Source organism: Natator depressus, chromosome 9 (genome assembly GCF_965152275.1).
Source record: "Natator depressus isolate rNatDep1 chromosome 9, rNatDep2.hap1, whole genome shotgun sequence".
NCBI classification, from domain to species: domain Eukaryota; kingdom Metazoa; phylum Chordata; order Testudines; family Cheloniidae; genus Natator; species Natator depressus.
The window spans coordinates 4888884-4959963 of NC_134242.1; the positions used below are offsets into that span (position 1 = coordinate 4888884).

General features: G+C 47.4%; 2 protein-coding genes across 5 annotated transcripts; both read left to right on the forward strand.

Annotated features, from left to right (window-relative positions):
• The first annotated feature begins 18544 nt into the window (after positions 1 to 18544).
• On the forward strand, positions 18545 to 37950 carry BCL6 (BCL6 transcription repressor). 4 transcript variants are annotated; one of them, XM_074963364.1, is made up of 10 exons: positions 18545 to 18606; positions 27914 to 27952; positions 29061 to 29232; positions 29922 to 30143; positions 30276 to 31259; positions 31811 to 31992; positions 33245 to 33412; positions 35344 to 35474; positions 36196 to 36333; positions 37779 to 37950. In XM_074963364.1, the coding sequence occupies exons 3-10, from the start codon at positions 29072 to 29074 to the stop codon at positions 37920 to 37922; spliced, it is 2130 nt and encodes a 709-aa protein (XP_074819465.1). In that variant the 5' UTR covers positions 18545 to 18606; positions 27914 to 27952; positions 29061 to 29071; the 3' UTR covers positions 37923 to 37950. The 4 variants fall into 4 exon arrangements, with proteins under 4 accessions (XP_074819465.1, XP_074819467.1, XP_074819468.1 ...); XM_074963366.1 differs by having other exon boundaries at positions 29922 to 30128; XM_074963365.1 differs by lacking the exon at positions 18545 to 18606 and adding an exon at positions 26470 to 26578.
• A 19475-nt stretch (positions 37951 to 57425) lies between these two features.
• On the forward strand, positions 57426 to 59446 carry SST (somatostatin). Its single transcript, XM_074962866.1, has 2 exons — positions 57426 to 57673; positions 58989 to 59446. The coding sequence occupies exons 1-2, from the start codon at positions 57536 to 57538 to the stop codon at positions 59199 to 59201; spliced, it is 351 nt and encodes a 116-aa protein (XP_074818967.1). The 5' UTR covers positions 57426 to 57535; the 3' UTR covers positions 59202 to 59446.
• The last annotated feature ends 11634 nt before the right edge of the window (positions 59447 to 71080 follow it).

The window sequence follows — 71080 nt, forward strand, 5'->3', positions numbered from 1 at the left end:
TTCTCAGTGGTGGCAGATGACAGAACAAGGAGTAATGGTCTCTAGTTGCAGTGGGGGAGGTCTAAGTTGGATATTAGGCAAAACTATTTCATTAGGAGGGTGGTGAAGCACTGGAATGGGTTACCTAGGGAGGTGGTGGAATCTCCATCCTTAGAGGTTTTTAAGGCCTGGCTTGACAAAGCCCTGGCTGGGATGATTTAGTTGGGGTTGGTCCTGCTTTGAGCAGGGGGTTGGACTAGATGACCTCCTGAGGTCTCTTCCAACCCTAATCTTCTGTGATTCCTCTCCTGAGCCAACTTTCTACCTTATACAGAGTTATCAGCAACTTTGCAGCCTATTAGACCCATGTGTTCATCTTACATAGGAGCATAGAGTTGCTGTGCTAGATGAGACCCATGATCTGCCCTCAGCAGGTCAATTGTGCAGCACACATACCCCTTGTGTCCTCCATTCTGCAGCACACAGAGAGTGGTGCCTCCGGGCACCCCATGCCAGCAATCATGCAGCGTAGGCCCTCTACATGAAAGCCTCCATTCATCTCTCCATCCCTGTTCAGTTTACGCATGGACTTAAAGCCTCTTGACTTGAATGGGACTTGAGCACATGCTTAAAGTTAGTCCTCCACTTACACGCTTTGCTGGGTAAAGATGGAATTCAGTGTGTGTTACGTGCTTTGCTGAGTCGAGGCCTAGGTGAGGAAATAGATCCCTGTGCCAAGGGCCAGCAAAGGCCCAGGCTTGAGGGCTCAAGGGGATGATGCGTAGGCCTCGTGCAAGGGGTGAATTCTACTCTGGGAGCCAGGCGTTTCCACCCCTGAGTCAGTGAGTGGGGTCAGCCACACTGTGACCACCAGCCAGGTGGGCTCTGACCACCAGAGGCTGAAGCACAGCCAGCAGGGACTGGACGTCATTATTTTGTCTGTGGGGATTTTTAAATTGTATGTATCTATTTATGTTTTACAATAAATCTCCCCCAAACTGGCCGACTCAACCCTTCCTCTTCTACCTTCCTCTCCCTGCCCCACCACTGCCCAGCAAAGAAAAATGCCCAACGCAAGGCAATGCCAACTGATTTCCTGCATCCCTACCAGGGAGAGGTTACTTTGGATTCCAGCTGCAGCTGCATCTCTGCTGAGGCTGCTTTCAAAGGGATCCATTTCACGCCAGGCGTGGTGGGCGGTGGCTTATTGTGGGGTGGATGTTCTGCTGTGGTGTCCATCGCCCAGACCTCTGCAATGGCCGACATTTCAAGGGACAACCCTCATTGTCTTCTTAATGCTCCTTGTACATTTGGTTTCCCCCATGCTTCTCCTGCTGGAAATTATTTGCATCCAAAATGCCGACTCCCAGAGCTCAGGTCACAGGGAGGGCCAAGGCTGAGCCCCACTGTGTTCTAAGTTTTCTGCCTGAATATTTTTTGGGTGCCCCTGGGTGTGAAGTCTTTGTCCTGCATTTGGGCCATGGTGGTTAGAAAAATATGCACTGCCCACTAGGAAATGGGCTGAGAACCACCAAACTCACCGTACCTGGGCAACCTGACAGCTGCCAGTTATTTTTAAAGCCTCCCAGTCACTACGGATTAGAGTTGGATTTGAACCAGTGTTCTAACAGCAGCAGAGCTGTCTTTGATCTGAAGATAACATCTGAATCATGCAACATAAACTTCAATGTCAGCCTGATGACTCCTCCACTCCGCCTGCACCCTGGACAAATCCTGTCTCATCCTCCAACCCACTGAGCGCCCTGGGCATCATAAATACTATGATATCACTGTGCTAGTCAGAGAGGCATGATTATCAGGGTCCACTAAGGGGGTTTGCGCCCCCTCCCATAAAGCCCAGACAACCCATTGCACGACATCACGTAGGGATGGCCCGGGGCAAGGATCCATTGCATATTTTTCCTCCTGTCCATTCTCCCCATGGCAAGGGCAGGGTAAATCTGCAGTAGAATCTATAAAGTAGATCTGCAGCTTGCTGGAGGAGGATTCCCTACCCATTCGCCCCTCCCATCCATGGAGATACTCAGTGCACGGCCTAGTACTGGGGCTGGGCAGGGCATGGGAAAATAGGTGCCCATGTGCTTCATTAGCTGAATTCTTCCTGCCTGGGAGAAGACTAGTTACTCAGCTCTGATATTCTGGCATCACCCAAAAGTGAAAATATTTTTTGGCAAGGGAAGCAGGCACAAAATTAGCTGCTGTATTAAACTGCCAAATCCCCTTTACTCCTTTATTAGCTGCACTTGGTGATGAGAAGTGAGGCATTAACCAGTCCACAATGGATCAAAAAACTATTACGTTGCTTTCACTTGGTGGCAGGGAGAAGGAAATATATTTTATTACTCAGATTCCCTTGAAGGTATTCGCTTGACTTTGAGGCACCAGAGATAGAAATGAAATAAAACACAGAGATCTTGGCAGAGAAGATTTGGCAGATAATAAATAGATGAGTGTTTGGTCAATTGCTAGCCCAAAATATATCTAGGTCAGTGGTTCTCAAACTTTTTGTATTGGTGACCCCTTTCATACAGCAAGCCTCTAAGTGCGACCCCACCCTTATAAATTAAAATCACAGTTTTTATATTTAACACTGTTTTAAATGCTAAATTTATAACCCTGTTGTTTAAAAGGAATTTACCTTTTCTCACCACTTTTAAATTAAGACTAAAACACGTTATCGAATTATTGTTATAAGCAGAAAAGTTATTTTTTAAATAGTTATTGTTTAATACTGGGAAGAGGCTGCGAAAAAACGTTGTCAATATCACTTTTCACAGCAGACTTAGTGTCCTATTGCCACCCTTAATTCTGCCTTCAGAGCTGGGCAGCCGGAGAGCGGCAGCTGCTGGCTGGGTGCCCAGCTCTGAAGGCAGAGCTGTCACCAGCAGCAGCACAAAGCTGCAGAAGTAAGGGTGGCAATGCCATATCATGCCACCCTTACTTCTGTGTAATGTTTGACCTTTGCGCTGGGAGAGTTGGCTATGGGGAAGAGGGGGCTAAGACAAATTTTGGGGTAGCGATAGCCCCTGCAGGCTCCTCCTCCCAGTATCACCCCTGCCTGTGTGTCTGAGTGTTAAATTATAAATTACTTGTTTTTTTTGCCGATCTCAGTGTTCAGATTGGTTTGTGGTTTAATGCGGTTCTTCAACTGCTGAACAATCAAGCCCTTTAATATTGCCTCAGTCCCAGGGCCGGCCTTAGGGAAAATAGCACCCTGGGCGAATTTCTATTTTGGTGCCCTTTCTTTGGAGGTGGAGTGGGTCTGGGGGTGGAACTGGGCTGGAGGGGCTCAGGCTGTCAGCCAGAGCCCCACCACCTGGGGGCTAACAGCTCGTGACCCCCACGTAATAACCTCGTAACCCCCCAGTTTGAGAACCCCAGATCTAGGAGATTGAAGCCTTGTATTGAGGTTGAGTCTTTGGTGATCTAACGGGTTGTAACGATGTCAATATCACAGCCGGAATATCAAGGGTGAAGGAGGGCATCTAAATCTAGACTTACAACCTGGCTGTGATGTACATTTATGAATCATCTTAATATAATAACAATTCTGTTTTCTTCTTTTTAAAATCACACACAGACACATTTATCTCCCTCCTGGTCGCAGGTCAAAATCAGAGCAGGGCCAATTTATACGAGCAGAAGATCTGGCCCAGTGTTTTTTTATATTCATCTGGCTTTCACCCTGCTAAATAACAATTTACTACATCTCAGAGCACTCAGAAGCTGCAGGGCTGTCTGACCAGCCCAGCGAGGAGCGATGCCATCCCAGGCTGTGTTTCAGTGCCCTTGCCTCAGGACACAAATTTTTGGGTCAAACACTCCCCATCCCCAGTGGAGTAAAACAAAACAAAGCAATTCCCCCGACTAAAGCAGGCTGTAGCCCCAGAGACTTTCCCCGCTGCTTCTCTCAGCTTTCCCTGGTTCCTTCCCTAATCCCAAAACATTCCTACACCCTACAGATCTCCAGCCCAACTCAGCTCTAGCTGGCCTTCGCAAGGACAAGATGCTCACCTCAGCCCTAACCCCAGAGTCTTGGTTGGAAGCGACTGATCGGTCACAGCTGGGGATGGCCCATCGCCCCTTTCCAATCATCTGTGAGTCAAGAATGCCGGATCAGGCCCCTAATTTTTGTATAACTCCAGTTTGCCAAGCATCCAGATTTGGTGCCCCTCAGTGGAAGTTTTTAGCCTGAATAAATCCTGCCTCATTGGACCTTACCTTAACTTACTGTTTCTACTCGGGGCTAACCTAGGCTAGCAGATCTTCGCTGCTGCACTGCTACACAGGGTGAAGAGTCTCATTAGTCAGGGTAGCATGAAAATCGTCATTAGCAAGTCTTAATAGAAAGTCAGGGTCCTGCAGGTCAAATACTGAGGGCAGCTAACATTGAAAACTTAAGGTCAAGTCCTGCAAACACAGAGTCATGCGAGTCACTTTACTCCGGCGAATTGTCCCCCCTGATTACTGTCCCTTTGAACGGCTTTCCTTGACTCTTCCTGTCTTTTATTTAGAAATATGATGTTACTCGTTTCATATGTTTCAACAGAAAATAGATTTTATTCCCAGAGTTCTGCACTTCTCTCCTAGAGGTCAACACCTGAAGGCAATGCATAAAGGTCTTTGTTTTGGGGAATAGGGAGGTCATTTAGATTGTGTGGCAATGGACATTTTAGAAGTAGCTAAATCAGGGCAGAAACCGACACACTCTAGGCAATACAGATCATAGGATCATAGAAAATTAGGGTTGCAAGAGACCTCAGGAGGTCATCTAGTCCAACCCCCTGCTCAAAGCAGGACCAACCCCAACTAAATCATCCCAGCCAGGGCTTTGTCAAGCCTGACCTTAAAAACCTCCAAAGATGGAGATTCCACCACCTCCCTAGGTAACCCATTCCAGTGCTTCACCACCTTCCTAGTGAAATAGTTTTGCCTAATATCCAACCTAGACCTCCCCCACTGCAACTAGAGACCATTGCTCCTTGTTCTGTCATCTGCCACCACTGAGAACAGCCGAGCTCCATCCTCTTTGGAACCCCCCCCCTTCAGGTAGTTGAAGGCAGCTATTAAATCCTCCCTGACTCTTCTCTTCTGCAGACTAAATAAGCTCCGTTCCCCCACCTTCTCCTCATAAGTCATGTGCCCCAGTCCCCTAATCATTTTCGTTGCCCTCTGCTGGACTCTCTCCAATTTGTCCACATCCTTTCTGTAGTGGGGGGCCCAAAACTGGACACAATACTCCAGATGTGGCCTCACCAGTACCAAATAGAAGGGAATAATCACTTCCCTCGATCTGCTGGCAATGCTCCTACTAATGCAGCCCAAAATGCCGTTAGCCTTCTTGGCAACAAAAGCACAATGCTGACTCATATCCAGCTTCTCGTCCACTGTAATCCCCAGGTCCTTTTCTGCAGAACTGCCACTTAGCCGGTCAGTCCACAGCCTGTAGCAGTGCATGGGATTCTTCCTTCCTAAATGCAGGACTTGTCTTTGTTGAAGCTCTTCAGATTTCTTTTGGCCCAATCCTCCAATTTGTCTAGGTCACTCTGGACCCTGTCTCTACCCTCCAGCTTATCTACCTCTCCCCCCCAGCTTAGTGTCATCCGCAAACTTGCTGAAGGTGCAATCCATGCCATCATCCAGATCATTAATGAAGATGTTGAACAAAACCAGCCCCACGACCGACCCCTGGGGCATGCTGCTTGATATCGCTGCCAACTAGACATCGAGCCATTGATCACTACCCCTTGAGTCCGACGATCTAGCCAGCTTTCTATCCACTGTGACAAAGTTCCTCCTCTGCCTTGGTGGGTCCTGCGATTTTTGGTGGATTTGCTCACCTCAGAGGTTCACGGCAGCCCTCAGTTTGGCCGCTTCTGCTCGAGGCTCAATCCTGCCGTTCACTCAGCTAACCTCATCACTGGCCAGCATGGGGGGAACGGAGAACAATCCCCGCAGTCTCTGTGTTCCACATATTGCGTTGGGGACAGGCCAGATCCCTTTCCAAATTAGACCTTCCCTTCTGGTGTTCCTCACAGACCAGGTCAATTCCTCCTGTGTCCGATCAGGAGTTGGGGGGATGGGGGGAACCCGGTCCCACCCTCTACACCAGGTTCCAGCCCAGGGCCCTGTGGACAGCAGCTGTCTACAATGTCCCTTGTATCAGCTGCGTGACAGCTACAACTCCCTGGGCTACCTCCCCATGGCCTTCCCCCAGCACCTTCTTTATCCTCACTGCAGGATCTTCCTCCTGCAGCCTGATCACACTTGTACTCTTCAGTCCTCCAGCAGCATGCCTTCCTCCCTGCTCCTTGAGCACACCCCGCTGACCCCACTAACTGATGGGAGGTCCTTTTTAAACCAGGTGTCCTGATTAGCCTGCGTGCCATAATTGATTCTAGTAAGTTCTTAATTGGCTCCAGGTATCTTAATTAGCTTGCCTGTCTTAGTTGGTTCTAGCAGGTTCCTGATTGTTCTAGGGCAGCCCTTGCTCTGGTCACGCAGGGAACAGAAAACTATTCATCCAGTGGCCAGTATATTTGCCTTCTACTAGACTCCTGTACCCCACTGGTCTGGGTCTGTCATATCACCATACAGTCCACCCATCCAATCCATACTTCTTTAACTTGCTGGCAAGAATACTGTCAGAGACCGTATCAAAAGCTTTGCTAAAGTCAAGATATATTACGTCCACTGCTTTCCTCATATCCACAGAGCCAGTAATCCCATCATAGAAGGCAATCAGGTTGGTCAGGCATGACTTGCCCTTGGTATATCCATGTTGACAGTTCCTGATCACCTTCCTTTCTTCCAGGTGCTTCAAAACAGATTCCTTGAGGACCTGCTCCATGACTTTTCCGGGGACTGATGTGAGGCTGACCAGTCTATAGTTCCCTGGATTCTCTTTCTTCCCTTTTTTAAAGATGGGCACTATAATTGCCTTTTTCCAATCGGCCGGGACCTCCTCCGATCACCACAAGTTTTCAAATGGCCAATGGCTCTGCAATCACATCAGCCAACTCCCTCAGCACCCTCAGTTGCATTAGATCCAGCCCCATGGACCTGTGCATGTCCAGCTTTTCTAAATAGTCCTTAACCTGTTCTTTCACCACTGAGGGCTGCTCACCTCCTCCCCATACTGTGCTGCCCAGTGCAGCAGGCTGGGAGCTGATCTTGTCTCTGAAGATAGAGGCAAAAAAATCATTGAGTACTTTTTCCACATCCTCTGTCACTAGGTTGCCTCACCCATTCACTAAGGGTCCCTCACTTTCCCTGACCACCTTCTTGTTGCTAACATACCTATAGAAACCCTTCTAGTTACCATTCACATCCCTTGCTAGCTGCAACTCCAATTGTGCTTTGGCCTTCCTGATTACACCCCGGCATGCTTGAGCAATACCTTTATACTCCTCTCTAGTCATCTGTCCAAGTTTCCACTTCTTGTAAGCTTCCTTTTTGTGTTTAAGCTCACCGAATATCTCACTCTGGTGAGAAGGGCTGTGGCCTGCAATAACATTGCTAAACCTACATAATGAAAAAGCAGACTTGGGTCTCAAGAGGGACTTCTAATCCAGCAGTTAATGTAATGGGCTTAAAAATAGTCCAGGCATCATGTGGTTCGAAATCACCAACAGCAAACCCAAATAGAGCCTGATGATTGTAAGCTGGCAAATTAAATGCTGGCCTAGTAGCTTCAGGGATGCTCTGGAATCTGGGTTCTTTTTTGCCTGCCATTATCCTCCACTTGTCTTGGTCTAGCTGGGATCTCATAGGGTGCCTATCGTTGCAGTATCTGGGCTCCTGCCAAAATTATAAAAGGTGCTCAGAGTCATCTCTCGCAGCCCTCCAGTCACCAGGGATGGGACTTCATTATTTTGTACATGGGGAATTTTAAATGTATGTATTTACATTTTAAAAGAAGCCTCCCCCAACACCGAATAACCCAGTCAACCGTTTCCCTCTACCTTAGAATCATAGAAACGTCGGGCTGGAATGGAGCTCAAGAGGTCTTCAAATCCAGCCCCCTCTGCTGAGTCAGGACCAAGTGACCCTAGATCATCCTGACAGATGTTTGTCCAACCTGTCCTTATAACCCTCCAACGATGGGAATTCCACAACCTCCTTTGCAAGCCTATTCCAGAGCCTAACTACTTAGCTAACTACTGTAGTTAGAAAGTTTTTCCTAATATCTAACCTAAATCTCTCTTGCTGTAGCTTAAGCCCATTATGTCTTGTCCGACCTTCAGTGGACATGGAGAACAATTGATCACAGTCCTCTTTATAACCGCCCTAAACATATTTGAAGACTGTTATTAGGTCCCCCCCTCAGTCTTCTTTTCTCCACATTAAACATGCCCAATTTTTTAAACCTTTCCCCAGAGGTCAGGTTTTCTAAACCTTTGATCATTTTTGTTGCTCTCCTCTGGCCTCTCTCCAATTCCTCTACATCTTTCTGAAAGTGAGGTGCCCAGAACTGGACACATTAAGCCAGCTGATCCCACACCAGTGCTGAGCAGAGCATGACAATTACCTCCTGTGTCTTACCTCCTGTGACACTCCTGTTAATACACGCCAGGACTATATTAGCTTCTTTAGCGACTGTATCACATTGTTGACTCATATTCAATGTGTGATCTGCTATAACCCCCAGATCCTTTTCTGCAGTCCTACTGCCTAGCCAGTTATTCCCCATTTTGCAGTTGTGAATTTGATTTTTCCTTCCTCAGCATAGAAGTTTGCACTTATCTTTATTGAATTTCATGATGTTCATTTCAGACCAATTCTCCAGTTTGTCAAGGTCATTTATTCCTGTCCCCTAAAGTGCTCACAACCTTATCCAGTTTGGTGGCATCATCCATATATTTTATAAGCATAATCTCCATGCCATTATCCAAGTTATTAATGAAAATATTGAGTAGTACTGGACCCAGGCCTGACGCCTCCAGGACCCCACTGGAACCTCCTAGTCTGAGAGTGAACCATTGATAGCTACTCTTTGAGTATAGTCTTTCTGCCAGTTATGCATCGACCTTGTAGTAATTTAATCTTCTAGTTTGTTGATTAGAATGTCATGTAGGACTGTGTCAAAAGTTTTCTTCTCCCTGACACCAATACTGCCTACAAAATAAAAATACACCATGCAAGGCGTTGTCAGCTGAGGGGTTTGGTGGCTGGTTTCAGCAGATGTGAGCAGAAAGTGGAATACACCTCAATTCCATAGTATTTAGATTCCATCTTCTTGTACATTGCACCAAAAATCTGAAAGGTGTGTAAACAACCCAGGAGCAGGAGGGATTACTTAGAGTGGTATATGGAGGTATAGAGAGGAATGAAATTAATCTGTGGAATAATTTTACTTGTAGTAGGTGCCATCTAGCTACCATACTTACATGACTCCCATTATGAACTGTCTGAGCATCTCATAACCTTTAATGTAGTTTTCCTCCCAACACCCCTGGGAGGTAGGACAGTGCTTCTAGGCCCATTTTACAGATATTGAACTGAGGCACAGTGAGACCAAGGCCCAGATCCTTAAAGGTACGTAGGTGCCTAACTCCCATGGGTGTTACGCACCTAAATACCTTTGAGGATCTAGACCAAAATGACTTGCCTGAGGTCACCTAGAGAGTGTGTAGCACAGCAAGGAATTAAACCCACGTCTCCTAAATACTAAACACCCAAATCACTGGACCATCTTTCTCTGTTGTGTCTGAGCAGCTCAGGTACAAATCTGAGATATTTGAAACTAGACTGGGGAAAATATCAAAAAAGATCATGTCCGGAACCTTCCTGTTTTGGCAGCCGCGGTATGCCAGATGACCTGACCCATCTCTAACCTCTATCAGTCTATTATGCTTTCACTTCTGCTCCCGGAAGCCAGTGACATGCCAACACTCGGCATCCCAAGAGGGGGAGATTTCGTAGACGAAGCTGTGGTGTGAGCCTATCAATTGTGCTCATCCAGCACATGCATTGCTCTCCATGTGCAGCATTCTATGTTCCTGGGGGAAACACCAAAGAGACACCCATGGAAACTCCCCCTTGGGAAGCGAAGGAGGGAGCTGTGACATGCGGAGCCTGAACAAGCAGGGAGAAGGCAGGCAAACTGTAGCACTTCACTCGAGCTACTTCCTCTGCCTTGGGAAGAAAAGAGGCCATTTATTAAAAGGACCAGGCCTAGTTCTCCTCTCCCACACATTGGTGTAAATCAGGAATAACTCATGTGATGTGTGCGGAGCACAGTAGTTTAAGGCAGATCAGACTCAAGCCCCTTTATTCCAGCATGGTCAGGATAAAATGAATCCCAAGCACAGCCCAATATTTAATGCCATCCTACAGTTTTTTCCGCACATATTGTCCTGATTCTGCGATCCTTAGTTATATAGAACACCCCGTATTCATGCAAGCAGCCCCCCATTCCCCCTGGGGTGGGGTGGGGGGTGGCCTCTGAAGCCCATGGAATTGTTGGTGTGCATAAGGGTAGCAAGACTGGTCTTTTTTGTTTTGTGAACAAACTCTTTCCATTCAGAGTGGATACCACTTTGATACTGGGGAACCCAGAAGTAGTGCAGTCAAGTTTACCCACTTCTCTTTTGGGGAATATAGAGTTTAGTTAGGTTCATTTATCCATCTCTTTTTTTTACCACTACGCCACTGGAATCCAGTAAGAGATGGCTTTCCTTGCCCAAGAGAGAGTGTGTGAACTGCCTCTTTAACTGAAACCTGCAGTCATATACTTCATCTCCTGTTTAATGATTCACCTCCCAACCAGCCCACTTGCACCTTTGTAATCTTTTTGAAGGTTAACTTGTTGATCCAGCCTTGGAGGCTTGCGAGAGGCAGCAGCTTCTCAGAGAAGTTTGGAAGCCAAAGTGGCACATTCTCTTTCAGAAGTCACTTTACTCGACCCTCAGGATCTGGGGAAACAGATGGGAGGCTTGGAAAGGGAATGAAAAAAGCGAGCGAAATTTAAACCAAAGAAAGGGGAGAAAAAGCACTTGGATTTTGCTTTTTACTCTTTGGAGACAGCTGGATTTTTAGTTCTGTTTTAGAGGAATAATTGGTTAAAAATAATCCTACAGGGAAATAATTTTTTTAGGACATATGGAGTTAAAATATGATTGATAACAATCTATGTAACCATGCCCTGGATTATAGGTTACTCAGTACAGCTCACAGATAGGGAAGAATGTATTTACCATATACTCGATGCAGATATATATCCCATGGAATTCTTCCTCATCACTGTAAGATCCAACTGACTATTGCTTGCTGCTGCTTTTATTTATTTTTTTAATTCTTTAAAACACAGAGAAGCCCCACTGGAATTATTTATCTCAAAATCATCTTAAATTACCCCAGCCATTTTACAGTCCATCATGAAAAAGGGGAGAGAATTCAATTTTTTACCAAATACTTAAAAAAAGCTCTTCCAAATAAAATAAAATAAATCCCTCCCCACTTACTAGTATCCTGACAAATAATGTTGTGACCCATTTACTGTATCTAAATATAGTTAATAATTCAGTCTACCTGGTATTATTTAATTCTGTATCTACTAATAGAATATTTGTAAAATACTTTCTAATAGATACAAATGAAGCTTTCCCAAATAAAGTTTGTTAGCACCATCCATCCTTTTAAAAAGGATACACAGAACTAAAGGATTCCAGGAGACAAACAAATTATTGACATTTCCCCCTTTATTTATTGATATCTTCCAATTAATTAACTGAATTCTTTTTTAAGTATAGTCACAAACAATCCATGAACCAAAATTGTACTGATCACTCAAAGAACTGTATAGACAAAGCATTAAAATGTTATTTGAAGAAAGAAAATTAAATGCAGATAACATTAACCACATAGCTGTCTAACAAAACAATTAATAAAACAATAACTATCAAAATAGCTTAGAATAAGAATTAAGGGTCGTATGCAAATCCATTGAACTCAGTGGGAGTCTTTCCATTTTTGGATCAGGCCCTTTGTCACTATAGGAAATATTGTTGGATAAACTTCCTAGTTCACAAAGTTCTTCTTATGAAATCAAAATGTTTTCCACAGCTGACTTTTATTACCTTGGATTTGGCTGGGCCTTCTAGGCACTATTGTAATAGAAATAGATAGTAATAATAAATAAGAATCTGTTTCAAAGACTGTCCTTGATCAATTTTTTTCAGGCAAACCAAACACTTATGTAACCGAGGCTTGAATCATCTCAGGGATTTTGTTTGTTTCTTTTGTTTTTAATCTCATTAGTTGATTGTTAAGAGAGGTGCTAAAAAAAAAAGCCATTTCTAGCACAGCTTAAAATATATGGTGAGTTTTAAATTTCCACAAGTCTCATGCTTAATATTTTCAAATGAGACAAATTCTAACAAGAAGCAGCAGGCAAAAAAGAAAAAATAGGGGTAAGGCATGGGGAAGGGAGTATGGAATGTATGGTTGTATTTGAAAATGTTATAGGTCAGTGGTACAAGGTCTTCGTAAATTTTCCTTACTACATGAGAATCACTTAATTTTGCTCTACTTAATCACCAACAAACTCAGCAGAAAAGGAAAAAACCAAACCAAGCCCCACAGACTTTGGTCTGTAATTGGTTAAAAATTGATTGGGGGCAGAGAGGAGGAAGGATAATTTTCTGTGATTGGCTGGATGCTCACTAGTACTTGGGTTTGAAATTTACCTTTAAACCAAAGATCACGTACGTGTCGCATAGAATTGTGATGCCTACTTACACGGTGATGGGAACAATGGATACCCTTACATACATACTGTGTAATTGCTGTTCCTGGCTGTAAGTATTTGCAGGGATGGATAGATAGATAGATAGATAGATAGATAGATAGATAGATAGATAGATAGATAGATAGATAGATAGATAGATAGATAGATAGATAAACTGCAAACATTCTACTCTTACACTTACCTGGGGAAAGTAATTTTTGACAGACAAGTTTCACAATGAATCTCACAGTAATGATGGGAAAGTAGATCTGCCAATTATCAGGACAATTTCTCAATAATACATGAATGCCAATTTTACTGATAAAATATGATTATCCAGTTCTCCAAGCCTCATTATCTGAACTGTCCTGTTGTGTGACACTGGGCCATGTGCCGTCACTGTCTTGGAATTACTTTGACAATTGCCTTGATTATCCAATTGCCTTGGTATTCTAGATTTAGTCTCCAGGATATCTGAAAATTGAGGTTTTATTTAGAGAGAGATAGTGTGATAACATGTGTGAAACCAGTAACACAACTGTTGAGTGGTTTCTTTTTAGGTGGATGAGTGAATAATAACTTCTCCAGTTGAAAGTACAGGGAGGTTTTTAGGCAGATAGGCTGAAAATCTCTCTCCCTCCCCTTCTGCAGCCTGTGTCCCTTTGTTGCATGAAGGATGAAATAAACAAGACACTCCACTGTGGGCATGTGAATGGAAAAGTACCAGTGTAGTCCCCATGCACATTCTTGGACTGTGAGTGATCTGCAGCAGCCTTCAGAGCTGGTTTAGTATGGTCCGGTGTACAGAGGGTGTGTACAAAAAGCCAGGTCCTACCATGCAAATCAAGTTTTTCCACTTCCAGTCCTTTCCCCAGAAGGAAGGATCCTGCCAGATCATGAATACTCCAATAAAAACACTATTTAACATAATAATATCTCCCTCCTACTCCCCTCTCCTGTAGTTTACAAACATTAGGGTGTTTCCCCCTCGCCCTTCCACAACTCCAGCTGCTGCCACCTCTGATACCAGTGCTGGGGGAAAAACTGTTCTAAGCATAAGGAACTGAAATTAACAAATGATCAGCAAGAGGGGCAGTTTGTTTAGCTCTTGGAGTTTATTTTAATTGCAGGATTGTTTTGTAATGAACACAGCAGTCGCAGGGCAAGTCTTCTGGGATCAGGCAGAGTATTCTGTGGGTTTTCCCTGTAAATGAAAACAAAGAGATCTATATTTAAAACAATAAACTAAAACAGAATGAGATGCAAGAACCTGGCGTGTTGGGCTGTTTGGTTTTGAACTTAAACCATGACACTTATTAAAGAGCTTTGCTGTTGTCACGGATATAGTGGCAGAAGTGTCCATCCTTTTGAAAGTGCTATGTTAATAAATCCAGAAAGCTCCTAGTCCAGATGCAAAGAAAAGGGGAAAACATGCATTTGTGCTGACGGGCAGCAAGCAAAAGCAAGCTGGTAATCTCGAGTAGTTTGTTATGATGATGCCAAAAAATTATGACTGTGTGATTTTATGCAAATCAAGGGAATGGACGGTTAAAAAACTAAATGTCAGGTAGATAAGATCGCATACACCTAGAGTAGTGTCATGATATTCTTTGAATGTTACATTCATACTGGAAACCAAAACATGTTACAGAAATCAGACACCCACAAAAGGGCTCACAGATTGCACTGAAGACAGGCTCCTGCAAAGCACCAACCTCGGACAGAAAAGTAGGTTAGATTAGAAAACAAGATAATGCAATTGAATCAGGGAATACATTGCTCTATGCAGTGTGCAATCCACCCTTATTTTATAAAATTACATGCACTAAACTGCCTTGAAATAATGTTTATGTTATGACACAAAGCTGATAAAAAGGGCTGGATTTCCACAGCTCAGCTGACAATCCGACTGTAACTGCCATAGGAAAAGTGTCAAAGACGGAGTGTCTTTTCTTAAGGGTCACGTTTCTGTCTCTGGCACTTTTTTTTGAAGACCTGGTGGTTCTGTCTATACAGTATTTGGGTAAGTAGGAGTTATTTCCTGAAGGGGCTAATTTTAAAAAAAATGAAAATAATTTTAAATTGAGATTTATTTAAAAATATATATATTTATCAAAAGATCAGGCCCAGCCCTTTAAATGTGTTGCTTACCTGAGAACATGAAATACTTGCATATAAAAACGTATTCTGTATCCCAGTAAGACTGACTAATTCCGTATTCAGGGCCATCTACCATCCTTGATCAATATATCCTATGGCCTTAAATCTAGAATTGTAACTGTAGAGGGGTAAGTATTATTATTAATAATAATTTACATGTATGTGGTGCTTTTCATCCCAAAGTGGTTTAGATAGGGAAAACAACCAAGCCACCTGTGACATGCCTCTCAGGTGGCTAGTAACTCAGCAGTTTTGCAGGAGGGGAAAGTGAAGAATAAACTTTTCCCAACCACAGGAGGATTTTTAAGTCAGCAGAATTACCTCCATTGCAATTTTGACTAGAATACTAGGGTTAATACAATAAATTATAGCCTGTATCGGAAGCAGTGGTACCAATCTGATGGGTGACCATGTCTTCATCACTGGTTTGAAACCTAGGTATGACTGATCTGACACACTGCAAAAGGAGCTGTCCTGGTCCTTCATGTAAATCTAACGTTTACTATTGTATTGACGTGGAATATGGACAAACTATGTAGGTCGATATAGTGAGGACTGCTCCTACAGTCCTTATATGTGTGTAAGGACCAAAAAGGAAATATGGGGGGAACGGAGGGTTGCATGCATCAGATCTGAAGCACTGGATCCAGATTATGCAAGAAATTAAAGCATTTGCATAGCAGCTCAATGTTAACAACTTGGTTATTTACATGTTTTTATATCCACTCCACTCCCTGCCCACTTTCCTGTTAAATTCACCCTTCAAGGGCCAGTTTCATCTTAAAATGCAGACACTTATTGAGCTAAAGGAATGTCATCATATAGTCAATATTAGTAAACTTCCTTGCCATTTTGCAAGATGTGACTACAAATCTGGCCTGGAATTCCGACCTCACTCCCAGGCCCAGCAGGGGCTAGATGTGCTGTGAAGAAAGCAAAGGACGGACTTGCTCTGCGGTGACCCCTCTGGCCAATGTAGGAGTGGCACGCATGGGATTTGAAGGGTATTCTATGTAGCATTTCCTATGCTGGATATTGCATTCCCTACGCATTCAAAATCCCCTTTCAGAGTATGGGGAAGAAACTTCACGGAAAGTTAATGGGGGGTTTAGGTGCTCAAGGAATGCATGTTCAAGGTACTGGGTGGGGGTGAAGGGAAACCACGAGAAGGCAAGGGCGAAATGGAGAGGAGGGAGAGAATACGGGACGCCCAGGAAAAATTAATAAAATCTATTATTTGCTTCCAGGCTGAGAACCTAGATACCAAGTTCCCAGCCCAAAGGGAATGCTCATAGCTGATTTATAACTCCTTGTAAACAGGGGGCTGATAATGGAAACTCTGATGCAACCCCACATTTGGCAGCATAAATGCATGACAAGAATTCAACTCTGTAAAATGCCAGTTGGAACAGCAATCATGATAAATCTTCAATCTTAGGATTTTTTTTTAGCTCCTTCCTAACTTTCTGCAAACATTGCATTCAGCCAACCGATCAATACATGCAGAAGAAAAGATCAGACTGCAGAGCGGGACAAACAGAACAGAGATTTTCTTCATAAATTCCATCTCGTATGGAAACAAAAGCCTAGTTATTATCATCATTATATTATTGTTATTAAGTCCATTTCTATAGCACCATTTGTTTACACTGCTCTTTGCAAACACAGATAAACAAGATAAACACAGATAAACACATCTTCCCTGTCCCTGAGATCTTACAATCTAAGTAAAGCTATGCTTGTTCGCGTTGAATTATATATTACTTTTTAACTACAGGGAAGACGTCGTTAAAGCATGTCTGTAGCATCTCAAGTGTCTGCGTATGAGACCTGACTTGCTACTGGGCTATTTTAAAGAATAGATGGAGTATTAGTAGTAAAGCTCTCCTTCTTTTTTCTACTTTAAAGCAGATCTGAGCATTTCAGTTCAGGGACTTTGCTGCAAAATAAAAAATGCAGCATAGAATGTACAATAATATCTTTGTATTAGGGTTGCAGCCTTTGTGGAATTCATTTGTAATTTAATAAGTTGCTATAAGCAATTGCATTAGCTGGAGCTAGGGCACAGTGACCCTGTGATGGTTATTCTTGTGAACAAATTTCTATTAATTGTTATAAACATGAAATGCCATCATTCAGACACACACACACACGGCCGTCCACCCCTTCCTTCTCTGTTATGTGGAAGTAGCCACCAGAAATACTGGATCCTTTTACCCCAAAATGATCAGGGAAAAAAATAAATAATTGCAATAGAAATCAGCTGACATGTACACACTCAGACCAGGCCTGAGTGGATTCACAGTGAAAATAAAGATGCAATGCATTTGCTTATATATACATGGCTAAAGGGTCCACATAATAATACGTTTGCAATCTGCCCCTGCCCCCTCCACACTACCCACCACACACACCAGTCACTCTATCAGTAACACAGATTGGAAGGTCTTTACATTTTCACTGCTGGCTGAAGTCTCCTCCAATGACAAAGGCAGGGCAGGCCTTTACAGTTCCCTCCCGAAACAGTCTACAGCTGCTTTAAAAAACCAAAAGTAATAAAAAAAAATTCCACACTACCGTAGCTTGACATTTCCCTCCACCCAGAGGAAGCTATCTATTGACACACTGTTTACAATCTATTTTGCACGAATCAGCAACAATGACAACAACTGCGAAGAGTCCTGGAAAGGAAAGGGGGGAAAAAGAAAAGGACCAAACGAAAACATAGCCCTCCGAGTCTATTTCTTTTCAAGAACAAGGATATTCCTCACATGAAAAAAGCAATGCCAAAACCATAATTAAAACACAGATCTGTTTTTTTTTTTTTTTGGGGGGGGGGGAAGAAGCTTCTTTCGTCAAAAGTAAATCCCTTGCACGATCGTGAGAGCCAAAAAGAGGTGGCTGGAACATTAAAGAAAAAAAAAAAAAAGACGGATTATTTTTCAAAAAGCGTCCAAGGCAGCAGGATCCCGGGATCTTTTTACAGGAGAAACTTGCTCAAGCAGATGCAAAAAATAACGTTAAACGGTTCTGTGTCTCGCCTCCCTACGGACTGCCTGAGATTTTGTCTGCCTCCTCCTCCTGCTTTTTTAATTAGGGTTTCCCCCCCCTCCTCCTGCGTTATGAAAACCTCCCCCCAACACCCTCTCCCAGGTCCCTACATTGTAACGCATTTTGCTGGGGGGGGGGGGCAGAGCTGGGGGGGGGGGAATCTGGTGTATTGCGAGGAGGCCGGCGGTGTTTGCGGGGCTTTCACGACCGAGAGCGGGGTGGCCTCAGCCCCGGATCTCTCTTATGTCACCGAATAGCAAATTAGTTCTCAGAATTCCAGGGGCCGAACGCTGCAACACAGAAGCCGCCCCTACGTCACAGAAGGCAGGCGGCCACGTGACTCCAGAGACCGGCGCCTACCACCGGCCGCGGGGGGAGCCCCCCCGGCCCCGGCCGCTGGCCCCCGCTGGCGGCGCCGCTGCCGGGTGGGGGCCCCGGCCGGGAAGGCTCCGCGGGGTCCCGGCGGCGGGCGGCAGGGGGCGGGCGGGGCGGATCAGGGCGGAGCGAGCGGGGAGGCAGGGAGGGGTGGCATGTGGCCTCCCCTGGGCCGGGCGCAGTGGTAGAGTCGGCAGCTCAAATTCCGAGAATTGAGCTCTGTTGATTCTTAGAACTGGGGTTCTTAGAAGTGGTGATGCAAGGAGTTTCTAGGAAAGCCCGGAGACCAGGTGATTGCTGCCGCCGCCGCTTCTAGCGCCGCCGCCGCCGCTCCTGCTTCTTTACCCTTTAATGCTGGAGGTTGCCAGGCGCCTGCCCCTGGCTCCCAGGCGCCTCTCTCCCCATCCCCGGGTCCCTCCTTCCCTCCCTCCCTCCCTGCCGCGCGTGGCAGGTGTTCAGGGCGCGGAGCCGGCCGGGGGGCTTGTGGAGGGGCCTCGCGTGGTTTTATTTTGGGGGGGGGGGTGCGGGTGAAGTTGGTTTGTTTTGGTTTTTTTTTTTTCTTTTTGCGGGGCAGGGCCGAGGCGCCGCCGCGGAGCGAGCCCGGAGCGTTCGCCGGGGGGGAAGGGAGGGGTGCCCGGCGGAGATCGCCGGCTCGGGGGGCTCTGCGCTGCCCCGCGGGGCTGCCTCCCTGCCCGGCGGACTCCTGCGCCGGGCCGGGCTGTCAGGAGGAGGATGTGGCGGCTCGCTCGGGGCCGGCTGCCCTCCCTCGGGCTGCCTCTCGCCTGCCCCCGCGGACGGGGAGCGGAGTCTCTCCGGCTTCGCTCGCCTTTCTTGGCCGAGGCGCCCCTCGCCTGGCGCCCGGCCACCACCGGCCTCTCCGAGTCGATTAAGTGACAGCGGGCAGAGATTTGCAACAACAAATGTCCCCAGCAAAACTCGGCCGCTTTGCCCTGGCCCCGGAGCCCCGCTGCCTCCCCCTGCGGTCGCTTGGACACCCCCGTTGGGCTTGAATTGTGTGTGATCGCGGCCCGGCGATTTGCACCGTGGTTGTCTTTGCATGGGAAACATTTTTAGCATCCACTGTCTTCTTTGCGGTTGGGGAAGAACCTTCCTCCCGGGGGGAGGGGGCTCGGCACCTGCAGCCGCATCTGGATGTGGGGTCTGGGATCTTCGGGGCGATGGGGAGGTGTGGACAGGACAGGGGAGGGTAGGTGGGAGCGAGATCGCTGGCCTGGGGGGGGGGGTGGCAGTAAATGTTGTGGTGTTTTGGGTGCTGCGTGACTTAAGGTTGTCTCCTAATGGCTGCGTTGTTGTTGTGTGTTTTTGTTTTTCTCCTCCACGGTGCAAAATCTCCGAGAGGGGAACCTGTACTGCTGATAATCAAAGGCACTTGCCCCAGGACTCAGACTAGACAGGGTGTTTGCACAGGGCAGGAGCGGCGGGGGACAGAAACGCTCCCGATTTTATTTCTAGACTGTGCTAGGGGAGGCGTTGACAACACAACTTGGTTGCGTGTGTGCTGTGTTTTTGTTTTTGTGTTTGTTGTTTTTTTCCTCTCCCCAATCCAATGCAAATAGATGACTTTGCAAAAGGGCTCGCGAATGCTGCAACCTGTGGCTGTCTAGTCCTGCCAGCCCAAGCGGTAAAAAAACCCAGGATTGCTGGATGAGATTTGCGGGAGATTTTGAGGGGGATCCCAAAGTCATTGTGCGAAGTGACTGTTGCTTGGATCGACTAACTCTTACCTGCCTGAGCTGACAACGTCCATGCTTTGCTTTTTAAAAAAGCAGAGTAATTATTTAGGAAACATGCTTGTATTTCATAGAATAATGACCCCATCCTGGGTGTGTTTGTTTTTTTTTTTTTTTTTTGTTGACAGAGAAATAAAAGTATTTTTGACCAAGACATAAGTGCTTTAAGGAGACTTTAAAAAAATCTGGGTACTGATTTACTATATATATATGTATAATTTGGATTATCACCAGCTTGAGGGGGGAAAGTCCGTCAAACCAGCGTTTACGAAATAATTCTGGGCTCAGAACTCAGGTGGAAAGGGAGCGAAATCTCCCAGGGCTCGTGTCCAAGAGGGCGAGCGTCTTACAGGAAACCCGTGTAATCTTTTAATGGATTTCCAATTAGTTTATGGTCTCCTTGAGTGCAGCTCATGTCCTCAAAAAGCCCAAGACACGGCTGCTGCGGAATGTAAACACGAGCCGCGGATGGCTCCGGAGCAGGGTTGCTGGTTGCAGGGCCCGTGGAGACGGGCTGCCCTCTCTCTTCCCGGAGTGGGGGGGTTTAAAAAACAATTAAAAAGAAATCAGTAGCCGGGGACAATTCCGCTTGTTCTCCGCGCCGTTTACTACCACGGCGCGCTTGGCGTGGAGACTGGCGGTCGTAAATCTGCTGTCCCAGCTGGCCCCTTTCCACACGCTATTCCTGGAGGTAGCACCAGCAAAGAGGAGCAGGCGGGTTTGTTTGAAAAGGGAAGGTGGGGTGGGGGGAGGGATCAGAAATCTCAGAGCTTTGCAAGAGTGCACGCAACCCCCCTGCCGCTCTCTCTAATACAAGGTGCAAAGTATCAAACTTTGGGGGGGGGGGTGAATCTTTAGAAATCTCTCTAGTTCAGCCAGCCAGGGCTGAAATCCGATCCCTGTTGACACATGGGATCACGTCAAGGGGTTGCTGCTGAGGTTTGACAATTCTAATGAGAGAGGGGTGGTGAAAACCCGTCTGTATTTCTATAAGGAGACGCAGGGGGAGAAAGTCAACCAAACCCCAGCGCCCACAGAGCGAAGGGTTCGTTTTCCTCACACCTAACCTTGTTAATTTTTTCAAGGGATTTTTTTTTAAAGGCAGGAGTGCCTTCTCCATAGGAATGTATCCAAGACAAATTGCTTCTGCTTGGCAGGGAGGAATGGGGGGAAAGGTGGGGTCTGTACAGTCTGTGTGTTTTATTGGAGAGTTCCAGTTGTGTAAATGACAGATATGACTTGATGTCAAAATACTTTCCCCTCCCACCCCGGAGAAACTTTGTTGTGAAAACTTAGGGGTTTAAGTAGTCGCGTGTGGCGTAGCAGCGACCTCTCTCGGTTGTAAAGGGAATGGCCTTTTGGATGTGTCCGGGGTTTTGTTTGTTTGTCACAATATTTTGAAATATTATGAAATAGCCTTGATGGCCGAGAAGGAGGAGTAGGGAAATAAAAACATCCTACCTTTTTTGGAAAATGTGTGGCTTCTCTTCCAGTCTTTGAATCTGACTTTTAAAAGGCATCCAACCCAAGATCTGGCTATGTTTATACACCAGGTAAATCTGATTTAAAAATAAAGTACCAAAAAAAAAGAGAGAGAGAGAAGAAGCCTGTATCAGTGAGTTTTGCCATTGACTTCACTGGAAGCAGGGTCAGCACTAAACTGGCTTGGGAATGGAGGAGATCTACACTGATAAGCAGAAAAGGATCCTGCAGCCTTTAACTGGGGCAAAATTCTCATTGCCTCCAGAAGATGTTTTACTGTCATCAAGCACCATCTTGCTGCTTGTCCTGGGGTTTTAAAATTTAATGATTATTTACAATATTGTATTAAAGGCTTATGGGATAAGTGCTTTCAGAATAAATACAGACTTCCTTCCAGCAAGCCTTAAAGGCTTGTTTTACAGCTAGGAAATCTCTTCAAAAATATTTTAAGGCAAAACTTTTTCTCATAGGGCAAGAACTCCAGTTTGCATTACAACTGTGTGTTTTAAACCAGCAATCCAGTCTCTCTCTTTTTTTTTTTCTTAAAAAAGCCCTCAAATTTTCTGTCTTTGTCAAGTAATCAGTGATTAAAATATTCAAAGGCTGTGTAAGGGTCTTCCAGAAGAATGGATTCTTTCATTGTTCCAGGAAGAATAGTCTTCATTTGTAGGGAAATGCTCAATGTTGAGGGGCAAAATAGATCAAAGATCTCTTGGGATATGTTTCAAATCAAGTCCGCTCCCACCCACCCCTGTTTTGACTGTCTGAGTCAATAATCAGAGAAGAAATGATATTTCACTGGTTATTTATTATTCTAAAGAGACAGAACTCTGAATGAGAGTTGATTCTCAAAGAGAACACCAAAAGCAGGTCAAAGGCGTGTTTTCGTCTTCTTTTTTTAATTGCTAGTGTTCCCAGCTAGTCTAAATGCTGGATAGTGAGGACTGAAGACTTCTGTCTGAGTCTAAAATAAGCCTAGCAGAAACATTAAGTTGTGAAAAGCAAGGATGGAAAAGCTTGTAAAAAAAAATAATGTTGCTCAGACGTGTTTTAAGAGGAACAGAATTACATCGACAAAATTATATGTTTTCCAGCCTCAGCTGTGGCGTTTTATTTTCCAAGGGAAATAGATCTCTACGACAAAGCTAAAGGGTGCCATCTAGTGGTGTGTTCTTAAAATTCCTTTTGGTGACTGGCTGCAGCTAATCTTTCAAGCTTGGGAAATCAAAAACATGTAGAATGCAGTACTTTAAGAAAAATTCCTAGCTAGCTAAAAGTCAGCAATGAAGAATACAGAGACCCATCTAGGGCCACAGAAATTGACTAGCCTAACTGAAAACAATCAAGTACATATTAAAATGTTATTGATACTCACATGTGCAGCTCTGTCTGAATGTTTTCATGAAATCACATGTAAAATATTTCCTGCCTGTGGTGTTCGTCTACTGTTCCGGAATCATTGTCTAATATAGGTTGTCTTGTGTTGCAGAATTATGCATTCACTTAAAAAAGGTTTCGGTCACCCTACATGGCAGCAACCTACTAGTTTATAAGAAAGTCTTAAGAAATATATTGTATTATCAGTGTGTTATCCAAACACCAATGTAAATGTAGGTGGCAAAACTTAATTGAGATAATGCCAAGTTTTTTTTAAAAAAAAATCTGATTTCAATCAACATTTTCTTAATGTGCTACAAGGACTTTAGAGGAGCAAGATAAAATAATTTAAATATCCAAGTTACCTTGATCTTTTTTGTCCAAGAGGATAAATGTAACATCTGTTTCAGCTCCTAGTGCTGCAACATTTTGGATGCAAACACTGTCTGGGGAGGTGTTAACAATTTTAGTTGAAACTTTAAAAAATAGTGGGGCCTACTTAAACTAATTTGGGGAAAAATTTGACTTGACAGTCTTTCATTTGGATTTATAGTTAAGTACGGGGTCTGTGAACCAGAATCTCCTCTATGAAGAATGCCCATATTTTTGTACTAGATTTATTTTTAAACCATTCTTGTGGTTGGTAGAACTACAGCAAAAACTGTAATTCCCATGTGGAAAGTCTATTTCTAAGGGAGGGTGGGGGATAGTGGTTGGCTTTCTCCCCTATCCCTGTGTTGTAGGCTAGTCTCTTCACCTCCAGTTACATTTATTATCAATCAGACACAATGAAGACATGAATTTTACTGACCACAGAGGGAGGCTATTGACTAATGCACTGTAGAACTGCTCGTAGAGGAGAGACATTTCTCCCGGAGTCACAGGACTGGTCATTCTGTAGGATAACTTACATGGATGGCATCTTCCCAAATACACCACGCTATGCTATTTTCAAAAATGTAGTGTGGGCTAATAGCCACTAGGGGCAGCTATGAGGGCTAAATTTATTTGCTGAGTCTGAGCTGGAGTATACCTGGATATGTGTCCACAGTCCAAACTTGCACTGTATTCTTTTAAGCTACTTTAAACAGTATGTGATGTTTGAGATAATGGGCCACATTTTCCCTGGCGTCACTTCAATTGAAATAACATTTCTGTATTTTTTTTTAAAAACGAATGGGTGGACTTTCTTATGGATTTGGAAGCACTGAAAAAAGGGTCACTCATCCCTTTCCAAGGACACTTATTGGCTTTCCATTTTCATTAATGCTAAGCAAGATTTTGGCAGTATCGATAGGATTTTGAGATGGTATTTCCCCCCCTCCTCCCTCTTTACTTTACTCTTCATTTAAAAATAATGTGCAGACTAGAAACTGGGCCATTTCCAAGCATTCAAAAGTGCAACCAGTTTAAACTCTTCTTCAAAGTAAGACATTAAAATACACTGTAGCAGCTTGCAGTGCCAGAAGAAATATGCAGGTTTCCTGGTTACAAATGCTGATAATTAACCCATCCCTGTAATATATTGCATTTCCTAGAAACAATTGTTTGCTGGCAGGAAATGGGACCAGACTGAAAGAGCACAGAATGCTTAATATGCTGCTAGTGACCTAGTCGCCAGAGGGAACAAGGGATGGGGAAGAGTATCCAAAGCCTCTTTGATTTACGCTGACATAGTATTTAACTCTTAGAGATTTTTTCTCTTCTTATTTTGTTGTTGTTAATCAAAACGGGTGTTGACCTAGCCCCAGGAGGCTACTAGATTAATAAAGCCATGCTCTGACAGCTGAAGGCCTCTTACACCCCCCTGATCTCATGCCATTCTGTAAGAAATGAAAGCTCTGAGAGCCAGGGAGCTGGCAAGGAGGTCTCTGTCACAGGAGGGTGACTTTCCCCTCTACTAATGGGGACTCCCTGCGGTGCCCTCTGGGCTCTGCTTAGCGGGCAGGTCCAAAGGGGATGGCAAGCCCTGGGGTCCCTGCTTTGGGTCACTTGCCCCCAGGAGATAGAACAAGACCCCTGGCAGGGACCCCCGCGGCTGTCTCTGCTGATGCTACAAGCATGTGCCTTGCTGGAGTCGGGTGGCTCTTTGATGCCTGGCGGCGGAGCGCCCCCTAGCGGGCAGAGGGGCGTCGCATCCCGGCGCGAAGGCCGGCTCGCTCGCTGCGATCAGCCTGCCGTGGCTTGCAGAGGGAGAGATGGGGCGAGCTCCTGCCAGTCGCAGGCTGGCCCTGGCTAGGGCTCCGGGGGGCGAGGTGCCGCCGCGCTCCCCGCTCCCCACCCCCCACCCCCAGTGTAGGTGGTGGTGTATGTATTTATTTATTTTTATTTGCAGGTGGATTTGATCCACCAGCCTCCTGCCAAGGACGGGGACGGGGAGGGTGCAGCGGCGAGGGGGAGGAGCTGGGCACTGGGGGGGGGGGGTTGGGGACGGAGCTGGCCGGGCCCCTAAGCGGCGGACCCCCCACCTCCACCCCTCTCCGGGCTCAGCAGCGGGCCAGCCCCAGAGCAATGGTGTCTCTAGCCCCCTCGTCCACGGGGGGGGGGCCGGCCCCTGGGCGCCCCCACGCCGGGCTCTGGGCTCCACCCCCCCCCCCTTGTCGCGTTGCAAAGGGCTGCAGCCTGGCCCGCGACGGGGACGGTCTCCCCGGGCTCGCCGTGCCCCGGGCTCGGCTCCCGCCTCTCTTCCTAGAACAGGGCTGCCGGGAGCCGGAGCCCGGCGCGTTCCCGGAATGACAGCGCCGTGCCCTTCCCCGGCGCGAACTGGCCATGTGGGGGGCATTTCCTCCCCGTGTAAACGCAGCCAGCCCGGAGCACGCCCGGCCGCTCACACCGCACCGGCTGGGCTGGGGCCGGCAGCTGGCTGCAAGGTACCGTGGGAAAGAGAAGCTCCGAGGGGGTGTCTCTGTGCTGGGGGGGGATATTTCCTTTCCCCCCCCTTACATCAGCAGGGCTAGAGGGTGACCTGGGAGGGGTTATTTGGAAGCGGATCCCCTCCTTCCCACCCCCACGTGCAGAAAAGGTGACCTTTGGTGGGGTGAACCCTGGAGCGTGAGAATTTGGCTGGGGGGGGGGCGTAATAGATTTCATATCGGAGTTGCGGGGGGGGGGGAGAGGTGAAGGAACTATCAGCCATCAAATCTTGACCGTCTCTTTATTGTTGCTGAACTGTGCTGTCTTATGATCAGGTGACTGCAAAGGCCAAACTGGGGGGGTGGGGGGGACGACACTCATTTGCATCTGGCTTGATTAATATGGGGTGGGTGGGTAAAGGGTGTGTTGCGGGGGGGAGGAGCGCCTTCCTCTTTCTCAATCACAGCAGCAGATTGAAGGCAGATCCTGGTGTGAAGCGCAATGCAATGGTCCCTTGTTGGATAAGGCTGCTTGGCTGTCAGGAGCCCAGATTTGTCTGCTTTCTAGAGGAGCCTCTTCCAGGCCAGCGGTGGGTTTGCAGCGGGGCACCCAGGCGGACCCAAGATGGGCTGGGCAGCGAGACTGGACGGGTGATGTAGATGTGCTGGGGGGGCAGCAGAAGGCTGGGACAAAGGACCAAGTCGCACCCAGGGCAGGTTGCCCTCCTGCCCCATCCCTGTCAAAGACTTCTACCACTGCAGGACCTTCTTGCATTGCGTGGAACGGGTTGGCGTTCATGGTGAGCTTTGTACTTCTCAGCCCCATGTCGTAGCCTATAAATGGGCCCTGTTCTGATCTCGGGGACAACTCTTGTGACTCCAGTAGCTCGTAGACATGCCTGGCATTTACGCTGAAAGGACTGAGCTCAGAATCTGACCCGGTTGTGCATCACTTACACATTCCACTGGGGTGGGAACTTTGAAGCAAGGCCAGTTGCTAGCAGAGTCTGTAAATCTCTTGGCTTTCATGTGAACGCTGAAAGTGGCTGGCAAAGAGGGCTATGCGAAAAGGTCAGAGTCTGCAGTATTTGGGAAATGAGTCACCTTCTTTGAGTTTCGAGTTAGGGAGGCTCAGAGGCACTCGGGAGACTCACCTCGTTTGAGTGTATGAAATGGATTTTAATGTCATGCATTTGTTTTAGCATATTAAAAATCACACTAATTCCTCTTCCTCCCCATAAATCTCTGGGTACACATCTTTTGGGGCTTGGAAAGGTTTATGGCTATATCTGAAAAGCCAAATAACAGCTATGGTGCTCTTTCCCCCTCTTTTAAATGTAAAAGCCAACTATGGGGGGAAAGTAATTGTCTTCATGTAGATAAGAAGAAAAATAAAATTCTCTTAGCATGGAGTGGAAAGAAGAAATTCTTCTCTGTCCCAATTGCATTAACTCCCCAAAGCCAGCAGGTGGAGGCAAAGAGCATCTTTTGGCAGTCAAAGAAGGGATTAGGTCTGTTTCTAGCTTTGCTACTGACTTGCTGTGTGACCTCGATCAAGTTACTTAACCTCTCAGTGCCTCAGTTTCCCAGTCTTTAGTAATTTCTAGTGTTTCATATTTCCAAAGTACTTTGAAATCTTCAGAAGAATGGTGGCTACTAAGGAGAATGATTCCTGACCCCTTTCGGTTTCTGGGGAGAATGAAAGAGGGGAGGGGAGAGAGTCTTGCAGCCCTGTGTGATGCAATGAGATGATAAGAAAGGAGTGGGAATACTGGGGATGGGGAGAGGCATATCTGAAAAAAGTGGTGAGTGAATTCTTGTTTGACTCCTCCTGTACCCTCCCCAGCTACCCTCGAGTCCCTGACTCATAGATATGAAAGGCTCCTTGGCATACACCTATGGTTTGGGGTAGAGGGTGTGGAAGAGTCTATGATTAGATTCCCAAAGCCTGTGGCTGCAATAAGAACATGCTGTACTGGGAGAAACAAATTAACTTTATTGGAGAGGGGAAGTGCTCTTAGCTTCAGCTCGCATCCTGCTGATGTTACATCAAAACAACAAGCTTGCATCTTACCACAGCCAATTTACATTTCTGAACTAATCTGGTGTTTGTTTTTCTTGTGCTTGCTTTGTAGGTTTGAAAGAAACTTTTGGGCTGTGAATTGAGGCACTGGGTATGTAAATTTAATTTCATGCCTTTTTAAATGTGTTGAATGAAATGTTTCATTAGGCCCAGCCAGAATCTGTATTCAGGAGAGTGGCTGCTCTGCACAAAATTACACATTCATATCCCACCGCTGCCAGTGGAACAGTGGCTGGAACTAATCCTGTCATTGAGGAATTTGGCATTTAAGAATCAAATTCCAATGTGGAATTTCAGGTGCTGGATGGTAGCTTCTTGGGAAAGGCCTGGGTCAGACCCTCCAACTTTGATCAAAGAGAACGTGTTTTGGAAGGCTTCACATCAAGAACTGTTGAGGGAAGAGGAACAGAGTTCTGGAATTAAGAATTCCTGGTGATTTAGATTCTAGGGAATTGGGTGTCCGGAGACCTGGGTTTTCTGTTCCTAATGTAGCCACTGATTAGTGACCCTGGGCAAATCATCTTCAGAAGTGGCCACAGATTTTTGGGTGCCCCACTAGAGACCCCTTGGTCCGGATTTTCAGAAGCGCTGAGCACCTGTAGCTTTGTATGGGATCTTTATGAATAGCTCTAATTTCCATGGCTGGATTCTGTAGTTTGGCTGCCCACTCAACTGTCTGACGTCCGTGGGAATGACGCACGTATCAGAGCTGCGGGACCAAACCATAAAGTGTGTAATCTAATAATGCAGATTAGTGTGCAGGGTTTGCTTTGCTTTGTCTGCTAGTCCTCTGAGATCTTCAAATAGCAACTTCCAATGGAGCTGAGCATGGCTCCTGCTGGCTTGGCCACAGTGGGAGCAGGAGCAGGCTTGGGGTGTGATGGGGAGGTGGTATAGCTTGCCCACCTATACCCCAGGAAGGTCCTATTGTGTTCATCCTTCAGCTAGGAGTATGGGACTCATGCTGAATCCACTCCAGTCATGGCCACTACAGATGGAAGCTGAAATGTGGTTGCATCCTAGATTACTGTTGTTTCTTCTCTCACTGGGGGGTCTATTGCTGCCCTAACCAAACACTATCTTGCAGGGTAGCCCCTGCTGGAGTAGACCAATGGCAGGCTCTTGGCCCTGCTTTATGGTGCTTTCTCAGTCACTTCATGGTCCTATCTTTTTTTTTTTTTTTTCTCTCCCTTTTTCAGGCAGAGTCAAGATGGCCTCTCAGGCAGACAGCTGCATCCAGTTCACCCGCCACGCAAGTGACGTGCTTCTCAATCTCAACCGCCTTCGGAGCCGGGATATCCTCACCGATGTTGTTATCATCGTGAACCGGGAACAGTTCAGAGCCCACAAAACTGTCCTCATGGCCTGCAGGTGAAGAGGGGCTAATGACACGGTCGCTTTCTCCTCCACCCCGCCCAGCCCCCTTTCCTTCCTCTGCGCGCACACGCTGTTCCGTCAGATAAACAGCACGCCTGACGTCCCAGGGTCCAGCGCTGCCTGTCCGAGCCCTGTGTTCACATCCATGAATATCGGATGCTTGGCATCTGACTGACACCCATTCACCATTGTACACCATAAATAAAACACTTGCCACCTCTCCTGGCCTTGTCACTGGGCCTCGTTTGACCAGGTGGCGCTATCGTGGAGGACATGAGAGGCCGTTGGCATGGAAAGACAGAGATACAGGGAGGCTGCTCCAGGTGGCAGGAGCTGCAGAGGAGAAGGCGCTTTCACTCGGTATAATTTGGGGGACCTGTGGAAGAATTTAATGCTAGATCAGAGGAGGCAGGAGACATGGGAGGGAGAGGATTTCCATGAGGGAAATCTATGGAGGGTCTTTAAATTAACTAAGATCAGAGTTCTCAACCTTTTCCATAACAGGACCTCCCTGGGGCGAGCCTCCCATCCATCTTCCAGCGTCGCAATGTAGGAAGGGCAGAGGTTGAGAGTTCGTGATGGCCCGATGGAGAACCCCTGTAATAAGTTCTCTCCCCCTCTCTTCTTCTGAAATCTTGCAACTTGGGTTCACTCTCCCCTCCCACCCCTTCTCCCCTTTGCAGCGGCCTCTTCTACAGCATATTCACTGACCAGCTAAAGTGCAATCTGAACATCATCACTCTGGCCCCAGACATCAACCCCGAGGGATTCTGCATCCTGCTGGACTTTATGTACACCTCCCGCCTCAACCTGAGGGAAAGCAACATCATGGCCGTCATGACCACCGCACTCTACCTACAGATGGAGCACGTTGTCGATACTTGCCGAAGGTTTGTCAAGTCTAGGTGAGACACCTGTGGCTGAGTTGGAGAGCCTGTATTTTGGGGGGGGTGAAGGGTGGAATTGCCAACGCATCTGATAGCTCGTTTCAAAGGCTGGGAATAAGGCGTAACACCCTTCCTTTTGTCTCCATGCAGCGAAGCCGAGGTGGTCTCTGCAATGAAGACGCCAAGGGAAGAGTTCTTGACGGGCCGGATGCTGAGTCATCCAGAGGTGATGGCTTACAGGAGCCGGGAAGTCTCCGAGAACAACATGCCTCTCCGAAACACGCCTCTCTGCGATGGGAGGGCCTTTGCCTCCAGTTTGTACAGTGGCCTGTCTGGATCGCCCCTTTCCTACACTGGATACAATCCCATTCCAGTCAACGGTTTCCTCTTAGATGACGAGCTGCGAGAGGCGAGGATCCCCCTGCCGGATGTCTCGAGGGTCAACCCTTTCCCAAAGGAGAGAATGCTGCCATGTGACAGCTCCAGGACAATCCCTACAGACTACACCAGAGCTGTCACTGACCTTTCAGCCAACATGTGCCACGCCACCATCTATTCTCCAAAAGAGGCTGCTGCCGAAGAGGCCAGAAGTGACATGCACTACAGCATAGCCGCTGGCCCTAAGCCCGTCGCACCTTTGGTCCGAAACAATCCCTACTTTGCCTGTGACAAAGCAGCCAAAGAAGAAGAGCGGACCTCTTCAGAAGACGAGATAAGCCAGCACTTTGAACCAACCAACACACCAGCGAACCGAAAGGGTCTCATCAGCCCCCAGAGCCCCCAGAAGTCAGACTGCCAACCCAACTCGCCAACCGAGTCCAGCAGCAGCAAGAACGCCCGCATCGGTCAAGGCTCTGGCTCTCTGGGTACCAAGAGCCCTACTGACCCCAAAGCCTGCAACTGGAAGAAGTACAAGTTCATTGTCCTCAACAACCTAAACCAGAGCACCAAGCAAGACGGTGCCGACCAGAATGAAGCGGGGACCCTCTCCCCTCACTCCTACGTGTCTGCATCGGCTTGCCAGCAGTCCATGGAACCTGAGAATCTAGACGTCCAGTCCCCAACCAAGCTGAGCTTGAATGGGGAAGACTCGACAATCCCACAAGCCAGCAGGCTCAACAACATTGTGAACAGGTAAGGCAAACCCCCTGGAGGAGACGGGACTCTTTGCAGCACTCCTCGGTTTTATTAATGCTTTGGGTAGATGCCTAGTTTTGGTGAATGGGTGTCTCGCCTCAGTTCCTCGGCAGGTGTAAATCAGTGAGTTCCGTGGAACCTCGCCAGCTGATGCCAACTGAGGATCTAGCCAGTAATGTATGTTTCCCAAATGTGTAACCACACCCAGCATAGGCTGATGGTTACATTAGGGACTAGGAGTCCTGGCTCACCCTGTGGCTGTGGCCAGTTCACTTAAACCCTGTGCATCGGTTTACTCTTCTGTTACCTACCCAAGGCGGACGTTTATAAAGTGCGGCGAGATCCTTGTGGGATGGGCACTATAAAAGCATGAAGTGTGATTGCTGAATGCCCTGTAGAGGGAATGCCCAATGGGGCCCTGATCCCGACTAAGGCTCCTTTAAGTGTCCACCTGGCAATGTGTGTGTATTCTTCATGCCTGCGCTGAAGGAGGTGCTGTGATCTTGTGGCACTAAAGCCTTCCGATGGGCGTTGCTCCTCTTCCACAGATCCCTGGATGGGTCCCCTCAGAGCAGTGAGGGGCAGTCCCCTCTGTACCTGCATTCCTCAAAATGCAGCTCCTGCGGCTCCCAGTCCCCCCAGCATTCTGAGATGTGCCTTCACACCCCCGGCTCGACCTTCGGAGAGGAAATGGGCGAAACCCACTCCGAATACTCCGACTCCAGTTGTGGTAAGTCCAGAATCCATCCTCCCGCACTTGCCCGTCCAGCTGGCAGAGGGGGGCGCCATGGAACCTGTGGGATGAAGCTCCCCCAATGCCATTTTGCCACATAGGAGAGGGGCCCGGCCGCAGCACCCCCAGAACTCTGGGCATGTTTGAGCCTGCATACAGGCTAGCAGGCTGGTGTCTGTCTCTACAATGGGCTGAACCCAAATTCTGAATCTGAACTTCAATGGTTCAGGCCATCTCTTTTCCAAGCGGATCTCAAAGTGCTTTCCAAACCCCCTGCTAACTGGCTGAACGAAGCATTCATAGGAATTGGTTTTTGCCTCTAACAAGGCAGCTTGGGCTAGTTGAGAGTAATCTCCCAACAGTTTAAGACAGGATGTGAAGAATGCCACACCCAATCAAAATTGCCAGGGAGGGGGACTGAGCTAGGCAGAAAGAAATGATCCACACTTGGACCTGGCCATGTTATCTGCCTCACTCATCAGTCCTTGGAAATGTCTCTAGTCTAGATGAGCAATTGTGGATAAAGAGGGCTGGACTGTAACAGGGTTCAAAAAGGAGCTAGATAAGTTCATGGAGGATAGGTCCATCAATGGCTATTAGCCAGGATGGACAGGGATGGTGTCCCTAGCCTCTGTTTGTCTGAAGCTGGGAATGGTCGACAGGGTAGATCAATTGATGATTCCCTGTTCTGTTCATTCCCTCGGGGGCACCTGGCATTGGCCACTGTCAGAAGAGAGGATACTTGGCTAGATGGACCTCTGGTCTGACACAGTATGGCCGCTTTTATGCTCTTAAGAGGCTTACAAAACTCTGTTTTGTAAAAATCTGTTTGCCCCCATCCTCCAACTCAGTGGGGGGAAAAGGAAGATTTTATTTGCTGCCCAAAACCTAAGTTTCCCCCAATGAGTAGAACTCTGAATTCATATACAGTGAAACCACCATCATGAGGCAACCTTCCCACCTTCTGCTTCCTATTTACTAAGATGCTACTTCTGATTGGTTTGGTTGTTGGCTAGCCCCATGGGTGATTTGTTTTGCTGTGTATGTATGAAGGAAAGTGTAACGGATGCTGTGGAAGTGCTGCTTTCCCCCAACTCCATCAAACCCCCGTGAAACAGACTTTAGCTTTGGCACACTGGCTTCCCCTCCCCACCGGCTCCTTGGCCCCGTCCATGCAGGAGGCGACCTGTGTGCTGCTGTGCTTGCTGATCTCATTCATTTTCCCCGCCTCTCTCTCTGTCCCCGACAGAAAACGGAGCCTTCTTCTGCAATGAGTGCGACTGCAGGTTCTCTGAAGAGGCTTCTCTCAAGAGGCACTCCCTGCAGGCACACAGTGATAAGCCCTACAAGTGTGACCGTTGCCAGGCCTCCTTCCGCTACAAGGGAAATCTAGCCAGCCACAAAACCGTTCACACAGGTACAGCCCGGCGCTCCTGGTGCCAGCCCATGGCAATGTGTCAAAGCACGTCCTGAAAAGCACACAAGGCCCTGAAAGCTCTGCCTTGCATGCAGGCCTAATCCGTATCCGGCACTGGGGCATTGCAACTGGGCATGCAGGGAAGGGCAAAGCACCCCAGCACCTGACAAGGGATGGTCGTGGATCTTCAGCCACATCCCGGGAGCCTGAACTCTTGGGTTCTGCTCCTTTGGAAATGGCTTAACCCCTGTGTGCTTCAGCTATAAATGGGGAAATACTTATTTTCCCCCCTGGGGGGCTGTGAAGCTTAATATCTGCAAAGTACTTTGGGATCCTTGACTATGAGGTGTTGCCTAGCATTTGGTTCTCTCTCCACACATGAACTGTATTGGCTGTTCCATTCAGAGTGTTTGGGGGCAGGGAATGGGCCCTTTGGGCTTTTTTTTTTTTTTTAATGATGTATAAAGAGTCTGAGAGGGGTTATTTTACCAAAAATAAATAGTCTGGTGGTTTTTCCATTAGAAAGTCTGGTGACTGGCAAATGGCTGAAATGGTCTGAGCCAGCCCAGTTGAGAAAGGAAGGGATCAGGGGTTGAGCTGCTGCTCAGAATCCTGGGTGGGGTTTGGCTCGTTTCTGTAAACGCTCAGAACATTGATGCCCAACTAACACTTCGGAGAAAGGAAGTTTGGGTTAAAGACCCAGCCTTCCTCCCCCATCAGTCGGGCTGAATTGCACATTGCCTGACTTTACAGCACATAAAACTAAACACGAGACGGATCGGAGCCGTAAGGTGCAAGAGCTCACAATATACATCCCCTCAGATTCCCAAAACATCTTCCAGCAAAATCAGGGAAAAGCAGATTTGATGTTCAGGCTATTCTTCATTTAAAAACAAAGACAGGAGGGGAAAAAAATAAACCTCCGATGAACCTTTCAGCTCATCTGTATCCATCCCAAGGATGCAACGGAGGATAAAGATCCAATGAAGATTACCTTTGTGTAGATGGCAGGTGGGAATAATTGAGGCTGAATAGTTTGGAGCGCAGTTACTACTGACTCCATGGCTATGAACAGCCTCTGTCGCTCTCAGCCTTGCTCACTTTGCCAAAGGAATGACCAACAATTGGATCAAATGTATTTAAAACCATTCAGAGACCGACAGAGCCAGGCAGATCTTATCTGCTTGCTGTATCTCTGCTTTGCTCACCCAGCTACAGTATAAAGTTGGTCAATATTGCTTGTCGCTGGACTAGGAGGGGCTGAATTGTTAATCCTGTTTGGCAAAGCAGACAGACTTGCCTTGTAGACCTGATTTCTAGGGCTGTGCCTCACAATCTGAGCCAGACAATAGTTCTATGAATAGCTTTCTGGGAGAAGGAGAAGAGGGTCACATCTGGCTAGGGTTCCCTGCCAAAAATACCAGTGTGCAGTGGGTGTGCCACACAGTCAGTGAGCAGATTCTCTGCTGCACCCAAATGTTGTAGGCGGTAGGTTCCCTGACTCTTAACCCAGCTCTGTATGCAGGCTAGAGCAGCCTGAGGGCTACTCTAACATGCACTGGTCCCCCAAGGGACCGCCTGCCAGCTGAGGATAGCTGGAGCATGCCATACTGTGGCCATGCCTCTTCCCTCCAGTGCCTGTGTGGAGGTTGGCGTAGGACCGGACTATGATGGCTCTGCCCCCACTGGGGACTCCCATCACATACACACTGAGGGAATTCCCAGCTAGGGGGAGCAAAAGCAGAGCAAAGGGAGTGGAACACAGCAGGGAGTCTGCCCTGGGCTTTGCAGGTTCGGCGCTGCTAGGAGGCCCGTGTCTTTTCCATTCTCTTGTGGACTATATAGCAATTTAGTGACTGTAGTGGAAGCTTTGGGGCGCTCGGGACACTGTGTGCTAACCTGGCGTCTCTCTGTTTCTGGCGGGGTGACAGGCGAGAAGCCATATCGTTGCACTATCTGCGGAGCGCAGTTCAACCGCCCGGCCAACCTGAAGACCCACACACGCATCCACTCCGGAGAGAAGCCCTACAAGTGTGAGACCTGCGGGGCCAGATTTGTCCAGGTGGGGATCCCGCTTCATGCTCTACAATTCCCCTGGAGAGTGGGAGGCGTCTTCCTGCTGCTCTGGGTCCTGGGGCTCTGCTGGATGTCTGTGATATGGGAAATGCCCTGAAGGGGGCACTGTTCGTTGCTTAGGGCCTGGTGATGATCCCATGCTGTTGTGGGGCAAATACAGGCCCCTGGAACTTTGCCCTTGGCAGGTCAATGAAGCTAGTCCATTGTTTTTTTCAATGAAACAGATCTGTGCCTCTTACATTTCTCCGTGTGCTGTCAGCCGTTCGGGCTCTCAAAGGGTTTTGCTGCAAACATTCATTAGCTTATGCCCATGGAGTCTGATCTAGGATTCCATACTCGACGAAGATGGCCCTTCGGATGGTCACTTGACTAATAAGGACTGGGCTTGTGGTTAGAGCCTCTGGCCACAGAGATGGCAGCTTTTCAAACTCCTTTTGATGAAGCTGGTTTATTAGAAGAATCCATTCGGTTTAGAGTCTGCCTTTAATATCAGAGCTGCTGTACCGAGTGGTCAGTCCAATCCAGTGTTGCCTCTCATGGCCAGTGGGTGGGAGGAGGATTTCTTCCTGACCCCAGCTGTTGTCTGGCTAATGCCCTGAAGCATGAGGATTGATAGGAGTGGCTTGGGGAGCTTGGTCTGAATGTGAAGTGCGTGTGGCAAGCATGCCTATGGGGACACTTTTCTCACATTGTCTCCTCTGCGGCAGGTTGCCCATCTCCGAGCTCATGTGCTAATCCACACTGGCGAAAAACCCTACCCCTGTGAAATCTGTGGCACGCGCTTCCGGCACCTGCAAACGCTCAAAAGTCACCTTCGAATCCACACAGGAGAGAAACCGTACCATGTAAGTGACCTCCTGGCGTTATTGGTGCTGGTCACCACGAGCCAGAACTCCCTAGCAGCCATAAGGGCCACGTACCGTGGTGGGGAGAGGTTGTCCGGCACTGACCGCTGGCATCGCCCCTGGCATGGCTCATGTCCTGACCACCAGTTCAGTCTTAGCTCTGGTGTATCCTTACCAGGCTTCTCCCCAAGGACACCTCTCCATTTCCCCTCCCCATCCACCCTCCGGTACAGAGGAAATTAGAGGCCTGCTGCTGAGATGGCATTTTGACGGGTTGAGCTGTATCTGGAATCAGCCCTGACCCGTTTTCTCTTCCTTCCCTTCCCCAACCGAAGAAGGTCACGTTCCTTCAAAGGGCCTCAGCTCACGTCACAGTAGAGGACAAAGGACATTGCTCCTCTACTGTACGGGAGGGTCAGAGATGCTAGAGATGAGGTGTGTCAAGACGTCCCCTCCAGGCTCAACTCATCCCTGACATAGTTCTACGGAGTGAGGGCTATTCACCGGTTAGGGTACACTGCTGTGCAGTTGGTGGCGTTACCCCAGGGGTGAGCTTGGCCCAGGATGCTTTTTTAACCCCGAGGCCCATAACATGGAGGCTTAACCTCCAATCCGAAGAGCTGGAGCTAACCAGGAGTAGACTCTACCAAGACGCGGAGGGACTGGGGCCTGGAGTGGCCCCGTGCCATGTAGCACCCGCTTCGCATGCATCTTCTTGGGAGCCCCCATCCGACCCATACGGAGATTGCTACGTACAGTCTGCTGCGCAATATCAGCAGGTGGGAATAGTTAGGATGGAAGGGGACAGAAAAAAGCTACTTTGAGTCTTACGCGAGGCAGAACTCTGGTTTAGAGGCTAAAGCACGCAAGCTAGGACCCCGGGGTCTACTTCTAGCTTTGCCACTGACTTGCTGCGTGACCTCAGGCAGGTCACTTAACCTCTCTGGTGCCATTTTTCCCCCTCTGAAGAAAGGGGGTGTCCAGGGTGCTGAGAGTCCTGAGCAATCCTTGATTAGGACAAGATTTCAAGTCCCCAGATAGAGGCACTACAGACCTGCCAAGTGCTTCATATTACTCGTACTCACTGTGTTTAAAGTGACCGGCTGGGAGATGGCATCCGTCTTTTCGTTAGCATCTCGGCAACAAAGATATTTTAAAATTGAGGCAGAAGTGTGGGCTGGCGGGTCAGGCGCTGGCCTTGGGTTCAGATCCCGGCTCTGCCACTGACGCCTTGCGTGGCTTTGGGCAAGTCACTTATCCTCTCTGCACCTCAGTTGCTCATCTGTAAAATATGCTCCCACGCCATGTTGCGAGGCCACATTAATGAATGATTGTGAGGCAACTCCGACAGGGCGGGGGCTGCTGGGGGCATATATGTGGCTAGATTACATATGGCTCTGTAAACTTTTGAGCTAACAGCACCTTCCCCATCCTTTTGGTTTTAGTGTGAGAAGTGTAACCTGCATTTCCGCCACAAAAGCCAGCTGCGGCTGCACCTCCGGCAGAAACACGGCGCCATCACCAACACCAAGGTGCAATATCGCGTCTCGACAGCAGAGCTGCCACCAGAACTGCCCAAGGCGTGCTGAAAGCCAGGCGGATTTCTCTGCGGGGAGAGGGGAAGGGGAGTCTGGGGGAAGGGGGGGGAGATATCCAAAGGATACTTGTAACACTTGTAACACTTTAAAACTTTCATCACACGATGGAGTGCCTCTAAGCCCATAGTGCAGAAGGTGGGAAAAAATATTAAAAAATACACGGGTTTTATTTTTATTTTTCCCAGTTATGTGAAACTAAAAAAAACTTATTCAGATTTAAATGTGTATAAAAAATGTCTGTCCAGTGGAGTGTTGATAAACTCTGGAGTTTAACCTTCACAGTCTGAAGATGAGGAAGGTCATGCTGATTTACGGGAACAGTTGGGTTTTTTTATTTTTTATTTTTTGTGTTGTTGGGGTTTTTTTTTTGCTTTCTCTTTGTATGCAAAATGTGTGTTCTTTTAAAGAGACGAAAAGAATTGTGTACTATTGAAGAGAGGGCTTTAACTTTTTTAACCAAAGGTGAAGGAATCTATGGCAGAGTTGTAAAATAAAAAATATATAAAATATAAATATATATAGACCTTAAAGATATATTAAAAATATATAAAATGCATTGAAGACTTGATTGAGCATCTGCAGGCAGATGCTGATTTGAGACTCTTTAGTGTGGTAGAGCACTTAACAAGATATTTTAAAGTATTGCATCTGTATAAGTAAGAAAATATTTTGTCTAAATGCATCAGTGTATTTGTATTTTTTTGCAAGTGAAGGTTTACAATTTACAAAAAAAAAAGTGTGTATTAAACCAACAAAGCTGCAGAAGGAATTTAAAATAATAATAAAGTGTAATTTTTTTTGTTTTTGTTTTCAGTCTGTATATATGTAAAATGTGGTTCGCACGGTGCCTTTTTTTTCAATGGACGTTTTCAATGTATGAACTGTATGAGCCCAATTTCCTTTTTAAGGTACAGCCTTATGTTGCAAAAGGAGTCCTCTGGCAGAACTGTTTATCGGGGAATGTTTTTTTTTGGGGGGGGGGGAGGGGCGGGCGGAGGTTGGGTTTTGGGGTTTTTTTAGGTCTTATTTTACATGCTTGTGTTATGAACAATCTCGGGAGACAGGGTTTGGGCTGTGTCTAAACTGCATTAACGCGTTCTGTAAAATATAGCTGTACAAATACAAGAATAAAACGATGAAAAGTGAAATACAGTGGAGTGAGGGGTATTTTCTTCTGTCTGTTTGGCTTAAAATGTCTTGATCTGATATCCTCTCACTTGGAAGGGTCCAGACTTAGTCACTAAGGGTCTGATCCAAAATGCACTGAAGTCAATAGGAAAGACTTACCCTCATCCCTATTGAGGCATGTGGCCCCAACCCAGCAAAGCATGCGCCCAGGTAGTTCTGTTGACTTCAAGGGCCTATGCTACTTGCGGACAGTTAAGCATGATCTCAAGTGATTTGCTAGATCATGACCAGTGAGTAGCCTGCAGTTCCCGTTGACTCCAGTGGGTCTTTTGTGAATGCTCAACACCCTTGAAACTCAGACCACTGTTACTAATGTGCCTAGCTGCGAAGTCCACATTTTCCAAATTTGGGGGCCTAATGCTCAGCACTGAAGGGCTAGATTGCTGATGAGTTAGATTCCGTAATCTCTAGCTGAGGAGCTCAGCTGAAGATATGGTCTAGGCCATATAGATTCTCTTGTGAGTCTCCACCCTTCCCACTTGCAACCAGAGGGACCCACCTCCCTCCATTCATAACTGCATAAGGCCCCGGTGGCAATACCAGTCATCATTTGGCTGGTGAAGTCTGACTGGGGATGTATTTTAGGAGCTGCAAAGAAGGAGATGCTAGTAATCATGTGACTGCCAACAAATTGTTCCTGGACCACAGTTTCAGAACTTCTGCTCCGCTTTGATGTCCGAGCAGGTATTTGGCTTAAAGAGAAGGTAAGGGGTAACATCTTTATACTCTGTGAGTACCTACAGCGGGAACAAATATTTAATCGTGGGCTCTTCAGTCTAGCAGAGAAAAGTGTAACCCAGTCCAATGGCTGGATGTTAAAGCTAGACAAATTCAGACTGGAAATAAGGGGTACGTTTTTAACGGTGAGAATAACTAACCCTCGGAACAATTTGTTAAGGGTTGTGGTAGATTCTCCGTCATTGTCCATTTTTAAATCAAGGTGGGATGTTTTTCTAAAAGATCTGCCCTAGGAATTTTGTTGAGGACATTCTCTGGCCCGTGCTAGGCAGGAGATCAGATGAGATGAGTACAATGGCCCCTTCTGGCCTTGGAAGCTATGGGCTGAGAAATTTAACAGAATAGCTGCTGTCCCCATGTGACTTGTTGGTTGCTATTTTTGCTCTGGTGCGCAAGCAACACCAGCTAATAAAAGCCATGTTCGATTTCAAGTTCTGCTAGAAGCACTGCCCTCTGGGGAGGTAAAAGTCCAGTGTCTATGTGGAAAAGGACAATATTTGTGTAGGGGAAAAACTAATTGCATCCATTTATAAATAATACCCAGCAGCCTAAGTAATAGACCAAAATACTGCACTGTCCAAGAGCCCTGTTTTGCTATGAACTCTTCTCTTTATCGGCTACACCCCACTCTGCCTCTCAACTCTTCACTCAGGCTAATGAAGCCTGGAGCGTATTTTGAACTAAGGAGAGCAGCCCCGCTGCTGCTCAAGCATTGTAAGCGTGGCTCAAAGGCCACTGGGCTTTTGCTGTCTGATCACCGTGGTGCCCGCCACCCTGCTAGCATCTGCTGCATTGTGCAACGGTGAAACTGAGCTGTGTTTGTAGCCTCTCCAGGAAATGAACGATCCAGAGCATGGGGGTGGGTTACGTTCTTGCACTGTCTGGGCTGCTGGCCAAAGGTGGGACAGTCCAACCTGTCTGGACCCTAGTGCAACTTGATGAAAGAAACTCACTTCCTCTGTTGATAAACCACTGGGCAAGGCTCCCGTTTGTTAATTTAAGGCCAGGGTTTCCAAACCTGGCAACGTAAATAAAAACTATGCAGCACCCCCAAATTCCACAGACCTCAGTGGGAGCTGCAGGTGCTCTGCATTTCCTTAGGTCAGGCGCCCACTTGTGAGATGCCTGGCTTTATCTTTTTAAAGGCACATGCAGTCTGATCACCACACCACGAATGTCCGTGCAGCTGGACACTGCCTGGGCAACGTGCCAGATGATGAATGAGCTACATGGAAAAATAATCAGACCTGCTACCTTTCACTCAAAGGGGCATCGCAACTAGAAACAGGCAGGAATCTTTGGGGTGGAGAGGGGCCACGATGAAGCCAGGAGTGGTGCTGTAAAGGCAGGGATGAGACATTTAAATTTGATGCAGCTCTGAAGAGGGAACCGAGGAGGAGGAGGAGAGATGTGGGGAAAGCAACGAGGGAGGATATGACACAGGGTGTCCGACAGTCAAGGAGAAGGCAATAAACAAGACAGCGCCTGGACAAGCATTTTAGCTACCGGAACAGATTTTCCATTGGCGCTGGAGGAAGGTGTGACAAGACCCAGGCCAGGCCTGGAGGTGAGCGCTACCAATCTGACACCGACCAACGAGTGCTATGTTCACAGAGGACGAGCTCCTTGGGTGGGGGGCGGGGGGTTCACCTGAGTCTGCAGCATCTTGGGCTCCTCTACCAGCACAGAAAGTTTTTCTCCTACCACGAGCCAGAAGAGGTGATCAGTGAGGCCCAAATAAAGACCAGGCCTGCTACCACGTGGCCACCAGCTCACCACCACTGTCCAGCTGAGAACAGAGCTGGGCTAGAGATAAACCGGGGGGCCAGGGCCACTTCTAGGCGTGGGTCAGCGAGGCAGTTGCCCTGGGTACCAAACTGCTGAGCTGCTTGGCTTTTTTTTTCTTCATCTCTGTGCTCTGATTGACTGACCATTTTTGCTTGACCAACTTTTTTCCTTTTGCTCGACCACTTGGGTTGTGGGGGAGCCATCTGCCCTCTTGGGCTGGCTGACAAAACAGCTACTGCCTGGAGTGCTTCAGTCTGGATCCAATCTCTCCCACGGATGGGACTCTGGCTTGGGCCCATGAATGGTGTTTTCTGGGACGAGAGCGAGGTGAGCAGCTGGACCTAGATGGGATGGGCCAAAGGCATCTTTCCCAGTTGGTGGCGATCAGTGACGGAGCACAGCTGGCCATCTTAGTGCTCCGGTGTCGTATCTGCTCAGAGAATCCAAGGTTAAATACACTCCCAAAAAATCCTTCCCCTCTGATGCATGAAACCTTCATGTCAGATAACACTTGCACATGAGCCATGTTACTCTGGTACCATATTCGGAAAAATGTCAAAATAAAACATCTTGAAAAGCTTGAAACTTTTTCTTTTCAACAATTTAGTGGGTCAGGAAGTGCTTCCAACTTGACCCTGGGTCACAAAGTTTGTTTTTGCCAAATCGGTATTTTCCAACCAAAAAAAAACACTTGGTTGCAAAACTCCCGACACTTTGAGAAGAGCTCTGTGTAAGCGCGAAAGCTCTTCTCTCTCCCCAACAGAAGCTGGTCCCACAAAAGATATCACCTCCCCCTGTGTGTCTGTTAGCATGCCACTTGGATCTCTCCCTGGCACTCATCTGGTCCCTGTTTCCATAGTCTCTGAGCATTGCACAGTTGTTACTGTATTTTGGAAGATTGGATGTTTTCTAAAAGTTCTGCTCTAGGAATTATTGTAGGAAGTTCTCTGGCCTGTGTTATGCAGGAGGTCAGACTAGGTGATCACAATGGTCCCTTCTGGCCTTGGAATCTAGTTAGGCTCAAAAAAAACCCTATACGCTGGGGCTGCGCTGTTTTCCCCATGTACACATGGGAACCAAAGCACAGGGAGACAAAGTGGCTTACCCAAGGTCTCCCAGGAACTCAGTAGCAGAGCAGGAACTTGCACCCAGGTCTCCCAAAGTCTTAGCCTAGTGCTAACCACTGAACCATAGCTTCCCAAGTGGGAGAGGTTGGACTGGATTCCATCCCCCACAGACCAAACTTTGAGTTTTCAGGGTGCAGAGACTTTTGCCCTCTATGCAAATCAATCCATGCAGAGATCACACACAGCCCCAGTTTGACTCTAGTATTTTTATTATGCTCATAACAAAAAATATCAAGGGCCCGATATTCCTAATTTGCATGCTTAGCTGCATGCACAAAATCGGTGTTTGCATGGACTAGTGGTCAGTGAAACACAGCAGGCCGCTTGCTCCCATGTGCACTCAGTTTTGCCTGTGCAATTGCAGTGATGTGACTCTACACCAAGGTTTGCCCGCAGAGTTGTGTACTTGCATTTAAGGATGTTTGCATCTTGAAGAAGTAGTTGAAAACGGAGTGGATCGCGCGTTTTTCAATCAAATGTTTTTTTGGTTGAAAAATGCCCATTTGTCTAAAACAAACTTTGTCAGCCAGGGTCAACTTGGGCAAATTTCCTTAAAAGGCTGGGGAAAAAGAGTGTCAAAATGTTCAGAATGCTTTGTTTTGACATTTTCAAAAGGAAGCATTCCAGTTTTCCAGGACAAAATGACTTTGCGTTTCAAAACGTAAGCTAATTAGACTGAGTGGGCGAAAAGGGCAAAATAGAAAATACATGTTTTGAAATGATTGAAAGAAAACTTTCTGAAACCTTTCAATGGACCCAAAATTTCAGGTTTTCAGTTTGTGGATACTTTTGTGGAGAGTTTGACTGTTCGTCCAGATTTGAGATTTTTGGGGGGTGGGGTGGGGGAATTCCCACATTTGAAAATATTCACAGGACAGGAAACAGTTTCCCACACAGTAATAGTTGATTGGTTTATTTATTTTTATGAAAAATACCTTTCTGACATAGCAGGCGTTTTCAGACGGTCATTCCTGATGTGGTCAAAATTGGGGGAGGTTTCATCTAAAACTCTCCAAACCTGCAAAGTGTTTGTTTTTCACATTTTCAACATCCCCCCCTGACATTTCTGGAGGTGCAGCAGGAGCTGGCTCAGAACGGGATGTGGAAATCAAGCCACCAAACACTTTTAATGGTAAAACAGACGCAAAATCACCTTGTTTGAAATTTAAGGAATGTTTACACATAGGAATTATCTTTGCAATTTTCCAAATACATGGAAATTGCCCTAAATATATTGATGGATGTGATAATTCCAACACCTGTATTTTATTTATTTATTAAGGCAAATAAAAAATAGCTTCTTCAGGCTTTAAGGTGCAGAGTTCGTCTCTGAGTCTTGGAGCACTCTGATAATATCAGCTATGATTTATAACGATTATGATTAATATTACCTAGCTGTTACATAGCTCTTTCCACCAGTAGATCTCAAAACACTTTACAAAGGAGATCAGTATCATTCTCCCCATTTTACAGATGGGGAAATTGAGGCACACAGAGGAGAAGTGACTTGCTCAAGGTCATCCAGCAGGCCAGACTATCACAAATTGTATCCAGGTCTCCTAGAGTCTAGTCCCATGTTTCTATCCACTAGGCAACACTGTCTTAATATGAAGAAGTTGTTTGATAATGATTTTAAAAGTCTCTGTTGACTGGAGGTTAGCAAGAGATAAATATATATAATAATTCTGGATACCATATAAGACCTTATATAAACAGATTACACAGAATAATAATGATGATGCATATGGGATAATCCAATTTTTATTTTAATAATTTTCCCATGAATTAATTGGACGTCTTAAACACATACATCAGCTGCTGACAACTGCAAGTACATAAGTTAGTGTAACATGCCTTCAGTGATGGAGGAATTTTGTTATTATGCAGATAGTGTGAAGTGTGATTTTCGGGAATGCTGTTGTAATCTGTCAAATTGCCACAAGGTGATAGTGTAGGACAAAGTTTGAGTGTACGGTAAAACAGCTCTAGACTGAGAGCTTGAATGTGTTAAGTGTGTTGTGTGTATACACACACACAAACAATGATTAGGTCCAGACTGTAAAAGAGGCCTGTACCTTTCAGTGTATTTTCTAGTTAAAATAGTGTTTAAGTTTTAAAAAAATAAGCAAAACAGTGCACTCAGTAGGATTCATTGACCTCTCACTCTTAATACAAGCCAGTTATTTATTTTTTTCATTCACCTCTGGCCTCCCGGATCCTTTTATCTGGCAGGAAGGCAAAATTCATGGTCAGCAGTGTGAGACTCTGTGTCCACAGAGACAAGACCCTCTGAGCCCTTGTTACAGGCTTGTGCAGCTGGGTATTAATTTCTCGGGAAAGTCCAGGGTAGCTTAGAGGAAGGAGAAGATGGAGCCCAATAGTGGTTCTCTGTGTTCCCCCATTTGTCTGTAACCTCCTGTTCTCTCTTATCTTACATTTACATAGTGAGCTTTTTGGAGCAGAGACTGTCTTTTTGATTCTGTGTCTGTACAGTGCCTAGCGCAATGGGGTCCTGGGCCATGACTGGGGCAGGTGCTACTGTAATACACCTAATAAATACTAATAATAGATTGGAGCCTCTTTTTCACTGCAGAACCCTGCTCATTCCTTGAGGTTTAACAAGTCAGTGGGGTTTGTTTTAAATGTCAAGAACATGAGAACGGCCAGACTGGGTCAGACCAATGGTCCATCTAGCCCAGTATCCTGTCTGCTGACAGTGGCCAATGTCAAATTCTTCAGAGGGAATGAATAGAACAGGGCAAGTGTCGAGTGATCCACCCCATCAGCCAGATGCAGCTTCTGGTTACTCAGAAGCTTAGGAAAGCCAGAGCATGGAGTTGTGTCCCTGACCATCTTGGTTATTAGCCCTTTAAGGGACCTATGCTCCATGAATTAAGCTAATTCTGTTTTGAACCCAGTTATACTTTTGGCCTCCACAACATCCCCTGGCAATGAGTTCCACAGGTTGACTGTGCATTGTGTGAAGAAATACTTCCTTTTGTTTGTTTTCAACCTGCTACCTATTAATTTCATCTGCCAACCTCTTGGTCTTGTGCTATGTGAAGGGGTAAACAACACTTCCTTATTCACTTTCTCCACCCCATTTCTGATTTTATAGACCACTGTCGTATCCCGCCTTAACCGTCTCTTTTCCAAGCTGAAAAGCCCCAGTCTTATTAATCTCTCCTCATATGGCAGCGGTTCCACACCCTTGATCATTTTTGTTGCCCTTCTCTGAACCTTTTCCAATTCCAATATATCTTGTTTGAGATGGGGCGACCACATCTGCATGCAGTATTCAAGGTGTGGGTGTATCATGGATTTATATAGTGGCATTATGATATTTACTGTCTTATTATCTATCCCTTTCCTGTTGGTTCCTAACAGTCTCATAGCTTCTTGACTGCCGCTGCACACTGAGCAGCTGTTTTCAGAGAATTATCCATAATGACTCCAAGGTCTTGTTCTTGAGTGGTAACAGCTAATTTAGACCCTATCATTTTGTATGCATCACTGGGATTAGGTTTTCCAATGTGGACTACTTTGCATTTACCAATGTTGAATTTAATCTGCCATTTTGTTGCCCAGTCACCCAGGTTTAGGAGATCCCTTTGTAATTTTGCCGTCTGCTGTGGACTTAACTATGTTGTGTAATTTAGTATTGTCTGCAAACTTTGCCACCTCACTGTTTACCCCTTTTTTCCAGATCATTTTTGAACAGCATTAATCCCAGCACAGATCCTTGGGGACCCCAGTATTCACCCCTCTCCATTGTGAAAATTGACCGTTTATTCCTACCCTTTGTTTCCTGTCTTTTAATCAGCTACTTGTCCATGAGAGGACCTTCCCTCTTATCCCAAGACTGCTTACTTTGCTTACGAGCCTTTAGTGAGTGACCTGGTATTACCAGGCTCAGGCATTCACAAATCATGAGCTTTCCCCATCTTCTCCCCAGATAATGAGGTTGGCGTAAAAATCATTGGAAGTTAATGCAATAAATTAGGGGTTCTGTTTCTTCACCTTGTGACAATAGAGTCTGTAAGGGTCATGGTTTCAAACTTTTCTCGGCAGCCATGCGGGCTGGCAACTGACTTGTTTTAAATAATGAAAGTTGAGCTTTTCTCGTAATCACTTAAAGCTGGGGCCTTTAAGAAAAACATCAAATATCAGATGACTGGTGATATAAATCATGAAAGTTGGCAACACTGAAAATAGGGGTGTTTACGTTATTATTTGCAGTGGAGAGATTTAAACGTTCCCCTAGCAAGATAAGTAAGGCCACCACAGATGTTAAAGGGCCCATCTCACCCAGCCGTTTCCACAGTTTGCTGGGATTGCCTGATTAATATTATTTAACATACTGGGTGTAGTGTATGAGCTAAAAACAGTCTTCCATTCCATTTTTTGTGACAAGACCAAGGAAATGTATATTTCCAAACCTCGTTACCATCTTCACTTGGAATCATCTTTCCATTCAAATAATATATTTTGGCTTTTCCCACCCCTTTGGTCTCTGAATTATACATTTTAGACAAGAAGGAGTTTTAATTAGAGAGGATTTGGGATCTCATATTAATTGTTCCTGCCAAGATGCCTTGGAGAAATAACACTTTGTCAATAGCGTACTATAGAACATTGATTTTGTGAGATTCTGAATTTATAGGTCCATCAATGGCTATTAGCCAGGATGGGCAGGGATGGTGTCCCTGGCCTCTTTTTGCCAGAAGCTGGGAACGGGCGACAGGGGATGGATCACTTGATGATTCCCTGTTCTGTTCATTCCCTCTGGGGCACCTGGCATTGGCCATTGTCAGAAGACAGGATACTGAGCTAGGTGGACCTTTGGTCTGACCCAGTATGGCTGTTCTTATGTTTCCTTTCTCGAAAAGCTGAGAGTCACTTGCAATGTTATTATCTCCTAATTTCATAATTACTTTGGGATTGCTAAATAAAGAAATTTTAAAACTGGAGGCAGTGTTGTCTAGTGGACAGCGCATAGGACTAAAACTCAGCAGCTCTGGGTTCTAGTCCCAGCTCTTCTGCTGGGTGACCCTGGACAAGTCACTTAACCTCTCTGTGCCTCAGTTTCCAATTTTTTACAAATGGGATGAAGAAAGTGCTTTGAGATCTACTATGTAAAAGTGCTGTGTTCAGATTAGTAAAACTTTTGTTTAGTATTTGTCCTGTGGTTCTAACTAGTAGCCCCAATCAAGGATCAGGGCTCCATTGTGCTAGGTACCATGCACACACAATCAGTGAACAAACAGCCTTGCCTCAAGGAGTGTACAATCTAAGTGTAAAGCCAGAGTGCAAAGGAATTTTATCTTGACAGTATCCTTTTAAGACTCTCATTTTCCAAGGGGAGGCACATGTTAATTTCCCATTAATAAGAATTTATTGTCCGGAATATTTCAAATGACACTATGGTAACGAAAAATAAACTGCTAGGAGTGGCCATTGCATTTGAGAGCATGCTGGATCCGTAGCCAGAGACTCCCCAAAGGGAACCCCTTCTGTTCTTCTCGTAGTTATACACATTGGCACACAGCTCGGGTTCACGCAGAGCCCATTCTGTGAACAGCCCTCTCCCAGGGATATGCCAAATACCAACCAGAATGGGTTTTCTAGCTCTTTTCTGAGCTCTACCTCCTCATTATCTTTCAGGTGTAACCAACTGCTCCTCTAATGCCAGCATGTGTGTCTCCCGCAGGGCACAGTCACACGGCTGCACAAATGAGAGGCTTGTTGTGTTTTAAAGGCAAGCTGCAAGAGATGTGGTACTCCAGCTGGCTGCCTCTCTCCTCCCCAGAGCTGGCTGCATTTCAAGGGGGTTGTAAGCATTGTAACTAATCTGTGACCACTTAGGAATTCATAGTTGTCATCTTGCTGCACATTTTGGCTAACTGGAATTTCACGGCTACAGGGCTCATATTTTACATCTTCAAAAGCACCAGCTGCTGGCAGTTGAGCTGAAGGAGAATCTCCGTTCACTGCTAGCAGTATAGGGTCTATGAGAAAGAACTGAACAGTTCTGATTAGTGGGCAGCAGCCAGATACAACCTAGGGAGTTCATTACAGTAGATAGTCTGTGAAACTTCGGGAGCATTTCAGATGAAGGGCAATAAATACATTCAAGATCTGATCATTGTCACATCCCCCCAACAAATGCACACTTGCACCAACACAAAAGGGGAGGGCAGTGAACTTTGCACAAGCTGGGTGGCCTGGCCAATAGCCCTGCTCCATCGGAGGTCACAACTAGAGCTGGTTAAAAAATAAATGTTTTCAGATTTTTTCCCCTGATGTTTTGGAGTTTCTTTAATGTTGCCATTTTAAAAGTTACAATCAGTTCTGTAGTGGATGGGAAAAGTGTGTGTCAAGGGGGGATTTAAAAAAAAAGTAATTGCAGATTTTCTTGTTCTTTATTTTGTTTATTTTTGAAATTTCAAACTTCAAAACTTGTCCACAATTTTGAAGTTGACACCATTTCAGGCACTGGGGAGAGACCTGGCTCTCTGTGGGAGCATCCCAGCACTTCACAGATGTCCTGAGATCTACGGCATTTCTTGGGTAGAGACCCAGGCCCCAAGTGGGCAGACTCCATGCACCAGAGGGGAAGATGCAGCAGCCTCAGAGTTAACCACTTAATTTGGCCATCATGGGCCTTGCTTATAAGGCGAGGGCACGATCAGGCCATCTGTCACTTCGCACAGCACTGAAATGCAGCCACCTCTGGGATGGAACATGGCAGCAGTTCAACACAGCGAGATAACACTGCCCAACTGAATAAGGCAGGATCCGGACTGACTCTATGCAAATTGACAGGTTTCAGAGTAACAGCCGTGTTAGTCTGTATTCGCAAAAAGAAAAGGAGTACTTGTGGCACCTTAGAGACTAACCAATTTATTTGAGCATAAGCTTTTCTGAGCTACAGCTCACTTCATCGGATGCATCCGATGCATCGGATGCATCCGATGCATCGGATGCATCCGATGAAGTGAGCTGTAGCTCACGAAAGCTTATGCTCAAATAAATTGGTTAGTCTCTAAGGTGCCACAAGTACTCCTTTTCTCTATGCAAATTGAGGTTTAAGCAAGGCATTGAGCCTGGGTCATGCAGCTGAAAAACACTGTTCATGTCCCTGCTATGACAGCAGAGGGCAAACTTCCTCAGCCTGAGATCTACACTTGCGGCCACGACTGACTGCTTTCAATGAGTAATAGCTCTAAGTATCAGCAGAATAACCTGTAAACCTGGGGGTGATCATGGGAACTGGGGCAAGAGGCTGTCACTTAGATTGTCTCCAAAACCACATGCCCAACAGGGCTGCAGAAATAACGGAATAAAACAACAGCAACGCAAAGAGAAATGTCCCTTCAGTTAACTCAATTTCACTCCCTTAAAGAGCTATAGCTTTGCTCGGGCAAACCTTACAGACTATGTAAGGCTATGACCCCAAAGCTGGTGGATCTTGCCAGCTGGATATCTCCCTGAAATCCACCCCTGCAAACCAAGGCCTAGCAGGCATATCTGGGGAAAAGAGAGATGGCTAGCATCTCTCCCCTCCAGCTACCCCCAGTTGCGAGAATGGCCCATTGGAGGCATGGGAAGCCGGGTGTAAGTTACAGCCTCCCTGAGGCTGCTCTAACTTACTCCAGGGACCAAACCAGCTCCTGGCTGCCCCAGAACATAGAATCTGTGAATGTGGCATAAAGCCACCTCTGTCTCCCCCCACCCTGCACACTCACTTGGGTCATGTGCCAAGCACAGCTCTGCCGGGTGTGGGAATCAGACCTTTATGGTTAAATGGTGCCTTTAGAGTCAGAGCTGGGCATGGGGCAGGGAGGGACTGAGGGCAGAATCTGGACTGGTTTGTTTTTCATTCAGTTGTCAACTGCTGTCTCTGTGTTACTTATCTTTACACCCCCAGCTGATTATCGGCAGGAACTCCCCCCTGGGAATTTATGAATGATGGGGAGTAACAGAGCGTGATGGGATTCGAGTGGTGAAGACATACCCACCCTGGATACTACAAGCCCCCTGCACAGGGAAGATAAGGAGTCATGCTGTCAGTGAGGTCATTGTGAGCATGGGAATCGTGGAATGGGACCAAGACTCAGCACGTGCCTTTAAACAGACACTAACGAGCCCCTTCTCAGGGCACCGACTTTAATGGGAGTTGTGTGACTAAGGCCTGATGCACGACTCAGGAAGTGGGGGGACAAGCACGTCATTATGAGAACAAGGGAGCAATAGATTGACTCCCTGTCTGACGAACAGCAGGAGAATCAAAGCCCCTTCTGAACTGTGATTGCAGAGGGATGGGAACCAGGGTAGACCTGAATGACATGAACATTCACCGTAATGCTCTAACGTTGACTGGGAACGGAACCACGACAAAGACAGAGTTGCCTCTGACTATTGTTTTATAGGATTGAGGCTTTTAATTGCTAGTTTGCAGGGAATCACTTCCAGGCCAAGTTCAGGTGCAACACACCTGTTAAGCAGCTGAATGCAACAATGTATTGGGGGTGAAATTCACCCCTGGTCAAACACCAGACCAAGGCCCATGCAATGGTGAACCCCTCTACATAGGGCCTAGGTGGGACTTAATGGAGGCACCAGCCCCCTGCACTAGGATGAATTTCATCTATGGGAGTTATTGTAATCATTGCTATTGAATTAGGGGTTGTTGTCATTAGGGTGCTGACAGTGTGTTCAGCATTTGGACAGAACACAGAGGAAGATGCTGTCAGTCCACAAAAGAACTGACCTTTTGCGGGCCTGATTTTGATCTCACACCAGTTTGACACCAGTTTAACTTCACTGACATCGATGGAGTCACTCCTAATTTCCACCAGTGCAAGTGAGAGCAGAATCAGGGCCTGTGCTTAGGAGACATGGAAGACTGGGGGAATCTATTGACAAGCTCCATATTGAATTGGGCCTCCTCCCCAGTCTAACCAGATGATGTGCATACACACCAGGCATTTGAGCACTGATTTCCAGAGAGAGAGAGAGAGACCTAACCGATTCCACCACCTCTGGGCTAAAGGGCATATAAATGCAGTGTGACTAGCAGCCATTGTTTCCTTCCCTGAATGAATTTAAGTCAAGGGCCCCAGGAGCACCAGAAGCACTTTACATTTCTTTTCCTTCTTTCCCCAGTGCTGGGGCATGCTGGGTGTCGAACTGCAAGTTAGAGCAGCCTCAGGGTAGCTGTAAGTTGTGCTGCAACCACCACCAGCCGGAATTAGTAGAGTGCCCCTGATATGTCCACTTGATTTAGTTGGGGGTTGGTCCTGCTTTGAGCAGGGGGTGGGACTAGATGACCTCCTGAGGTCCCTTCCAATCCTGAGATTCTATGATGCTATGCTGACTCCCTGCCCTCAGCCCACCCTGGAAAGTTCCCTCTGCTGGGGGAACCCTCAGCTAATGTTTTAAGGCCGCTTCAGTTCCCTTTGTACAAAAAACATGTGAGGGACCAAGGACATAGCCCTTTGTTTCAATTCCACCCCCCCCCACCCCATGTTTTCCAGTTGGAAGATTCATTTGTACAGCGCTGGCAAGTTCCCTTGCATTTTGAATGCAAAGCAACCGTAATCAGCTCTTGATGCCTGAACCAAACATCACGGAGGAAGAGGTGGAAGGTGTGGGAGGGAAGGGATTCCAGTGAGCTTCCAGAAGCCTCTGCAAAGCTTCCCATCTGTCAGGCCAATGAAATAACAACACTTCCCTCATCCCCACCCCTTCCTGCTACATCATTCAGATAGACTGCTTTGCTACTTAGCTAGTCTGGACTTGGAAACATCACCTGCTGGCTGGAAAACTGGGAGCCCAGATGCCTGGGTTACAGTGCTTGCTGTAGAAAGGAGTATCACCTAGTGATTAGAACAGAAGGCTGGCAGGCAGGATTTCTGCATCTTACTCCTGATTCAGGGGGGCAATGTGTTCTAGAGGGTAAACCAGAGGATGAGGGTCCAATTTCCCCCTCCTATAGGGACAAGGGATCCCCACTGGCTTCAGTGGGAATTGGATTCTGCTGCAGAGGAAGAACAATTCAGAGGATACTATGAGGGAGTTCAGACATCTCCTGGCTACCTGGGTGTGTAAATTATACCAGGTGTTAGACTCAGTTAGGCACTCTGAGACTCGCGTCCATTCATGAACCTGTTGCTTACTTTCCCATAAACACCACCGCAGATATGGTCCAGGGAGCCAGAGAGATTAGAACCGTGGCTGATAGAACTGAATGTAGAAGGGAAAGCAACTGACAAGAGGGTGTAAAACAGCTTAAGGGGAAAATTTGGGGTGGCCGGCGGTGTAACCCTGGGCAAGTCACGGCACCGCCCCGTGCCTCAGTTTCCCCATCTGTGAAATGAGGCAAATGAGCCTTATCTCACGGGGGCGCTATTCCTTCGTGTTGTCAAAATCAGCTGGGATCTTCAGCTAAAAGCAAGTCATTGATACCAATGCATGCTCCCAGGAATACAAGGCACAAGGTTGCTTGGAACTGCCCTTCACCGCTGGCTGAGTAGATCTTAGTTCTCTGCCGATAGTGATGGCAGGGATAGACCCTGTGGTCCTTACTTCGGCCAGACTTGTATGGAAGGAGGGCATCCCCTGTGTCACTGCAGATGGGCCCTGATCCCACAAAGCACTTAAGCCCATGCGTAACTTCAAGCACATGAGAAGTCCCATTGACTTCCAGGGATGAGGCGCACGTTGAAAATCCCACATTTGCTCGCTCAGGCCCGCCGTGGGAAGGGCTACGCCGAGTTGTGGATTCCCCGTATCTGGGGGGGACCCTTCGGACAATGCCTGGAGATTTTGCTCTTTTCGAAGAGGTAAGCTGAGAAACACGCACTTACTTCATATTTTCCCAGTACAAATGATTCATGCAAGTGGCTTCATCATTATCTAAACCAGCGCCTTTGTCTCGGAGATCCCGTTCTGCAACGCTCAGCCATTCCGGCGCTGAACACAGGTTCATTTCCTGTCTGGCAACGGCACCCCCGCCAAGCCGGTGAAACTCACCAGCTGGAAAGCAGGGCCGCATCAAAGAGCTTTCTGGACAGCCCTATGGACCAGGTTTTCTTGGATGCTAATGAAGTGAGGCTGCCGCTTTATACCAGCTAAGATCTGGTCCTGTATCAGGACAGCACGTGGGAGGAGATGCCAGACGAATCACACGCAACTCACAGACTAGACACATTTTGTGATATTTTCTCCAGCATCCCAGATCACTCTGGTGGCCAGTTCCCAAGAGCCCTCCAGCGGCAAGCGCCCCACAGAAACCCACCAGACCATCAGACAAACAGAGCAGGGATCTCGTACCCGGGATGCTGAAAGTGACAAAGGGCATATTTAATGAGGGCAAAGCAGGTGCCAGCTTACCAAACGAGCTGAGCCGACGGGACGAGTCTGCTCTAGTGAAAATCAAGTGAACCTGCTACCAGAGACAGTGTTTGCTGTTACATGGAGGAGGTGCCTGGAGAGCAGGAGACGACAGGATGGGAGACAGACAGACAGACAGAAGGGGATGCGGGGATGGATGGACAGGCAGATTTATCTTCTGATGTTCTAATTGGGTCAAATCTAGATACCCTTTGCTTAGGTGGAGTCCAGCGCTGATTTCAGTGAGGGGCTGTCCTTAGCCCAGGGCTATTACTGGTTGATTCTAGGATCATTTCTGCAGTGCAGAGGTGATTTAGTTCAAACATGAATAACAGTGAAACAAAACACGAATTAATTATCAATGCTGATCAGCCCCCCGCCCCCGGAGAACAGACGCTCTTGCATATTCCAGCTGTTGCAGGAACAGGGCAGAACTCAGGGCCGGCTGGCTGGCACTGAAGGTATTTACCAACAGGGAAGGGACCTACCTCGGGTTGCCAAGCCGCCGGGATTGCTCCTGGTGTCTCCAGGGATCAAAGATCAACCTTTAATGAAAGATTGTGTCGTGGGATGAAACTTCAGGGAATGTGGGCAAAACTGGCAACCCTAGATCTATACCAACTGGATCGCTTGCGGGACCTGCCTGGTGCCCAGGGCAGAGTGCCTGGTCTGAGCCAAGGTGGCCCCACGTCGGGTCAGATTCCCCCTGCTGTGACTCAGTGGGGTGGGGCTATAACAGGGGTGGATTTGGCCCACGATCAAGGCTGGAGAAGAAGGCAGGACTCCTATGGCGTCCGCGCTAGTCCCTCTGACGCACTGAGCAGTGGAGACCTGGTCTTACCCAGAGCAGTTGCACCCGGCTGGGACGGGAACAGCCAAGCCTTTGCTGCTGCCCATTATGGCTCTCTAAAGAGGAACGCCTCTGGCTCCCTGGCACTTAAGCTCAAAAGTTTCCCCTGCATTTATTACCCATCACGACCCACCACCGCGGTCCTTAGACCCTGGCCGAGTTTAACGTTGCTAGCAGGGGACATGTATCCGTGCCAAAGAAAGAATCTCAGAGAGACGCTTACAGGGGGGATGCGAACTCCATCGGGAGAGATGGGGCCAATGCATGATAAGCAAAGAGTGTCTTTGAAAGATCAATGTGTACATTTCATTCCCTGGATTGTCTCTTAATCACCCACCCCCCTCCCGCCCTAGATATTTGCATTATAGTTGTGTGGTGTTGGGTTTGTTTGAGCTGGAAGATGACACTCTTCTCTCAGGAAAGAGAAGTCTCCCATTTAGCAAACATCCACTGGGTATTCCCTGCACCGATTCGTGTACCGCTTAGGAAACAAGTGCCATCAGACGGGCTGTAAAGGCTGATTTCAACATGTTTAATTAAAGATGCAAATCCGAGTCCAGTCCCGAAGCAGATCCCAAGTTTGCACGCTATTGAAAGTCCAGGAAGGGAAATTAACTTACCAATCAATATATAAGGCAGCGAGACAGAACGATCTTGAAATGAACAGGACACGGCTTTTGAAACCCATACATGAAACATCGATGGGGGAAAGGAATAATGGCATGGCAGAGAGATGTAATTTAAACAGAAGACACTGAGCGGCTTGAAAGGTGGGGAACAGTCACTACAGGGAAGCTGATCCTAATAAAAGGAATTAAAAGCCCAATTCCTTATTTGCCTAGTTCTTCCTATAACGCGGAGCAAACAGCGCTACAATGATGGTTGTCTCCTGGAAAGTGTCATCTTTGGGGCAGTTTTCTTAGAACTAATAATCCCCATCATTCCAGCCGGTTACAGGTCTTTACACAGACAAATCGATGTGAGTCTGGGTGAATATTTCGCACCTCTGTGGTCTCTACGGGTGGGCACAATTGTTTCTGTTCAGCCCGTTAGACGGAAATCTGAACAAATCTGTACATTTCCTCTAAGCGTGCTAAGGTTCATTGATGAGAAAAGATGCATCTCCCAGAGGTGAAATCCGCCCAGGTTTTACAATGGCGAATACGAGGCAATAAACATTATGAAGACGCTTCATATCATGCAGCCATTAAGCTCAGGGGCAAAACTATTTCCTTGGGAATGAAAAGCCTCTTAAAGCTAACTGGTGCTGCTGGTTTCATCAAGTTTTCTCTCTCAGATCTTTGCAATCCTGTCTAATATTTCATAGCCCCTTCGGGGCTAAACAGATTCATTGGAGATAGGTTTTAAAAGGTGGAAATAAACTTAGAGCATTTTGGGGGGGAAAAAAGAACAAAAAAAAGTCCCCTGAAATTTGGCACAGGTAAATAGCCAGACGGACTGACAGACAGGGAGTCGGTGTTCATGGAGGGGTTTGGAAATACATGATAGTTACACCGTATATGCGGGATATTTTACTTTTAAATTCATCTCCCGTTCATATGAACACCCCTTTGCTCAAAATAGCCTTATTTCGCAACAGGGCTTTCGCTTCTCATGGAGCTCATTTGAGCTTCTTTTATAGGAGTAGCGAGATGCACAGGTGCTGGAAGTAGGGGTGCCGCTGCACCCCCTGGCTTGAATTGGTTTCCATTATGTCCGGAGTTTACAGTTTGGGTCAATGGCTCTCAGCACCCCGCACTGTAGAAATTGTTCCAGCGCCCCTGGCAAGATGCGAAACAAACGATCCAATATGGAGCGGAGAGAGAAAAACGTTTGACAAGTTCAAAGAGAAATGATGAGCCTGTGAGATGCGCTGCACTGATTCATCGGCCAAATGATTGTGAAAACAAGCCATCGGCTGAATGTTCACAAGCCACACCAGCGAGGGGACTGAGCCAAAGGACACCCTTACCACGAAAATGTAACGGACGCATGAACAGAGAGTCCCAGCCCATTTCATAGTTCTCCCTCCCTGAGTCTTCCCAATGGGTTCATGAAACTTCTCGAAGAGCATTTGCAAGCCCCCGGGAAGGAATCAAAAGAGCCCCCCGCCCCCATGGATCTGCCCCCAGAGTTACTTTTTGGAGACGCAACTGTTGCTTGGGAACCCCCTCCCCAGCCCCCCAGTTCCTGTTCATTGTCACAACGAGGGACGCTCCGAACCAGTCTGGCAGAGGGAAGGAAGCTCGTCAGCCTCCTGGAATTAGTAAAACCCCCTTCGCCTCGTGTCAGCGCCAGCATCTGGGGTGATTGATCTGCGCGCCTAATGGTGCGTAAAAGTGGTGGTTACATTTGGCGAGGGGGGCGCCTCTGCCTTGACGTCAGGAGATTGGTTTAAAAAGGGGGTCGAGCGGGGAGGAGATCCCAGAAGCTGCCACCGTCTGAGAAGTGGAGACACTGAGCGGCACCCCGGCCCCTCCCGTTCGTTGTCTGACTTGCTGGCGCAGGTTGGAAAGATGCTGTCCTGCCGTCTCCAGTGCGCCCTAGTCCTGCTCTCCGTCGCCTTGGCGGTGAGTAGCGTCTCCGCGGCGCCCTCGGACCCGAGACTCCGGCAGTTCCTGCAGAAGTCACTGGCTGCGGCAGCGGGGAAACAGGTAAGTCCCTCCCGCACCTTCCCCCGGAGTGCGCCGCAGGGATCCGAGCGAGCTGCGGGCAGCCCGGGGCCGTTAGCGGGTCGGCACCAAGTTCTCCCCCGGCTGTGCCCGGCATGGCTCTGTAGCGCGCTGGCTTTGGCTGCTGCCGTGGCGGAGTGGGTTTCTCAGGGGCAGCAGGTCCATACACAGGTGCATTTCACCTGCACCGGACCGAGCTTAACGGGCCCCGCAGGGGAGGGTTTTTTCCAGGGCTGATTTCACATGAAACCAGCCAGCAGGAGCGCGGGGGATTAACATGCGCCCGCCTGCACTTTTCAAACTGAGCTCTGCAGAGGAATCTAGCCGGGGGCGGGGGAGGGGGGGAATCCAGCTGCGCCCAGTGCTCCTTCCAGCTGCGTCCCAGCCCCAGGAGCTGGTGGGCCAGCGTCTTCCGAAGGAACAGTCCCAAGGCTGTTGAGGAGCAGTTGCAGGGGGCAGCCCGGGGCTAGCTTTCCCACTAGGCATTTAAAATGAACGCAGGGTTAATGCGGCCCTGCCAAGAAAGCTGTAAAGCCTCCAGCCGGAATGGGGAGAACTCTCCAGGGTGCTAGGGAGCAACCCGGGGGACAGGCCGTGGTGGGATTTCTCCAGGGTGCTGAAACCAGCCCCACTGCCAAAGCCTCCAGCTCCGCGCAGGGCTTCCAGGCGGGCTCGAGCGGGCCAAGGCGCCTGGGGGTGGCTTTAGAGGCAGCTGGTGTTGACTTTGTGTGTTAGCTCCCGAGGAACAACGGGATAGCGGATAGGTCCCATTCGCCCCACAGGGACCAGGCTTCTCTGGGTACATCTGCCTCGAGCCCCCGCTTTCCAGGCGTGTCTGGACAGAGACTTGATAGACCATCGCTGTGTTTTAATCCGCCTGCTTTGATCAGCCCCCCCCCCACACCCCAGGATGCCAGGTTACAAACCGGAGGAAGCCCAGCCCCTCTCAGGGCTTTGGTGGATTAAAGGAGAATTCAGGGAGAATTTAAAAAGTTGGGGGGGGGGGTTGTTCCTTTCAACCTTCAGACTGTAGCCGTGTAACACGCCCTCGGTCCACACTGGGCAGGTGTCCCTGCTGGGGGGGCGCTGGGTTGACGCTCTCCTGGCTAGGGCTGGTTTGATATGCAAACCTCGGCTCGCTTGCAGCTAGCAGCTGTCCAGGTGGATTGGCGCTGGCTTTGGGGAGATGGGACTTGCCCATTCTGATGCTCTGGCGGTGGGAGAAACGCTGCCAGGCAGATAACCGAGCTGCGCCCAGCTTTTCATGGTCTCTCTGTCTCCCTCCCCACCCCCCAAGGAACTGGCGAAGTACTTTTTGGCAGAATTGCTCTCAGAACCCAACCAGCCGGACAATGAAGCCCTGGAGCCCGAGGACCTGTCCCGAGGGACAGAGCAGGACGAAGTGAGACTGGAGTTGGAGCGATCGGCTAACCCCAACCCCGCCTTGGCGCCCCGAGAACGCAAAGCCGGCTGCAAGAATTTCTTCTGGAAAACTTTCACATCCTGTTAGCTTTAGAAGCCAGCCGCCGCCGCCCCGCCAGCCCTGTTCCCCCCATCCCGAGCAAGACCTTCACGACAGGAGCCGAAGACTGTAAATATACAATCCACGGTTATGGTGAAATTTAAACAACCGCCGAAATAATTGAGTTGATTTCCACTTGTTTTAATAAAACTTTCCGTTCGATTGTACCCGAGTTGTGATTTCTGACTAGTTCTTTCTCACAGGCGCTCTGCAGATCTCCCACGTGTACGATTTTCAGTTCTTTGCCGCAATAAAGTTTAAGTTTCAAACGGTGCCGCTTCTTAGAGTTGTTGGTTTACTGAAACCCCCCCCCCCAAAGTGGCCTCTTTGAGATCGGCTTTCCCTTTAACAGCCACAGACAGCTACAGTACAGAAAAAACATCATCTAAACACAGCCCTTCAAACTATGGTCCCTCTGCTTTACCCTCTGCATGGCCTACAGAGACAGAGAGCTATCTTCCAGAATGAAGGGTGCGTTGAATTTCGCACTGCAAAACGTATAGGTTGATATTTCAAAGCCGTCTAGGGGATTTAGACACCTGTCAGGGACTATGTGTTTAAACCCCTTGACTGCTTTGAAAATTGAAACCATGCAATCTGCACGGATGAGTTACACACAGGGCATCCCAAATCAGCACCAGTAAAACCTTTCTACCACACTGGGATGCAATTTATTTATGCAAGGTTGTTAACTAAACACGATTTTTTGCAATATTTTCGGAGAGTTAGGGGGAGGGGTTAATTGGTGTTCGTTTTTGCATCTCTATAAAGCCACTCTGTTGAACCCAACTGCACCAGCCTCAAAGGGGGAGAAAATGTATGAGTAACTTTAAAAGCACTTTAAAACGAGTTACGGTTGCTTTTCTGTATCTCGAATGTCTGGTAATTCCTGGTGTATTTCATGATAGCCCAGGAATAGGAAGAAGTGACCTCTTTAAATGGAAAGGAGATTGGGGTGCATCTCCAGTGAGATAAAGTCTCTCCCCCCCCCCCCACTAGTCTTGATGGTTTGCGAGACCTTGAGGCACCAGCCAGTTACTGATTCAGGACTGAATGTTAGCTATCCTGCATTTGGGAGCAGTGTACCTCTGAGGAGAAATTGCACCCTTGGAGAAAAGACAAAAGACATTCTTGTAGCAGCTGATTCTTTAAAAATTGCTGGCTGATTGAAAGCTGCTTTCTCGACACCTTAAATGACTGCTTCTTGGAGCATCTGGTCCTGGAACCCACAAGAGGAGAGGCAATTCTTGATTTGGTCCTAAGTGAAGCACAGAATCTGGTCAGAGAGGTGAATAGAGCTGGACCCCTTGGGAATAGTGACCATAATATAATTAAATTTAACATCCCTGTGGCAGGAGAAAACACCACAGCAGCCCAACACTGTAGCATTTAATTTCAGAAAGGGGGACAACACAAAAATGCAGAAGTTAGTTAAACAGAAATTAAAAGGTACAGCTCCAAAAGTGAAATTCCTGCAAGCTGCATGGAAACTTTTTAAAGACACCGTAATAGAGGCTCAACTTAAATGTATACCCCAAATTAAAAAACATAGTAAGGGAATGCCAAAAAAGGGCTACCGTGGCTCAACAATAGAGTAAAAGAAGCAGTGAGAGGCAAAAAGGCATCCTTTACAAAGTGGAAGTTAAATCCTAGTGAGGAAAATAGGAGTATAAATGCTGGGACATGTAGTGTACAAATATAATTAGGAAGGCTAAAAAAGAATTTGAAGAACAACTAGCCAAAGACTCAAAAAGTAATAGCAAAAAAATGTTTAAGTACATCAGAAGCAGGAAGCCTGCTAAAGAACCAGTGAGACACTGGACAATCGAGATGCTAAAGGAGCACTCAAAGACAATAAGGCAATTGCAGAGAAACTAAATGAATTCTTTGCATCAGTCTTCCCGGCTGAGGATGTGAAGGAGATTCCCAAAGCTGAGCCATTCTTCTTAGGTGACAAATCTGAGGGACTGTTCCAGATTGAGGTGTCAGTAGCAGAGGTTTTGGAACAAATTGATAAACTAAACAGGAATAAGGCACCAGGACCAGATGGGATTCACCCAAGAGTTCTGAAGGAACTCAAATGTGAAATTGCAGAACTACTAACCGTAGTCTGTAACCTATAATTTAAATCAGCTTCTGTACCAAATGACTGGTGGATAGCTAATGTGATGCCAATTTTTAAAAAGGGCTCCAGAGGTGATCTCAGCAATTACAGACCAGTAAACCTGACTTCAGTGCTGGGCAAACTGGTTGAAACTATAGTAAAGAAGAGAACTGTCAGACACATAGAAGAACATAATTTGTTGGGAAGAGTCAACATGGTTTTTGTAAAGGGAAATCATGCCTCACCAATCTACTAGAATACTTTGAGGGGGTCAAAGTCCACTTGAACTTTCAGAAAGCCTTTTACAAGGTCCCTCACTAAAGGCTCTTAAGCACAGTAAGCAGTCATGGGACAAGAGGGATGATCTTCTCATGGATCAGTAATTGGTTAAAAGACAGGAAATGAAGGGTAGGAATAAATGGTCAGGTTTCACAATGGAAAGAGATAAATAGTGGTGCCCTCCCCACCCCCTTTCTGTACTGGGCCATGTATTAGTCTATATAGTCATAAATGATCTGGAAAAAGGGGTAAAACAGTGAGGTGGCAACATTTGCAGATGGTGCAAAATTACTCAAGATAGTAAGTCCATAGCAGACTTTAAAGAGTTACAAAGGGTTCTCACAAAACTGGGTGGCTGGGCAACAAAATGGCAGATGAAATTCAATGTTGATAAATGCAAAGTAATGCGCAGTGCAAAACATAGTCCCAACTATACATCCAGAATGATGGGATCTAAATTAGCTGTTACCACCAAGAAAGAGATCTTGGCGTCATAGTGGATAGTTCTCTGAAAACATCCACTCCGTGTGCAGCAGCAGTCAAAAAAGCGAACAGAATGCTGGGAATCATTAAGAAAGGGATAGATAATAAGACAGAAAATATCATGTTGCCTCTAGATAAACCCATGGTACGCCCACACCTTGAATACTGCATGCAGATGTGGTCGCCCCATCTCAAAAAAGATATATTGGAATTGGAAAAGGTTCAGAAAAGGGTGACAAAAATGATTTGGGGTATGGTATGGCTTCTATATGAGGAGAGATTAATAAGACTGGGACTTTCCAGCTTGGAAAAGAGACAACTAAGGGGGGATGTGATAAAGGTCTATAAAATCATGACTGGTGTGGAGAAAGGAAATAAGGAAATGTTATTTACTCCTTCTCATGACACAAGAACTAGGGGTCACCAAATGGAATTAATAGGCAGCAGGTTTAAAACAAACAAAAGGAAGTATTTCTTTACATAATGCACAGTCAACCTGTGGAACTCCTTGCTAGAGGATGTTGTGAAGGCCAAGACTATAACAGGGTTCAAAAAAGAACTAGATAAGTTCTTGGAGAATAGATCCATCAGTGGCTATTAGCCAGGATGGGCAGGGATGGTGTCCCTAGCCTCTGTTTGCCAGAAGCTGGGAATGGGTTACAGGGGATAGATCACTTGATGATGACCTGTTCTGCTCATTCCCTCTGGGGTACCTGGCGTTAGCCACGGTTGGAAGTCAGGATACTGGGCTAGATGGACCTTTGGTCTGATCCAGTCTGACCGTTCTTACGTTCTTGTGGGCAGAATGGAATTTGGAATGGAAGGCCCAGTGGAGATGGATGCATGGGTGGGGTGCAGTGAGCTAGTCTAAGGTGTAGGTTTTCACCTTTTTTTCCAGTTTACGCATGCGCACACCACATAGCTGGTATCTATCTAGCTCCTTCTGTGTGCGCGCATATGTACTACGGCAACCATGATAGCCAAATTCTGCCCTGTCACACCTGAGTGGTCACGGGGGTTGCAAGTCAAAATGTGATCCTTTCTATCTACAGGTCCGTGAAGTGAAATAACACACAATAAAGATTTTAGCTCATTTGGAAGGCTGGGAAACAAAGCTTGACTTGATTGTTAAAATAAACTACCAGCCTTTCAGTTTAATCCCTCGTGTTGCTAACAGCCACCTAAAGACATGCCATTTGAGTTTCGGGACATACACCAGATCTTTTGAATAGATGGATGGCTTCCAAAGAATCAGGGCATCATTCTCTTCTTTTTCACCAGCACTGACTCAAGAATCCATGTTTGATTTTTGATAATAAAATTACGTTGGGAAACGTGTCCTAGCATATGACGTGTCTCGGAAAGCTATCAGTTAAACATCTTAGTTTTAAGCATGGATGTTCCAAATCCTAGGGCAGATCTCACTTGATAATCGCTTGGAAGAACTGGACTTTGACAGCTCTATAATATTTGCCATTTGATCGAAGTGTTACTTGCTATGTGTTGGGCCTTTGAACCAGTCAGAGCCCATTTCTGAAGGATAACCTGAGTCTTGGTATGCAGTGAGACCCCACTTACAGAGCCTGATTCAGCCAAGCACTTCCACACATGCTCAGCTTTAAGTACATGCCCAAGTGCTTTGCTGACTCGGGGCCAATACGAAGTGATTGTGGGAAATTTTTGGCTTGAAGGGAGTGATTTTCAATTGGCACGGATGTACCCAAGAGCAGCGTCTCCCCCGCTGGAATTGCCATTTGGCAGTTCATGAGGCGTTGATAACAAAACTGGGGCTTTCATTTCACTTCACAATAAATGGCATTTTATTACATCAGGTGTGAAATCCCGCAGCCCTTGCTTACTAGTTTGTGTTACAGCAGCGCTCACCTGAGACCAGGGTCCCAGCTGCACTCAGCACTGTGCACGGACACAGGCACAAACAGTCCCAACTCAGTAAAAACGTACAACCTAAACAGACCAAGTCTGGGAAGGGAAGCAGGCATGGAGGGGTGAAGTGGCTTGCCTAGGCAGGCAAGACGCTGAATCAAGCTTAGAACACAGGCCGCATGACTCCCACACCTGCCTTTCATCCATTCTTGCTAAAGCAGAACTCAGATTGACTAGCGGTGATTGAGGACCCCGTACTCACCCTCTGGGTTGCAGGGATGGGAGCCTGCACCCTCCGAATGGGAGAATTCGTCACTTTGATATGCTCCCCTACAACTCATGCCTCCCAACTCCACAGAAGTCCTGAAGTTTGGGGTTCCAGTCCTGTGTCTTTGCTGGGGAAGAGAGGCGCTGTCAGGCACTGGGGTTGGGAAGCTGGCTAAGGTCCCCCTCTCCACCTCCAGCACAAAATCAGTGGGGAAAGAAGTTAACATTGCCTGACGCAGCGTGGCAGGGGACGAATGGTTCCAGGGGCAACAGGGGTTTGTCTTTCCAATAGAACCACACTGCCAGTGAGCTCAAGAACTACTGCAAAGGCATAAGACACTGTGTAGATGATGCTGTGGCCTGTAATGAATACTCTGAGATCAGCAGGGATCTTGGAGGTTCTGGGGAGGCAACCCCAGCCCCCAAGGTGAGAATTCCTAGGACACTATGAGGCTTTTTCTCCCTCTTTCTTACAAGAAACATGGACCAGATGTAGAAAGTCCCAGTTCAATTCCCTGCTTTGCCACAGAATCCCTACAGGACCGTGGATGATTCTCTTAGTCTCCCTGCCTCGGTTTCCCCATCCATAAAATGGGAATGAATGCATTAAAGCCTGTGAGGTGCTCAGATAATATGGTGATGAGGACCAATTAATTACCTAAAATAGACGGGGAGAGAATGGGTCCAATGGCTGCAGGAACCGGCTGCCCAAGTGGACTCCACTGTATTTCCCAATGGAAAGGGGCCTTCTTCAGCTGCAGAATCTCCACCTTCTGGCTTGTCACTGGAATCTCAATAGAAACAGCTTCTGAAAACAAGCTAATTATTCAGCGAGGAGACAGCCATCAGGCCGGAGCGACAGGAATTTAAAGGAGACGGAGACGCAGCAGGCTCAGATAGTCTCATTCTAGGCGCCGGCATTTTGTGGTGTATAAACAGATGGCTCCTCGCCTGTACTTTCTGTTTTGGTCACCAGGCTCAGCCAGTGCTTTTCAAGGCAGCATCACGTTGCTGATCACTGGAGTGAAGCCATTGCAAATAATGCTCTGGCAGATCCCCAAGCAGAGCCGCACTGGACGATTCAGCTGCAGCAAGCCAAGCTTGATGAATGCTGCTGGCTTCATAGCGTGGTGGTGTCTGCATAGCTGAAGAAATACATTCTGGAGGAGGCATGTTTAGGTTTTCTTGTCTCAGAGAGACAAATGCAACAATTCAGGGCAACTGTACCTGTATTCCCCATCTGTGGGACACCAAGGGTTAGGCTTTTGGCTTCTCAGCCACCACCTCTATTGCATGGAGACTCGTGTCTCTCGCCTTCCTGACTGGGGGTCTTCCAGGCTGCAGAGTTCCCTGCCTGCACTGTGATATCCCCAGGAAGCCAGACTGCCCAAACAGGCCAGTCTCTGCACTTTGCTTTCTCTTTGAAGGCTATGAACTGCGCGATTGTCAGCAGTTATATGTTACCACACAGCTCTTTCTAAGCAAGCACATTTATTCTTAAAGTGAAAGCATTACAGAGAAAACGTATTACAACAATAAAAGAACCCACACACGTGCTAATAAGCTTACCAGAGATCAACCCCCCCCCAAACTCCAACAAGCGCTCTGGCAGGAGTCAGTCCTCCAAAGCCCACCCAGGGTCTTTCTGTGTTTACAAGTTCAGTCTTTCCTCTATACAGCTTTGGTCTTTGATCTTGGCCTCCTGGGACAGGCAATCAGCAGACAATGGTTCCCTTCTCAGGGTGTAGCTTCCAAAGGCTGAATTTTTACATAACCAGAAGTGGGGAATTCACATTCACCTCCCCCAGAGATTCCCCAGGCAAAACACTTGACACTGTCCTAAAAGTCCATTCTTGTCTGGCCCACTGTTCCAAGTTCATAACACTGCCCAGCGTTCACACAATCCTGGCCCATGATAATACATAAACCGGTCATTTACTACAGTGGACCTGAAACATACTTAAACCAAATTCAATAAGGTCTCCCAAGGATAGTGCAGGAAATTGCCAGGAAATCACTGCCACCAGATCACTTCAGTCAGCTCATGGCATACAGGACTGCTGACGATTTTGCAATAAGATTCCATGGCCTATTTATTATTATATGTGGATTGTTTATTCGTATGACAATCCACATTGTGCTAGGTATGGTACAAACACAAAGTAAGAGATAACCTCTGCCCTCAACAGCTTACGATTGAAATGCAGAACTAGGAAGATTTATCATCCCCATTTTACAGATGGGGAACAGAGACCCCAAGAGGTTAACAGACTTGACCAACACTACAAAAGGACTTTGGGAGAGAGCCAGACACTGAACCCAAATCTCCTGAGTTCCAGTCCACTGCCTTCACTATCAGACAAATCTTTATGTGACACTCCTGTAATACGCTGTTTACGCTGTGCATACTTTTGTCTGCTGTGCAAAGTGCTTTGGGTTGAGTCTGGTCACCTCTTCAACCTAGCTAGCTAATTTAGGAACATTTCCTGCAATGGGCCGGCTTGCACGAATAAGCCCTATTTAATCGGAGTAAGGTTTGCAGAATCAGGTCATAAGAACATAAGAATGGCCATACAGGATCAGATCAAAGGTCCATCTAGCTCAGTATCCTGCCTTCCAACAGTGGTCAATGCCAGGTGTTTCAGAGGGAATGAACAGAACAGGGAATCATCATCCATCCCGTCGCCCATTCCCAGCTTCTGGCAAACAGAGGCTTGGGACACCATCTCTGCCCATCCTGGTCCCTAATCCAATATCTATGTACACATAGGAGAAGTCTGTGATGTTGTCTGGCAAGTCTGAGCATAAGAACATAAGAACGGCCCTTCTGGGTCAGACCAAAAGTCCATCTAGCCCAGCACCCTGTTCTCTGACAGTGGCCAATGCCAGGTGCCCCAGAGGGAATGAACAGAACAGGGAATCATCAAGTGATCCATCCCCTGCCACCCATTCCCAGCCTCTGGCAAACAGAGGGTAGGCAAACAGAGGCTTGCAGCAGGGTGGCGGGGTGAGGGATAACGGTTTTGTTTGTCAGCCTACAAAGGATTGACTTTCACTTTAGTCTGCTCTCTACTGCAGCTAGCGTTACCGGCAGTAGCTGGAAAGAGTCACTGTGTGTGTATTCAGAGCAGTGGCTTCTTTGAGACACTGGAGGGAAATGTCTATGAAGAGCCACCCAAAGGTCTGGAAGCTGTAGCCTGAAGTAGCTGGAAGCTGTAGCCTGGAAAAATAAAGTTACTGATGGTTTTTTCAAAGGTGCTGAGCACTGATGACTCCCATTAACGTCAGTGGCGCTGAAAACCAGACCACGGGTTTTTGGATGCGACTGGTTAGAGGGGGAGTTTTGCCAGGCTCAGGATGCTAGACTGCGACAGACAGTTTGCAAATATCCCAGCTCTGTGCTATAATAAAGGCATGTTGGCGTCAAATGTAAAGTGTGGCTGTACTCCAGAAAGTGACTGTCACCATCTTACTCCACATGCCTTCTGCCTGCTGTGAATTCAGACTCCGCTCTGCTGCCTTCACTGAATAAATTACGGCTCTGCCACTTTGTACTTCAGTTAGCCCTGCTGAACTAAGAGGGAGAGAGCTGGCTTCTATTCAGTCCTGCATGTCCCAAACAGAACTGCTTACTCCTGACCAAGTATCAGGTCAGTCACACCCTGCGCCCCCAGTCCCATGAACACCCGGTGCCCTGGATTCTAAGGTCACTCCCAATATTCTTAGCTTCATTTCTTGCACTCCCCACATCCGCTTCCAAATAAAGCATAACCTGTGTTGAGCTTTCTTTGGCTTTTTCCATTGTCATAAGATGACAAGAAGCCCCAGGAGAAACCCTGGTCTTTTCCACACCCAGGAAAATCATTTCTGTGCCAGTACATGGCTGGGCTTTATTGATGTCCAAATGTTATAGAGCAGGGGGCTACTTCTGCCAGTCAGCATGGCCCAGAGGTGAATCAGACTCTCATGCATGGAACAGAGTATTCAGAACAGAGCAATGGCTCCGATTCTTGGGTTCAGCCAGCCTAGGCTTGTAGCAGACCTCAGGGTAACTTTATGTCACCTTACTGCTTCCCTGGATCCTGGGGCCCCCCCGTGTAAATTACAGCAACCTTAGGGCTGCTCTAACCTACAGGCACATGCAGCCAGCTGTATCCCTGCCTCCCAGTCCTATGTAGTATTTTTCCTTCACCAAGGAGCTTTAGGGGTTTGATCCTGCAGGGTTCTCAGTGCCTCCTGCCAGGAGTCGAGCACCCTCAAATGCCACTTCATGGAGCTGGAGTCTGCGAGGTGCTGAGCGCCTCCTGGGAGGGGTTGAGCCCCCTCCGCCCCTCCACAGGAGCTGAGGCACGGAGTGCCTATCAGAACCAGACCCAAAGAGGCATGTTGCAAGAGGCATTTAACAGCAGGACTCAGCCCTTGTTCTCCTAGAATAAAGCAGAGGGCATTTGATAGATGGATGGAAAGGTTGTGCACAAGCAATAAAAGGACTTGCACTTACTTTCCCATCCCAGCACACTTCAGGTTCTCTGAGAGCTTTTCACTCAGCCAAAACAACGCAACACCCCTAACCAACGCTGCAGAGAGAAAAAACATATATGAATCACTTATTACCCCGTGACAAATGCTAAATGCCATTTCCTAGAACAAGTTATTTAGAATCATTTATTTGGACAGAGATAGTGGCATCCTTGGAGCAATTTTTAGACTCAAGATCAAGGGGCATTTTGTGCGTCAACCATTTGCAGAACAGGATATTGACATGCCGATTCCAAACAGGAGGGTTGTGTTTAGACCTAGCTGACTCTTTCTTGTGCACACAGAACTCGCCCCGCCCATGCCTTGCACCAAGGTCCCACAGGTCAGTTGGTGAATGAATCCACCTGTGTATCATTTTTCTTGGTCCTGCAGCTGACTCAGCTGACAAAATGCATTCGACTCGGGTCACTTATGAAATGAGGGACTCAAAGAGAACAAAGGCACAGACACAAGGGTAGATGAGATCGCGATTCGGGGCCACTGCATCCACTGGATCCCCAGGGCAGCTGGGGACCCACTTGGTCCTCACTGCAACTTACAGCTGCCTCAGCACAGTTGTGACCTGCAAGAGCATCTCAATGAATTTAGTGCTGAAGAAAGGTGCCGTGTTCATGGCCCTGGAAAGGGAATCCTCTGTTTGATCACGGAATGGGTACAGTCCAGGCGGCAGCAGTCTGAGTTCACCCCAAAGCTGCCTCCTAACTGGGCTCCTTATCACTCCTTATCTGGAGTGACAAAGCAGTCCGAGGGAAGTTGAGTCTCCATGGCCCATTCCATTGTCGGGCTCTCTACTGAATTTGCCAAGAAGGAGGCCAGTTCATGCCAACTGGGAGGGTGACTGCAGGAGCTTGGGTGGATGTCAGCAGCCTCTCCCTCACATGCCCCTTTATCCAGGGCTTACCCTCTTGACTCACTGAACAGCCAGCCAAGATTACACCAGTCAGGGTGCAAACTGTAGCTTGTCTTCAGCTTCACACAAGGGGGCCCCTTTCCCCATTTAGGCCCTTGGACTGTGGTACACCCACTATGGAGAAGAAAGTCCTGTTTCTCAACCTCTGCCAAGCCCTGCAGCTGGCAACGTTATTCTGGGGTGCAATCCATTCAATTCCGAGCCAGGCTTCCATCCCCAGTGGTACGCCAACCCTCTCCCCTGCAGTTGCTTCAATCACTGCCTAGGTCATCTGGTTAACCACAGGGACAAAGAAGAAGGGAGAAGCATCCAGCTGCTTAATGGCTACTCCAGAAGCCACCCGCTCCCTAAAGCCCCCGGTGCAGCCGCGTTGCTGAGCTAAAAGAGTCATTCGGATCCAGCCTCGTTACTGGGACAGATGCCTGGGCAGGCTCTTGCTATAGCCCCAGTGAAACCTGATCATCATCGTTGCTTCTGAATGTGTCCGTATTTTACAAAATGTCGAGACTTTTCAGAGCTTTCAGTTAAAAAGAGACTCACTCTCCTGAGGTTTTGGGGTCGTAGCTTTACCTTTGGGTTTTCTTGGTTACTCTTCATGGTTTGTGATTCCCTCCTACCAGTGCAAACATAATATTCCTTTCCCAGCTGCTCCAGTCCTTTCCTATGGGATCTTCTCCCCACCCTGTGTCCTCTAGGCAGGTTGAAATTCCTAGATTCTGAGGCCAGAAGGGACCATTGTGATCCTGTAGTCTGACCTCCTGCCAAGCACAGGTCAGAGACCTGCCCCAAAATAATTCCTAGAGCAGATCTTCTAGAACAGCGGGTCTCAAGCTGCATTGCACCGTGACCCCCTTCTGACAACAAAAATTACTTCACGACCCCAGGAGAGGGTACGGAAGCCTGAGCCCATTCGACCCCCACTTCCCCGGGTGGGGTTGGGGGGCAAAGCCTGAGCCTCACCACAGTGGGCAGATGGGCCAATGCTGAAGCTCAAGGCAAGGGCTTCAGCCTCAGACAGGGGGCCTGCAACCTGAGCCCCACTGTCCAGGGCTGAAGCCCTCGGGCTTGGGCTTCAGCCCTGGGCCCCAGCAAGTCTAAGCCAGCCCTGGTGATCCCATTCAAAGGGGGTCGCGACCCACTTTGGGGTCCTCCCAACCCACAGTTTGAGAACCGCTGGTCTAGAAAAACATTCATTCTTCATTTAAAAATTGTCAGTGACGGAGAATCCACCTTGACCCTTGGTAAATTGTTCCAATGGTTAATTTACCCTCGCTGTCAAAAATGCACGCTTTATTTCCAGTCTGAATTCATCTAGCTTCCACTTCCAGCCTTTTGATCGTGTTTTACCCTTCTCTGTGGGACTGAAGAGCCCATGATTAAATATTTGTTCCCCATGTAGAT

Bases quoted from the DNA above. Each gene is read 5' to 3' on its own strand.
- BCL6 (XM_074963364.1), top strand. From the start codon at position 29,072: ATGGCCTCTCAGGCAGACAGCTGCATCCAGTTCACCCGCCACGCAAGT. The intron at 30,144-30,275 runs GTGAGACACCTG...GTCTCCATGCAG, and splicing joins CGAAGGTTTGTCAAGTCTAG to CGAAGCCGAGGTGGTCTCTG. The intron at 31,993-33,244 runs GTAAGTCCAGAA...TGTCCCCGACAG, and splicing joins ATACTCCGACTCCAGTTGTG to AAAACGGAGCCTTCTTCTGC.
- SST (XM_074962866.1), top strand. From the start codon at position 57,536: ATGCTGTCCTGCCGTCTCCAGTGCGCCCTAGTCCTGCTCTCCGTCGCC. The intron at 57,674-58,988 runs GTAAGTCCCTCC...CCACCCCCCAAG, and splicing joins CTGCGGCAGCGGGGAAACAG to GAACTGGCGAAGTACTTTTT.